At 34.1% G+C, this 72,089-nt stretch overlaps 1 protein-coding gene across 1 annotated transcript; it reads left to right on the forward strand.

The window, feature by feature from the left end:
• The first annotated feature begins 3,445 nt into the window (after window positions 1–3,445).
• LOC139849366 (uncharacterized) lies at window positions 3,446–49,143 on the forward strand. Its single transcript, XM_071839025.1, has 8 exons — window positions 3,446–3,809; window positions 3,867–4,383; window positions 4,477–4,625; window positions 4,700–5,409; window positions 5,776–5,911; window positions 6,029–7,950; window positions 48,959–49,013; window positions 49,133–49,143. The coding sequence occupies exons 1-8, from the start codon at window positions 3,446–3,448 to the stop codon at window positions 49,141–49,143; spliced, it is 3,864 nt and encodes a 1,287-aa protein (XP_071695126.1).
• The last annotated feature ends 22,946 nt before the right edge of the window (window positions 49,144–72,089 follow it).

Raw genomic sequence — 72,089 nt, forward strand, 5'->3', positions numbered from 1 at the left:
GGATATTACTTGGAGTCATTCATGGCATATTTTGAAAGACGTTGCATTCGAGTTATTGAGTTCATCAAGATTATTATTAAGCCAATTATAGTTGGATGTATTATGAAATGGTGTGCATGCCGTCAACTTTCGTTGTAAAGAAAGTTTGTCTTTTAAAAACGAATGCAATGTTTGTAAAATGTATCATATATAGGTCAAATACCTCGCGATGTAATCAACTATTGTGAATCGTTTATAATGTATATGAACGGGTCCTTTCATGCTAGCTCCTCAGGCGTATATATACTGTAATATCCTATAAAACTAAAACAATATAAAACACATAATTAATGTTTATTCACTTACTACTTACAAATTATTATAGCTCAAATTTAAATAAATAAGAAATGTAAGACTAATACATAAGTGATTAGTAGTATAAGTAAAATTAGTAAATTATTTAACATAACATCTTAGCTAGTAATTGTAAGGTACGTAAAATATAAATGGTACAAACTTAACTTGAAAAGATACTAGAAGTATATTAGTTAAGGCTAACAAGTACTTGTCACTTGTACTAATATGGAAACTTAATTACATAATTCAACACTTCAACACTAACTGATAGATAGAAATCCATCGGTCCCATAGGAATTTGTTTGGCCACAATAAATGAAAGGGATATGTGAGTCATACATTAAAATTATATATATCCTATATGCATATCGTTTGACCCTCTGTTTGCTAAGACAAAAGAAATGAAGTGATCACCAACCAACTTGATAGTTTATTTATTTTATATTTTCTCTACAATCTATCATAATTTGAAGAGCAAGAGAATAGAAAATTTAAAGAAGATACAAAGTGTTTGCGGGTCTATTTTCGGTCCTAACTCAATCACGTTTTAGAGGTAACTACTAATCATCCTCCTTATTATTGATGTATAAATTTTATTGGCTATCTTAATCAACTTATTGGTTTAGATTGACTACATATCACTTTGATTATAATGAAGATGAGTTGTTAAGATTTTGGGTACAAATGAGTATCTTTTGTAAATATTGTCTTGAGCAAATTGTAGCCATATATCTAATAATGGAGTATTCAAAAATCTCTATGTAACTAGTACATCAAATCTATAACATGAATGAATTTAAATGCACAATTTTGTGCTACTGATTATGTTTTTTTCTTAAATATTAAAATTAGTATTTATAAAAATTATAACTAATGAGAATGGGATTTAGAAATGGATATGACAGAGAGTTAGAAAATGGGACTCAACATGTCCCATGTGTTTTGATCGACTACAAGAATATCATGTAACCATTATTAATGTTAACTCATAAATCTTTATAAAACGTAATTTACTAAACAATGAATTTAAATGTGAAACAGTAATATAAACTTAGGTGGATATATATTTGTGAAATATGGGATAGAGATTGATGTTTGGAGCCCATATTTTTGATTAACATATAACCTTAAAATATGTAAGTTACTAATAATTTCGAAAATGATTGTCATAATAATATATGATAACATAAGTATATCATTAATATAAGATACATGAAAGTATTTAAATAAAAGTAAAGTTATAATGTAAGGATATTACATACTCCCTACTTGAATGTATTTTGTGCTTATACGTGCGTGTTCATTAGATTCGGCTCGGTGAACGCATCCCTTGGTGGTGTTTGGTTGTCCTTGGAATTTTGTCATTCAACATAAGGTACGGATATTCTAGGTGGTTTTAGGATCGCTTCGGTAAATCTTTCCTCTCAAAACTTTGTTTCGAATCATATAATTATTATTGTATGACATGCTTGTTTAAAATGTTTGTTTATTAGTCTTTGAAATGTGTTATGTGTTCCTCATTTTGATGTACTAACGAGGTTGCTAATTATGTTTGTTAATTGAGGAATCATAATACTTTGGTGTTTGTAAATTGTGCCAAAACCGTGTCTTAAAACCTCAACCAAAACAGTCTAGAATTCAGCCCAAAATTCAGCTCAGTAACTGTCGCGAATTAGCCTGAAACTGTCGCAAAACATGCTGAAACTGTCACTAAACATTCCAGAAAGTGTCGCTAAAAGTCAGTCCCGAAACTGCTGTAATTTCAGTCCCTAAAACAGTCCCGGACAACCCGAAAACAGCCCCGAAAAGGTTGGAAACATCCCGGTAAAGAACGTGTGTGTGTGTGTGTGTGATGAGTGGTACGGTGATTCGTATCGAGTGTCCCTCATTCCACGTGGCTTTACATGTCCCGTTTTGTCCCGTTTAAGTTGTTAATATGTAAAGGGCTAAAGTATTATGTAACATGACTCGTGACAAAAGTTAGACCGAATGGTTGGGTTGACACGTGATTTTAAAATAATACGACATACAATGTTATATACATTTTAAGTGTTTGGTCAAGCGTAAAATATTTAAGTCAACTCGTTATTTCTTTTAAAACATATTTTAAAGTCCATTAGTCACTTTAAAAGTATTTGGACATTTATAATTAATAAGTCAGTTAAAACGGTTTCTTAAAATATGCATAAGAGTAACCTATCCATGGAGGTCTCGTGGGCGCATTATTGTGACACTGATAATGTGGCATCGACCGTAGCGATGTATTTGTTTATATCTGCGGCGTCTCCTTTTGATTACCCGGTAGTTGGTACGAGCTCATTATTATTATATTTTGATAGGAGGTGTATGGATCGATCCTAGGATTTTGTTTTGACGGTGTACGTTCATCGTAGTGTCATACGAAACGTCACCGATATGGATGATTAGTATAGTAGCTACCATATGATTTCATTTTGATACTTTGTACATATTTGTTTTGACTCTTAGTGCATTATTTTATGAAATTTGCATCATGACATATGGTATTGTGGATCTATACATATTCGCACTTTATTTTGCAACTAAGTTATTTTGAAAATAAGTTCATTTTGAAATTAAATTTTTGCATGTCATACTATACTCCGTTCTTTGTTATATCCGTTCACTGGGCTTTGGCTCAGTCGTATTCTTTGTTTTCCTTCTTATACGACAGGTAATCAAGGGGGCGTCGGGAACGAGGGAAGAGTGTAGAGTGGAGTGAACTTAGCACCTTGCCTTAGAGATTTTCTTCAAGATTTAGTAGCTTATTTTGGTTTAGTAGTACTTTTGAATAAGTTTGTCAACTTTGGTTTGAACTATGGTTTGAATTCGAATAAGAATAATGCTCATTTATCTTTTAAGTTACCTTTATTTATATGTATTGGCATTCGTAAGATTAGGGTCTTTACAGATGGTATCAGAGCTTAGGTTCTTTACTGTAGAAACTTTAGTCCTAAGTTATGGCCTGTGAGATTTGGGTAGACTTTTGGGTTAGGATTTTCCTTCCGCTATATTATTCTAATTCCACTTTGAATATTCTCTTTTATTCTTCATACTAATCATAACCGTTATATCCTCATCTCGTTCTTAGATGGCACCGAAAAGAAAAGGAATGTCTGAGGAAGAAGTAGAAAACAAGATTAGCCAAACTATCAGGAATTTGATACCCAACATTGTAGCTCAAGCTATTGACGCGATGCGTAAGAAAGGTGGCGAGACTTTTAAGCATGAAGAAGAGGATGAATATAAGGAAGATAAAACTGTAACGGGAGATGCTATTCATGTTTGGCTAGGATGGTTTCAAAAACAACGTCCTTTGTCATTCAGCACTGCTAGTACTCCTGTTGAAGCTGAGAATTGGATCACTCACATTGAGAAGATTTACCGAGTGCTTGGTTGTGAAGAGAGATTTTGGGTTCCATTGGCTGTTTATAAACTAGAGGGGGATGCTCAGCGTTGGTGGATTGCTTTGAGATAAGCGAAAGGGGGTATCGAATTTGAGGATTCATTAGATTGGGTCAATTTCAAGGAGTTGTTTTTCCGTCAGTACTTTTCTGAGGCGGAGAACGAGGCTGTGATTCGGGAGTATGCGAATATTAAGCAAGGGAATGATGAGTCTATTAATGATTTCACTAAGAGGTTTTTGAGAGTTGTGGGTTTGATTGGGGCTGCTGCGGGGTCTGCTGAGGACCAAGCCCGTAAGTATAAATGGGATGTTCTTGGGCGCTACCGCTCAAAAATGATTAATCTGAAATGTTTCGATGTCGCTGAGGCAGCCGATTATGCTCGGAATTTGGAGATGGAGCGAGCCGAGTATTTGGCTACTAAAAATGATGATGGTAAGAACAAGAGGGTTAAGATTGCACAACCACTACGATCTGTGCCTGCACCGATTACCAAACAGGGTCAACAATCTGGGAACCAAGGGTATCGTAGTAATAATTGGAATAATAGAGGAAATCAGCAAAGGAGTGACAGCGGGCCAAATAATAATAACCGTGGTCAACTACAAGTGTACCGTCCCCAAGGGTAGCAAAGGAGTAATGGAAGTGGTGGTGTTAATGCCAATGCACCTTGTGGGACTTGTGGAAAGAATCATCCGGGAAGAGTTTGTTATCGTAGTGCGGGTTCATGTTTTGCTTGTGGAGAGGTTGGTCACTTAGCTAAGGATTGTAAGAATCCTAGACCTGGGTTTGTTCCAAGGGTTCCTCCGCCAGCTCCTGGTGGACGCGTCTTTGCCATGATTGTTGCTCAGGCTGCTGACGCTACAGGTATATTTCGATCCCTATTCATTTTAAAAATATTTCCTTCGAGTTATTTGTTCATTCATTCTTGATGTTATTAGGTACTATTACTGGTCATGTATTTGTACACCATCGCGCCCTCTTCATTCTGTTTGATTCTGGCTCTACGCACTCGATTGTGTCTGTTAAGAGCTCGAAATATTTGAAAGTGTCTCCAACTTGGTTGTCTACTCCATTTACGATCTCTACCCCAATGGGTAGTGTTGAAACTATAGATCGCGTGTATCAAAACTGCCATTTGGAATTCAATGATTGCATGTTTCCTGCAAATCTCTTTCGTATGACCATGCATGACTTTGACATTATTCTTGGCATGGATTGGTTATCTCGCCATCATGCGAATATCGATTGTTATTCTAAGAGGATTTTGTTTGGAAATCATTCTATACCCGATTGTTTCTTTAATGGCGATCTTCCTGTAAAGTCTATCAAGGTTATCTCAGCGCTTAAGGCGCAAAAGCTCATTTCACATGGTTATTTAGCTTCAATTCAGAATTTGTCTATCGAGAGTCCTTCACTTGAAAATATCGATGTTGTTCGAGAGTTTCCCGATGTATTTCCTGACAAATTACAGGGTTTGCCTCCAGTTCGTGAAGTTGAATTTTCGATTGATTTGATTCCGGGTTCCCAACCGATATCAAAAGCTCCTTATCGTATGGCACCACTCGAGTTGCAAGAACTCAAGGAGCAATTGCAAGAGTTGATAGATTGTGGTTTTATTCGGCCAAGTGTGTCACCTTGGGGTGCGCCGGTTTTATTTGTTAAGAAGAAGGATGGTAGCATGAGACTTTGCATTGGTTATCGCGAGTTAAATCGTATTACTATTCGAAACCATTATCCGCTTCCACGTATTGATGATTTTTTTGATTAACTTCAAGGTTCAAAGTATTTTTCTAAAATCGATCTTAGGTCTGGGTATCATCAGCTCCGTGTTAAAGAAGAAGATATCCCTAAGACTGCTTTCCGCACTCGTTATGGGCACTATGAGTTTTTAGTGATGCTGTTTGGATTAACTAATGCTCCTGCGGTTTTCATGGATCTAATGAACCGTGTGTTCCATGAGTATTTGGATAAGTTTGTGATCGTATTCATTGATGATATCTTGGTATTCTCAAAGAGTAAAGAAGAACATGAGAATCATCTTCGTGTTGTACTTGAAACCCTCCGAAGTAAGAAATTGTTTGCGAAGTTCTCTAAATGTGAATTATGGTTGCAAAGAGTTGCCTTTCTGGGTCATGTTGTATCGGCTGAGGGTATAATGATGGATCCAGCGAAAATTGAGGCTATTATAAATTGGTCAAGACCTACTTCTGTTGTTGAGGTTCGAAGTTTTCTTGGTTTAGCTGGTTATTATTGACGATTTGTTGAAGGTTTTTCGACGATTGCTTTGCCGCTTACCAAGTTATTGAGGAAAGGGGAAAATTTTGTGTGGACCGAGGAACGACAAAAGAGTTTCGATGAGTTAAAGAAAAGACTTGTATCAGCTCCTATTCTTGCATTGCCATCAGGGAGTGGGGGTTTTCAAATCTATAGTGATGCTTCTAAGCATGGTTTGGGTTGCGTTTTGATGCAGCATGGTAAGGTAATTGCTTATGCCTCGAGGCAGTTGAAACCCTATGAGGTTAATTACCCTACTCATGATTTGGAGTTAGCTGTTGTGATCTTTGCGTTGAAAATATGGAGGCATTATCTTTACGGAGAAACTTGTCATATTTTCACCGATCACAAGAGTCTCAAATACATATTCACGCAAAAAGAGATAAATATGAGACAACGAAGGTGGCTCGAGTTATTGAAGGATTATGATGCAAACATTCAATACCATCCTGGAAAAGCGAATGTGGTAGCCGACGCATTGAGTAGAAAGTCATTTGGTAGTATCTCATGTTTGGTTACTCACATTCGAGAATTCGAAAGACTTGATATGGGATTGAGTAAAAGAGGAGCATCGGGGATGTTGGCAAATCTAAAATTCGAGTCTGATTTAATTACTAGAATAAAAGGGGCTCAATTGGATGATGGTGATTTGTGGACAGTGTTTCAAAATTTGGAAGAGGGTAAAGTGAAAGAGTTCAGAGAAGATGATGATGGGGTTATTTGGTGTGGGAATCGATTATGTGTTCCTAATGATGATGCTATTCATGAGGCTCTGTTGTCTGAGGCTCACAGCTCACCTTTTTCTATACATCCTGGTTCGACCAAAATGTATCAGGATTTAAAGCAGCACTTTTGGTGGAGTGGTATGAAGAAAGATGTTGCTAGATATGTTGGGAAGTGCCTTACTTGTCAACAAGTAAAGATCGAGCACCAACGTGCTAGTGGTTTGTTACAGCCTTTGGACATTCCCGTGTGGAAGTGGGATGATATCTCAATGGATTTCATCTGTGGTTTACCAAAGACTGTGAAAAGGCATGATGCTATTTGGGTGGTGATTGATAGATTAACCAAATCGGCACATTTCTTGCCCATTCGTATGGATTATTCGGTAAGTAAGCTATCCGAGCTTTTTCAGCAGGAAATTGTGAGATTACACGGGGTTCCTTCTTCCATCATATCCGATCATGATCCTCGGTTTACATCTAGATTTTGGAAGGGGTTACACAAAGCTTGGGGTACGCAATTGAAGCTTAGTACTGCTTTTCATCCACAAACTGATGGACAGTCTGAGCGTACAATACATATCTTGGAAGATATGCTTCGAGCTTGTGCCCTAGATTGGAAGGGAAATTGGGATGAGTATTTATGTTTGGTGGAATTCGCCTATAATAATAGTTGGCAGGCAAGTATCGGTATGGCGCCATTTGAGATGCTTTATGGTCGAAAGTGTAGAGCGCCAGTTTGTTGGAATGAAGCGGGTGAAAAATTGATTGAAGGACCTAAGTTGGTTAGAGTGACTAATGAAAAGGTCGCTATAGCTACGAATCGACTGAAGGAAGCCCAATCGAGACAGAAAGTGTATGCCGATAAACACCGACGTTCGTTAGAGTTTGTGGTTGGTGATAAGGTGTTTTTAAAGGTGTCACCTTGGAAGGGTATACGATGTTTTGGTTTGAAAGGAAAGCTCAGTCCTCGATATATTGGACCGTTTGAGATATTTGATCGAGTTGGTGAAGTATCTTATCGTTTAGCATTACCGCCACAGTTATCTCATGTTCATAACGTATTTCACGTATCTCAGTTGCGGGGTTACAACTATCATCCATTGCACGTGGTGCAATATCCTTTTTCTGAAATTCGAGCTGATCTTTCTTATGTTGAAGAGCCCGAAGCTATCATAGAACGCGAGGAGAGAGTAACTCGTAAAAGCTCCACCCCTTTTGTTAAATTTCAATGGAAGAATCATCCTGCTAGCGAGGCCACTTGGGAACTCGAGGAAACCATGCGGGCCGAGCACCCTCATTTGTTTGCTACTTGGTACGTTTTCAATTCTATAACTTCTTTCAATTTCGAGGACGAAATTTTTTTTTTAAGTAGGTGGAGATGTAATATCCTATAAAACTAAAACAATATAAAACACATAATTAATGTTTATTCACTTACTACTTACGAATTATTATAGCTCAAATTTAAATAAATAAGAAATGTAAGACTAATACATAAGTGATTAGTAGTATAAGTAAAATTAGTAAATTATTTAACATAACATCTTAGCTAGTAATTGTAAGGTACGTAAAATATAAATGGTACAAACTTAACTTGAAAAGATACTAGAAGTATATTAGTTAAGGCTAACAAGTACTTGTCACTTGTACTAATATGGAAACTTAATTACATAATTCAACACTTCAACACTAACTGATAGATAGAAATCCATCGGTCCCATAGGAATTTGTTTGGCCACAATAAATGAAAGGGATATGTGAGTCATACATTAAAATTATATATATCCTATATGCATATAGTTTGACCCTCTGTTTGCTAAGACAAAAGAAATGAAGTGATCATCAACCAACTTGATAGTTTATTTATTTTATATTTTCTCTACAATCTATCATAATTTGAAGAGCAAGAGAATAGAAAATTTAAAGAAGATACAAAGTGTTTGCGGGTCTATTTTCGGTCCTAACTCAATCACGTTTTAAAGGTAACCACTAATCATCCTCCTTATTATTGATGTATAAATTTTATTGGCTATCTTAATCAACTTATTGGTTTAGATTGACTACATATCACTTTGATTATAATGAAGATGAGTTGTTAAGATTTTGGGTACAAATGAGTATCTTTTGTAAATATTGTCTTGCGCAAATTGTAGACATATATCTAATAATGGAGTATTCAAAAATCTCTATGTAACTTGTACATCAAATCTATATAACATGAATGAATTTAAATGCACAATTTTGTGCTACTGATTATGTTTTTTTCTTAAATATTAAAATTAGTATATTTAAAAATTATAACTAATGAGAATGGGATTTAGAAATGGATATGACAGAGAGTTAGAAAATGGGACTCAACATGTCCCATGTGTTTTGATCGACTACAAGAATATCATGTAACCATTATTAATGTTAACTCATAAATCATTATAAAACGTAATTTACTAAACAATGAATTTAAATGTGAAACAATAATATAAACTTAGGTGGATATATATTTGTGAAATATGGGATAGAGATTGATGTTTGGAGCCCATATTTTTGATTAACATATAACCTTAAAATATGTAAGTTACTAATAATTTCGAAAATGATTGTCATAATAATATATGATAACATAAGTATATCATTAATATAAGATACATGAAAGTATTTAAATAAAAGTAAAGTTATAATGTAAGGATATTACATACTCCCTACTTGAATGTATTTTGTGCTTATACGTGCGTGTTCATTAGATTCGGCTCGGTGAACGCATACCTTGGTGGTGTTTGGTTGTCCTTGGAATTTCATCATTCAACATAAGGTACGAATATTCTAGGTGGTTTTAAGATCGCTTCGGTAAATCTTTCCTCTCAAAACTTTGTTTCGAATCGTATAATTATTATTGTATGACATGCTTGTTTAAAATGTTTGTTTATTAGTCTTTGAAATGTGTTATGTGTTCCTCATTTTGATGTACTAACGAGGTTGCTAATTATGTTTGTTAATTGAGGAATCATAATACTTTGGTGTTTGTAAATTGTGCCAAAACCGTGTCTTAAAACCTCAACCAAAACAGTCTAGAATTCAGCCCAAAATTCAGCTCAGTAACTGTCGTGAATTAGCCTGAAACTGTCGCAAAACATGCTGAAACTGTCACTAAACATTCCAGAAAGTGTCGCTAAAAGTCAGTCCCGAAACTGCTGTAATTTCAGTCCCTAAAACAGTCCCGGACAACCCGAAAACAGCCCCGAAAAGGTTGGAAACATCCCGGTAAAGAATATGTGTGTGTGTGTGACGAGTGGTACGGTGATTCGTATCGAGTGTCCCTCATTCTACGTGGCTTTACATGTCCCGTTTTGTCCCGTTTAAGTTGTTAATATGTAAAGGGCTAAAGTATTATGTAACATGACTCGTGACAAAAGTTAGACCGAATGGTTGGGTTGACACGTGATTTTAAAATAATACGACATACAATGTTATATACATTTTAAGTGTTTGGTCAAGCGTAAAATATTTAAGTCAACTCGTTATTTCTTTTAAAACATATTTTAAAGTCCATTAGTCACTTTAAAAGTATTTGGACATTTATAATTAATAAGTCAGTTAAAACGGTTTCTTAAAATATGCATAAGAGTAACCTATCCATGGAGGTCCCGTGGGCACATTATTGTGACACCGATAATGTGGCATCGACCGTAGCGATGTATTTGTTTATATCTGCGGCGTCTCCTTTTGATTACCCGGTAGTTGGTACGAGCTCATTATTATTATATTTTGATAGGAGGCGTATGGATCGATCCTAGGATTTTGTTTTGACGGTGTACGTTCATCGTAGTGTCATACGAAACGTCACCGATATGGATGATTAGTGGAGTAGCTACCATATGATTTGATTTTGATACTTTGTACATATTTGTTTTGACTCTTAGTGCATTATTTTATGAAATTTGCATCATGACATATGGTATTGTGGATCTATACATATTCACACTTTGTTTTGCAACTAAGTTATTTTGAAAATAAGTTCGTTTTGAAATTAAATTTTTGCATGTCATACTATACTCCGTTCTTTGTTATATCCGTTCACTGGGCTTTGGCTCAGTCGTATTCTTTGTTTTCCTTCTTATACGACAGGTAATCAAGGGGGCGTCAGGAACGAGGGAAGAGTGTAGAGTGGAGTGAACTTAGCACCTTGCCTTAGAGATTTCCTTCAAGATTTAGTAGCTTATTTTGGTTTAGTAGTACTTTTGAATAAGTTTGTCAACTTTGGTTTGAACTATGGTTTGAATTCGAATAAGAATAACGCTCATTTATCTTTTAAGTTACCTTTATTTATATGTATTGGCATTCGTAAGATTAGGGTCTTTACATATACATAAGGCCTGAGCCATGTCTAGTAGAGACATGTGGCGCATCGAACCTCCTAACAAAAATCTAATAAAAGTTCGATCGGTTAAAGTAGCTACCCGATCATTTATTTCTATACTACACAATAATTCTTCACACCATACTTTATATACAGGTCTACGCATGTTGAATAATCGTACCCAATCGTTAAAAGTAGAATTACCATACCTCTGTGTAAGTAATTCTCTAATCCGTTCGCCTAATCCTACGGCTTCTAACGGTTCCCATTCTATTACCCTAGGTACTTCAACAGCTTTAGAATGAAGAGTGTGCAAGCTCCTTTGGTATTTTGGATAATCTATCCAACATCTGTCTAATCTCAAGTTCGGGTGCAAATCTTCCACGTGCATATCTGAAAATGTCATAACTGGATGAGGTATATCTTGTTTGTAATAGTTATCAACATCCTGTTGTTCCGCATTCTCAGGAGGAGCAATGCGAGCTTGGGATGAAGATTCACCCCTTTCAGTCTGCAAAACACATCAAACACAATTTTTGTGCATCCAAATATGTATTAGTGTCAGCAAAATCATCAATCAAAATAATTACAATGACATGTTCAATTTATATCAAACTTATGCTCATTTTCATATTTTTATCAAATCTACACTTTTTCAAATAAAGACAAATCCATTATTAAGACGAATCATCTCATCAACACTGATAAAGACGGCGAAGATAACGAATTCATACCCATAGAAGTGGGCATGATACACCCATGGAAAGCTGGACAACGGAGGAAGGCAGAAGTATTAGAAGATTGGGAAGAACAATTAATATCTTTTCCTTTTATGTGTAACACAAATCCATCCGATGGTCTAGTAGTTATAGAAGCGCGAGTTGCTAATTGCTTAATACGCAACATTTACACTGGCACAGGAGCTGGAGCAGACATTATGTATGAACATTGCTTCATACAGCTACCCAAAGATGTACAAGAAAAAATGAAGGAAACATATGTGCTGTTGGCAAGTTTTACAAGTGAGCCGTCCTGGTCTGAAGGAAGTATTTTGCTTGACGTAACCTTGGGTAAGTCACCTCTAAGATGCACAGCCAACATTGAGTTCTTGGTGGTTAAAGCAAATTCACAGTACAACATAATTTTGGGAAGAACTGCTTTAATGACGTTTGGAGCTGTAACGTCAACTGTACATGGTATGATGAAGTTTCCAACGATAGGCGGAGTAGCAACGTTATATGCAGAACAGCAGAAGTCAATTGAGTGTTCCCAAGTAACAAAGGCAGTAATTAAGCCAATCATACACGATGATGGGTCAATTTCACCAAATCTTAAATTTCCAGATCAGAAAATCATAATTGGGCACACGTTGTCCGCCGAATGTAAAGAAAAATTATACAATATTTTGACAACAAATCTAGACGTTTTTGCATGGCAGCCGTCTGATATGACCGGTGTTCCAAGGGCAATTGCAGAGCATAGGCTGAACGTGAATCCCAACATATATCCTGTTTGTCAGAAAAAGCGTGACATGGCGCCAGAAAGAAGCAAATTCCTCCGTGATGAGGTATGAAGTTTGGTGGATGCTGGGATCTTGCGAGAGGTCAAATATCAAACATGGGTAGCTAATCCGGTCATGGGTAGGAAGCCGGACAACTCATGGCGGATGTGTGTGGATTTCACGGATATCAATAAAGCATGTCCAAAGGACAATTATCCTTTACCTGAAATTGATTGGAAGGTTGAATCATTGGCAGGATATCGATTCAAATGTTTCCTAGATGCTGCTAAGGGATATCATCAAATCCCAATGGCTTTAAAAGATGAAGACAAAACGGCTTTTCACACGACGGAAGGCATATTCTGTTACATGAAAATGCCTTTTGGTTTGAAGAATGCAGGATCAACATATCAACGACTTATTGATATGGCATTTAAGGATCAAATTGGGCGAAACTTAGAAGCTTATGTTGATGACATTGTCATCAAAAGTCATACTGAAGAAAAGATGTTACGAGATATACAGGAAACTTTTGCATCTCTACGAAAAATTAACATGAAATTAAATCCCAAGAAGTGCACGTTTGATGTAGAAGAAGGAAAATTCTTAGGTCATATTGTAACAGAACGTGGAATTAAAGCTAATCCTAAGAAAATTCAAGCAATTGAAGATATGAAGTCACCAACTAGCAAAAAGGATGTTCAGCGTCTGCATGGATGTCTAGCAGCATTAACAAGATTCTTGTCTAGAGCAGCTGAAAAGTCACTTCCATTCATGAAGGTGTTAAAGGGCTGTTTAAATAAAAAAGATTTTGTGTGGACGGCGGAAGCAGAAAATGCATTCCAAGATATCAAGCAGTTGTTAAAAACATTACCTACATTAACAGCACCAAAAGAGGGGGAAACCCTAATTTTATATTTAGCTTTCTCAAAGGAAGCAATAAGTTCTGTCCTAATTGCAGAACGGAACGGCGTGCAAATGCCTATATATTTTGTTAGCAAGGTGTTGCAGCTTAGTGAAACAAATTATCCACCACTTCACCGCATGGTTTATGCCCTTGTGCATACTGCACGACGTTTACGAAGATATTTTCAAGGTCATCCCATCTTGGTGTTAACAGATCAACCATTGAAGCAAATACTCCAGCGTCCAGAATCATCTGGCCGTTTAGCAAAATGGGCCATCGAGTTGGGGGAGTATGAAATCAATTTTGCTCCCCGAAATGCAGTTAAAGGACAAATTTTGGCAGATTTCCTCTTGGAGACAAATGAAAAAGTAGAGTATGACAACAAAGTGGAACCATCACAGCATGAGTAGGAGTTACACACTGATGGGGCATCCAGTGAAGAGGGAACAGGTGCAGGGCTAGTTTTAACAAGTCCAGACGGTGAAGAGTACACTTATGCATTGAAATTCTGTTTTTATGCTTCAAACAATGAAGCCGAGTATGAGGCATTACTCTCCGGCCTCCGCATAGCGGTAGAAATGGGGATAACAAATTTACGAGCATATGTTGGTTCTCAAATTGTCGCCCATCAGGTTAATGGAACGTTCGATGCAAGGGATACATCCATGAGGCAATATGTAAAGTTGGTGGTAGCAATTTCAAAGAAATTTGATAACCTTGAAGTCGTGCAAATCCCTCGAAATAAGAACAAGAAAGCTGACGTCTTGAGCAAGTTAGCTACTTTAACCTTCGATCATTTTCACAAACGAGTGTTGGTTAAAGAACTTAAGGAGAAATCAATACATGGAAAACCAATTATTGCAATAGTTGAAGAAGCTAAGGAAACTTGGATGACTCCGTATTTGAGATATTTGCATGACGGCTGGTTACCTGTTGATAAGGCGGAAGCAAGAAGAATAAGAGTGACTGCACCAACGTATGAGATTGTTAGTGGTGTCCTTTATCGAAAGTCATACAATGGTCCATTGTTAAGATGTTTAACCGATGATGAAGCGATAAAAGTGGTCAAAGAAATGCATAAAGGAGTTTGTTCTCAACACTCCGGTTTCTGTACTGTGGCATCACGGATCATGCGACAAGGGTATTTTTGGCCTTCCCTTTATCGGGATGTCGCAGAAATCATAAAAACATGTGAGAATTGTCAGAGGCATGGTACAATTCAATGTCTTCCAAAGTATGATTTGATACCGGTGTCATCCGCTTGGCCGTTCTGTAAATGGGCTATTGATATTGTGGGGCCATTCAATAGGAGCACTGGTAATGCTAAGTTCTTGGTGGTAGCGATCGATTTTTTCACAAAATGGGTTGAATCAAAGGCTTTAGCAAAAATCACAGGAGAAAATGTCAAAAAGTTTGTTTGGCATGATATTGTATGCCGTTATGGGGTGCCAAATGAAATAGTCAGCGATAACGGCAAGCAATTTGCAGAAAATCCATTTCGGAGTTGGTGTGAAGAGCTAGGCATAAAGCAAAACTTTACATCTATTGCTCATCCTCAAGTGAACGGATAAGTAGAGGTTACCAACAAGGAAATCGTTGCTGGCATTAAGGCACGGTTGGGTCTGAGTCAAACTGGATGGGTGGATGAGCTGTCAAATGTATTGTGGGCACACCGGACGATGCCAAAGTGGAGCACGGGGGAAACACCTTTCAGTTTGGTGTATGGAACAGAGGCAGTGATACCGGCTGAAATATGTGTGCCAACGCAACTGATAATGCTAAAAACGAACATATATTTCATAGCATTATTCCTCAAGAAAGACAAGCTTTTAGTTGCAATTGTTCTATTTACAAGTGATATTCGTTTAAATAATAAAAGGTGAAGACAAAAGACAGATTCGACGAATTGAAGACGCAAACGACCAAAAAGCTCAAAAGTACAAAGTACAATCAAAGAGGTTCCAATTATTGATAAGAAACGTCTCGAAATTACAAGAGTACAAGATTCAAAACGCAAAGTACAAGATATTAAATTGTACGCAAGGACGTTCGAAAATCCGAAAACGGGACCAGAGTCAACTCTCAACGCTCGACGCAACGGACTAAAAATTACAAGTTAACTATGCACATAAATATAATATAATATTTAAATAATTCTTATAATTATTTAATATATTATATTTATTTAAAACCGTCGGTAAACAAAGAGCCAAACTCCTCTGAGCTGTAAAAGCAAACTCCGCGACTCGCGGAGTTTGAAGGCCAAAAATGCCGCGAGTCGCGGAGCCCCAAGTTTTGAAAGTCCCTATAAAAGCAACCGAATTCTGAGCATTTTTCATCATCTTTTTCTTCTTCTCTCATAATACTACGTAAATATTTATATTTATATTTTAATTTTAATTTTAATTTTAATTATAATTCTAATAATAAGGGTATGTTAGCGAATATTGTAAGGGTGTAAGTCGAAATTCTGTCCGTGTAACGCTACGCTATTTTTAATCATTGTAAGTTATGTTCAACCTTTTTAAATTAATGTCTCGTAGCTAAGTTATTATTATGCTTATTTAAAACGAAGTAATCATGATGTTGGGCTAATTACTAATATTGGGTAATTGGGCTTTGTACCATAATTGGGGTTTGGACAAAAGAACGACACTTGTGGAAATTAGACTATGAGCTATTAATGGGCTTTATATTTGTTTAACTAAATGATAGTTTGTTAATGTTAATATAAAGATTTACAATTGGGCGTCCCTATAAATTACCATATACACTCAATCGGACACGATGGGTGGGGTATTTATATGTACGAATAATCGTTCATTTAACCGGACACGGGAATGGATTAATAGCCACTAGAATTGTAGTGACCCGAACTTTTCCATGTTTATATATATTAATTGAGATTGATATTTACATGATTAAATTTTTCCAACATGTTAAGCAATCAAACTTGTTAAGACTTGATTAATTGAAATATGTTTCATATAGACAATTGACCACCCAAGTTGACCGGTGATTCACGAACGTTAAAACTTGTAAAAACTATATGATGACATATATATGGAGATATATATAGTTAACATGATACTATGATAAGTAAACATATCATTAAGTATATTAACAATGAACTACATATGTAAAAACAAGACTACTAACTTAATGATTTTTAAACGAGACATATATGTAACGATTATCGTTGTAAAGACATTTAATGTATATATATCATATTAAGAGATATTCATACATGATAATATCATGATAATATAATAATTTAAAATCTCATTTGATATTATAAACATTGGGTTAACAACATTTAACAAGATCGTTAACCTAAAGGTTTCAAAACAACACTTACATGTAACGACTAACGATGACTTAACGACTCAGTTAAAATGTATATACATGTAGTGTTTTAATATGTATTTATACACTTTTGAAAGACTTCAATACACTTATCAAAATACTTCTACTTAACAAAAATGCTTACAATTACATCCTCGTTCAGTTTCATCAACAATTCTACTCGTATGCACCCGTATTCGTACTCGTACAATACACAGCTTTTAGATGTATGTACTATTGGTATATACACTCCAATGATCAGCTCTTAGCAGCCCATGTGAGTCACCTAACACATGTGGGAATCATCATTTGGCAACTAGCATGAAATATCTCATAAAATTACAAAAATATGAGTAATCATTCATGACTTATTTACATGAAAACAAAATTACATATCCTTTATATCTAATCCATACACCAACGACCAAAAACACCTACAAACACTTTCATTCTTCAATTTTCTTCATCTAATTGATCTCTCTCAAGTTCTATCTTCAAGTTCTAAGTGTTCTTCATATATTCTACAAGTTCTAGTTACATAAAATCAAGAATACTTTCAAGTTTGCTAGCTCACTTCCAATCTTGTAAGGTGATCATCCAACCTCAAGAAATCTTTGTTTCTTATAGTAGGTTATCATTCTAATACAAGGTAATAATCATATTCAAACTTTGGTTCAATTTCTATAACTATAACAATCTTATTTCAAGTGATGATCTTACTTGAACTTGTTTTCGTGTCATGATTCTGCTTCAAGAACTTCGAGCCATCCAAGGATCCGTTGAAGCTAGATCCATTTTTCACTTTTCCAATAGGTTTATCCAAGGAACTTAAGGTAGTAATGATGTTCATAACATCATTCAATTCATACATATAAAGCTATCTTATTCGAAGGTTTAAACTTGTAATCACTAGAACATAGTTTAGTTAATTCTAAACTTGTTCGCAAACAAAAGTTAATCCTTCTAACTTGACTTTTAAAATAGACTAAACACATGTTCTATATCTATATGATATGCTAACTTAATGATTTAAAACCTGGAGACACGAAAAACACCGTAAAATCGGATTTACGCCGTCGTAGTAACACCGCGGGCTGTTTTGGGTTAGTTAATTAAAAACTATGATAAACTTTGATTTAAAAGTTGTTATTCTGAGAAAATTATTTTTATTATGAACATGAAACTATATCCAAAAATTATGGTTAAACTCAAAGTGGAAGTATGTTTTCTAAAATGGTCATCTAGACGTCGTTCTTTCGACTGAAATGACTACCTTTACAAAAACGACTTGTAACTTATTTTTCTGACTATAAACCTATACTTTTTCTGTTTAGATTCATAAAATAGAGTTCAATATGAAATCATAGCAATTTGATTCACTCAAAACGGATTTAAAATGAAGAAGTTATGGGTAAAACAAGATTGGATAATTTTTCTCATTTTAGCTACGTGAAAATTTGTAACAAATATATTCCAACCATAACTTAATCAACTTGTATTGTATATTATGTAATCTTGAGATACCATAGACACGTATACAATGTTTCGACCTATCATGTCGACACATCTATATATATTTCGAAACAACCATAGACACTCGATATGTGAATGTTGGAGTTAGCTATACAGGGTTGAGGTTGATTCCAAAATATATATAGTTTGAGTTGTGATCAATACTGAGATACGTATACACTGGGTCGTGGATTGATTCAAGATAATATTTATCGATTTATTTCTGTACATCTAACTGTGGACAACTAGTTGTAGGTTACTAACGAGGACAGCTGACTTAATAAACTTAAAACATCAAAATATATTAAAAGTGTTGTAAATATATTTTGAACATACTTTGATATATATGTATATATTGTTATAGGTTCGTGAATCAACCAGTGGCCAAGTCTTACTTCCCGACGAAGTAAAAATCTGTGAAAGTGAGTTATAGTCCCACTTTTAAAATCTAATATTTTTGGGATGAGAATACATGCAGGTTTTATAAATGATTTACAAAATAGACACAAGTACGTGAAACTACATTCTATGGTTGAATTATCGAAATCGAATATGCCCCTTTTTATTAAGTCTGGTAATCTAAGAATTAGGGAACAGACACCCTAATTGACGCGAATCCTAAAGATAGATCTATTGGGCCTAACAAACCCCATCCAAAGTACTGGATGCTTTAGTACTTCGAAATTTATATCATATCCGAAGGGTGTCCCGGAATGATGGGGATATTCTTATATATGCATCTTGTTAATGTCGGTTACCAGGTGTTCACCATATGAATGATTTTTATCTCTATGTATAGGGTGTGTATTGAAATATGAAATCTTGTGGTCTATTATTATGATTTGATATATATAGGTTAAACCTATAACTCACCAACATTTTTGTTGACGTTTTAAGCATGTTTATTCTCAGGTGATTATTAAGAGCTTCCGCTGTCGCATACTTAAATAAGGACGAGATTTGGAGTCCATGCTTGTATGATATTATGTAAAAACTGCATTCAAGAAACTTATTTTGTTGTAACATATTTGTATTGTAAACCATTATGTAATGGTCGTGTGTAAACAGGATATTTTAGATTATCATTATTTGATAATCTACGTAAAGCTTTTTAAACCTTTATTGATGAAATAAAGGTTATGGTTTGTTTTAAAATGAATGCAGTCTTTGAAAAACGTCTCATATAGAGGTCAAAACCTCGCAACGAAATCAATTAATATGGAACGTTTTTAATCAATAAGAACGGGACATTTCAGTTGGTATCCGAGCGTTGGTCTTAGAGAACCAGAATTTTTCATTAGTGTGTCTTATCGAGTTTGTTAGGATGCATTAGTGAGTCTGGACTTCGACCGTGTTTACTTGAAAAATGATTGCTTAACAAATTTTGTTGGAAACTATATATTTTTAACATGTGAATATTATGTGATATATTAATCTCTTAACGCGTTTGATATTATGTGATAGATGTCTACCTCTAGAACATGTCCCATTGACTCACCTAATAATAATGAAGAGTCAAATGTAAATTGGAATGATTCGTGGACTGATTCACAAGTTCCCGAAGAGGAACCGGAAGAAGAGTCGGAACCAGAAGAAGAATCAGAACCGGAAGAAGAATCGGAACCGGATGAAGAAATAGAACCGGTGGGGGAAATAATAAAACGGTTAAGTAAAAGAAAATCCTCAACCAACCGACCAAGGTAAATTATGGTCAATGGTGTTTCCGCCAAGGAAGCAAAATATTGGGAGGATTACCAATTCTCCGATGAATCGGATTCCGACGAGAATTCCGATGATGTTATAGAAATTACCCCAACTGAATTTAAAAAGGCAAAAGAAAATAATAAGGGAAAGGGCATAAAAATAGAGAAATCTAATTGCAACCCCGATGAACTATATATGTATCGTCAACCCCCGAAGTCCTTAAGTTGTAACAATGACCCGGGAACCTCTAAACCACCAGGTTTTTCTAAACCAATGTGGATAACGACGGCTCGTATTAGGGGAACATCATATATCCCTAGAAACTTGGCAAAACGAACCAAAACCGAAGAAGAAGAAACAAGCGAGTCAGAATAAGATAGCTGTATTCGTGTGGTGTAATATATGTAATATAGTGTGCTTATGCTTTATGATATATGTAAAAATTGCTTGTATTAATAAGTATTTTTTTTATGAATCTAACTCTTGTCTATTTTACAGTATAAAAACACAAAATGGATAGACAACCCAATATTTTAAGAGACCTACCCGGAGACATGATTGATGAAATCTTGTCTAGAGTCGGTCAGAATTCTTCGGCACAACTATTTAAGGCGAGATCAGTTTGTAAGACATTCGAAGAACGTTCCAAGAATGCCTTGGTTTATAAAAGGCTTTCGTTCGAAAGATGGGGGATATCACATTGGGAAATCCATAAGTTACGATGTGTTTACTTTGACGCATATATTGCGGGGAACCCAAATGCTATTTTACGCAATGGGTTAAGAAATTATTTTGACTCAATATATCTGAAAATTGGACTTCGTGATTTAGAAAAAGCGGCTAACATGCAACATAAAGAAGCATGTTATGCTTACGGATTAGTAATGTTCGCTTCTCACCAAAGTGAGAACAAGAACATCGGCCTACAACTATTAAACAAAACGTTCCCACAAGTGACGGAGTCGGTAATTGGGGTAAGAAATGAGGTTTTTAGATTGTTACGGGACTGTTGGACATTACGTAACCCTCGTCCCTTTGACGACGTTACAACACGCTGTCTTATCAACGGCCATAACGGTTATGTTCCACAAGACCAAGGATGGGAAGTAGTCCTAGTAAAACCAGAATGCATGACTTGTTTCTGGACGTATGAATTACGTGTCTTTATTGCCTTTGCTGAACGACTTGTGTACTAGCTAGAATTATCTTCACAACTATCTTGTATCAAAGTTATTGTGTGCTATATTTCATGCTTTATGTAAAATAAGCGGTATTGTAAGTTTGTAAAATATTGTATAAAAGTTTGAACGCGAAATATTATTATAATCAGTTTTTCATATAGAATTGTAGTAGTTGAATTGTATATTAGCTACTAAGTATGAACTTAACGGGTAGGTACAACCCGAATTTAAACTTATAAAACGCTAATATGAAGAAAAAGCTTTTATAAATGAGTTCATATTATGCTACGAAATACTATTAACTACTCTTAATATTCTGTATGATTAACTTGTTCCATTTGACTATTTTGAAGGAAATGGCACCGACTACTCGACACACCGTGAATATGAATGAAGAGGAATTCCGTACTTTTCTAGCTTCAAACATAGCCGCAGTACAGGCTGCGCCACATACTAACAATAACCTTGGATCGAGCAGTACAGGAAATCGTGTAGGATGCACCTACAAAGAATTCACTGCCTGCAAACCTTTGGAATTTGATGGAACCGAAGGACCAATCGGATTGAAACGGTGGACCGAGAAGGTCGAATCGGTGTTTGCCATAAGTAAGTGAACTGAAGAGGACAAAGTGAAGTACGCTACGCATACCTTCACAGGTTCTGCGTTAACATGGTGGAATACCTATCTAGAGCAAGTGGGACAAGACGATGCGTACGCACTACCGTGGTCAGCATTCAAGCACTTGATGAACGAGAAGTACCGTCCCAGAACCGAGGTCAATAAGCTCAAGACAGAACTTAGAGGGTTACGAACCCAAGGATTTGATATTACCACGTATGAAAGACGATTCACAGAATTGTGCCTATTGTGTCCGGGAGCGTTCGAAGATGAGGAAGAGAAGATCGACGCATTTGTGAAAGGATTACCGGAAAGAATCCAAGAAGATATAAGTTCACACGAGCCCGCCTCCATACAACAGGCATGTAGAATGGCTCACAAGCTAGTGAACCAGATTGAAGAAAGAATTAAAGAACAGACTGCTGAAGAGGCCAATGTGAAGCAAGTCAAAAGAAAGTGGGAGGAAAACGGTGATAAGAATCACCAATATAACAACAACAGCAATTACAACAATAATCGCAACAATTATCCCAACAATCGCAACATCAATCGCAACTACAACAAACGGCCCAACAACAACAACAACAACAACTACAACAATCATCCCAACAACAATAATAACCGCAACAACAACAACAATCAGAAGCAGCTATGCCAAAGGTGTGAAAAGTATCACTCGGGGTTCTGCACCAAATTTTGCAATAAGTGTAAAAGAAATGGTCATAGCGCGGCAAAGTGTGAGGTCTACGGACCAGGGGTTAATAGAACGAAAGGAACAAATGGTGTCGGAACGAGTAATGGTGGAGCAAGTAGTGTCGGAGCAAGTTATGCCAATGTAGTTTGTTATAAATGTGGAAAACCGGGCCACATTATTAGAAATTGCCCGAACCAGGAGAACACGAATGGACAAGGCCGCGGAAGAGTTTTCAATATTAATGCGGCAGAGGCACAGGAAGACCCGGAGCTTGTTACGGGTACGTTTCTTATTGACAATAAATCTGCTTACGTTTTATTTGATTCGGGTGCAGATAGAAGCTATATGAGTAGAGATTTTTGTGCTAAATTAAGTTGTCCATTGACGCCTTTGGATAGTAAATTTTTACTCGAATTAGCAAATGGTAAATTAATTTCAGCAGATAATATATGTCGGAATCGAGAAATTAAACTGGTTAGCGAAACATTTAAGATTGACTTGATACCAGTAGAGTTAGGGAGTTTTGATGTGATAATCGGTATGGACTGGTTGAAAGAAGTGAAAGCAGAGATCGTTTGTTACAAAAATGCAATTCGCATTATACGAGAAAAAGGAAAACCCTTAATGGTGTACGGAGAAAAGGGCAACACGAAGCTACATCTTATTAGTAATTTGAAGGCACAAAAACTAATAAAAAAAGGTTGCTATGCTGTTCTAGCACACGTCAAGAAAGTACAAACTAAAGAAAAGAGCATCAATGATGTTCCCGTCGCAAAAGAATTTCCCGATGTATTTCCGAAAGAATTACCGGGATTACGCCCACATCGATCCGTTGAATTTCAAATAGATCTTGTGCCAGGAGCTGCACCAATAGCTCGTGCTCCTTACAGACTCGCACCCAGCGAGATGAAAGAACTGCAAAGCCAATTACAAGAACTTTTAGAGCGTGGTTTCATTCGACCAAGCACATCACCGTGGGGAGCTCCTGTTTTGTTTGTCAAGAAGAAAGATGGTACATTCAGGTTGTGTATCGACTACCGAGAGTTGAACAAACTTACCATCAAGAACCGCTACCCACTACCGAGAATCGATGACTTATTTGATCAACTACAAGGCTCGTCTGTTTATTCAAAGATTGATTTACGTTCCGGGTATCATCAAATGCGGGTGAAAGAAGATGATATTCCAAAGACTGCTTTCAGAACACGTTACGGTCATTACGAGTTTATGGTCATGCCGTTTGGTTTAACTAATGCACCAGCTGTGTTCATGGACCTTATGAACCGAGTGTGTGGACCATACCTTGACAAGTTTGTCATTGTTTTCATTGATGACATACTTATTTACTCAAAGAATGACCAAGAACACGGTGAACATTTGAGAAAGGTGTTAGAAGTATTGAGGAAGGAAGAATTGTACGCTAAGTTTTCAAAGTGTGCATTTTGGTTGGAAGAAGTTCAATTCCTCGGTCACATAGTGAACAAAGAAGGTATTAAGGTGGATCCGGCAAAGATAGAAACTGTTGAAAAGTGGGAAACCCCGAAAACTCCGAAACACATACGCCAGTTTTTAGGACTAGCTGGTTACTACAGAAGGGTCATCCAAGATTTTTCCAGAATAGCAAAACCCTTGACTGCATTAACGCATAAAGGGAAGAAATTTGAATGGAATGATGAACAAGAGAAAGCGTTTCAGTTATTGAAGAAAAAGCTAACTACGGCACCTATATTGTCATTGCTTGAAGGGAATGATGATTTTGTGATTTATTGTGACGCATCAAAGCAAGGTCTCGGTTGTGTATTAATGCAACAAACGATGGTGATTGCTTATGCGTCTAGACAATTGAAGATTCACGAACAAAATTATACGACGCATGATTTGGAATTAGGCGCGGTTGTTTTTGCATTAAAGACTTGGAGGCACTACTTATATGGGGTCAAAAGTATTATATATACCGACCACAAAAGTCTTCAACACATATTTAATCAGAAACAATTGAATATGAGGCAGCGTAGGTGGATTGAATTGTTGAATGATTACGACTTGGAGATTCGTTACCACCCGGGGAAGGCAAATGTGGTAGCCGATGCCTTGAGCAGGAAGGACAGAGAACCCATTCGAGTAAAATCTATGAATATAATGATTCATAATAACCTTACTACTCAAATAAAGGAGGCGCAACAAGGAGTTTTAAAAGAGGGAAATTTAAAGGATGAAATACCCAAGGGATCGGAGAAGCATCTTAATATTCGGGAAGACGGAACCCGGTATAGGGCTGAAAGGATTTGGGTACCAAAATTTGGAGATATGAGAGAAATGGTACTTAGAGAAGCTCATAAAACCAGATACTCAATACATCCTGGAACGGGGAAGATGTACAAGGATCTCAAGAAACATTTTTGGTGGCCGGGTATGAAAGCCGATGTTGCTAAATATGTAGGAGAATGTTTGACGTGTTCTAAGGTCAAAGCTGAGCATCAGAAACCATCAAGTCTACTTCAACAACCCAAAATCCCGGAATGGAAATGGGAAAACATTACCATGGATTTCATCACTAAATTGCCAAGGACTGCAAGTGGTTTTGATACTATTTGGGTAATAGTTGATCGTCTCACTAAATCAGCACACTTCCTGCCAATAAGAGAAGATGACAAGATGGAGAAGTTAGCACGACTGTATTTGAAGGAAGTCGTCTCCAGACATGGAATACCAATCTCTATTATCTCTGATAGGGATGGTAGATTTATTTCAAGATTCTGGCAGACATTACAGCAAGCATTAGGAACTCGTCTAGACATGAGTACTGCCTATCATCCACAAACTGATGGGCAGAGCGAAAGGATGATACAAACGCTTGAAGACATGCTACGAGCATGTGTTATTGATTTCGGAAACAGTTGGGATCGACATCTACCGTTAGCAGAATTTTTCTACAACAACAGCTACCATTCAAGCATTGAGATGGCGCCGTTTGAAGCACTTTATGGTAGAAAGTGCAGGTCTCCGATTTGTTGGAGTGAAGTGGGGGATAGACAGATTACGGGTCCGGAGATTATACAAGAAACTACCGAGAAGATCATCCAAATTCAACAACGGTTGAAAACCGCCCAAAGTCGACAAAAGAGCTACGCTGACATTAAAAGAAAAGATATAGAATTTAAAATTGGAGAGATGGTCATGCTTAAAGTTGCACCTTGGAAAGGCGTTGTTCGATTTGGTAAACGAGGGAAATTAAATCCAAGGTATATTGGACCATTCAAGATTATTGATCGTGTCGAACAAGTAACTTACCGACTTGAGTTACCTCAACAACTCGCGGCTATACATAACACTTTCCATGTCTCGAATTTGAAGAAATGTTTTGCTAAAGAAGATCTCACTATTCCGTTAGATGAAATCCAAATCAACGAAAAACTTCAATTCATCGAAGAACCCGTCGAAATAATGGATCGTGAGGTTAAAATACTTAAGCAAAACAAGATACTAATTGTTAAGGTTCGATGGAATGCTCGTAGAGGACCCGAGTTCACCTGGGAGCGTGAAGATCAGATGAAGAAGAAATACCCGCATCTATTTCTAGAAGATTCGTCAACACCTTCAACTGTTTAAAATTTCGGGACGAAATTTATTTAACGGGTAGGTACTGTAGTGACCCGAACTTTTCCATGTTTATATATATTAATTGAGATTAATATTTACATGATTAAATGTTTCCAACATGTTAAGCAATCAAACTTGTTAAGACTTGATTAATTGAAATATGTTTCATATAGACAATTGACCACCCAAGTTGACCGGTGATTCACGAACGTTAAAACTTGTAAAAACTATATGATGACATATATATGGATATATATATAGTTAACATGATACTATGATAAGTAAACATATCATTAAGTATATTAACAATGAACTACATATGTAAAAACAAGACTACTAACTTAATGATTTTTAAACGAGACATATATGTAACGATTATCGTTGTAAAGACATTTAATGTATATATATCATATTAAGAGATATTCATACATGATAATATCATGATAATATAATAATTTAAAATCTCATTTGATATTATAAACATTGGGTTAACAACATTTAACAAGATCGTTAACCTAAAGGTTTCAAAACAACACTTACATGTAACGACTAACGATGACTTAACGACTCAGTTAAAATGTATATACATGTAGTGTTTTAATATGTATTTATACACTTTTGAAAGACTTCAATACACTTATCAAAATACTTCTACTTAACAAAAATGCTTACAATTACATCCTCGTTCAGTTTCATCAACAATTCTACTCGTATGCACCCGTATTCGTACTCGTACAATACACAGCTTTTAGATGTATGTACTATTGGTATATACACTCCAATGATCAGCTCTTAGCAGCCCATGTGAGTCACCTAACACATGTGGGAACCATCATTTGGCAACTAGCATGAAATATCTCATAAAATTACAAAAATATGAGTAATCATTCATGACTTATTTACATGAAAACAAAATTACATATCCTTTATATCTAATCCATACACCAACGACCAAAAACACCTACAAATACTTTAATTCTTCAATTTTCTTCATCTAATTGATCTCTCTCAAGTTCTATCTTCAAGTTCTAAGTGTTCTTCATATATTCTACAAGTTCTAGTTACATAAAATCAAGAATACTTTCAAGTTTGCTAGCTCACTTCCAATCTTGTAAGGTGATCATCCAACCTCAAGAAATCTTTGTTTCTTATAGTAGGTTATCATTCTAATACAAGGTAATAATCATATTCAAACTTTGGTTCAATTTCTATAACTATAACAATCTTATTTCAAGTGATGATCTTACTTGAACTTGTTTTCGTGTCATGATTCTGCTTCAAGAACTTCGAGCCATCCAAGGATCCGTTGAAGCTAGATCCATTTTTCACTTTTCCAATAGGTTTATCCAAGGAACTTAAGGTAGTAATGATGTTCATAACATCATTCAATTCATACATATAAAGCTATCTTATTCGAAGGTTTAAACTTGTAATCACTAGAACATAGTTTAGTTAATTCTAAACTTGTTCGCAAACAAAAGTTAATCCTTCTAACTTGACTTTTAAAATCAACTAAACACATGTTCTATATCTATATGATATGCTAACTTAATGATTTAAAACCTGGAGACACGAAAAACACCGTAAAATCGGATTTACGCCGTCGTAGTAACACCGCGGGCTGTTTTGGGTTAGTTAATTAAAAACTATGATAAACTTTGATTTAAAAGTTGTTATTCTGAGAAAATGATTTTTATTATGAACATGAAACTATATCCAAAAATTATGGTTAAACTCAAAGTGGAAGTATGTTTTTAAAATGGTCATCTAGACGTCGTTCTTTCGACTGAATTGACTACCTTTACAAAAACGACTTGTAACTTATTTTTCTGACTATAAACCTATACTTTTTCTGTTTAGATTCATAAAATAGAGTTCAATATGAAATCATAGCAATTTGATTCACTCAAAACGGATTTAAAATGAAGAAGTTATGGGTAAAACAAGATTGGATAATTTTTCTCATTTTAGCTACGTGAAAATTTGTAACAAATATATTCCAACCATAACTTAATCAACTTGTATTGTATATTATGTAATCTTGAGATACCATAGACACGTATACAATGTTTCGACCTATCATGTCGACACATCTATATATATTTCGGAACAACCATAGACACTCTATATGTGAATGTTGGAGTTAGCTATACAGGGTTGAGGTTGATTCCAAAATATATATAGTTTGAGTTGTGATCAATACTGAGATACGTATACACTGGGTCGTGGATTGATTCAAGATAATATTTATCGATTTATTTCTGTACATCTAACTGTGGACAACTAGTTGTAGGTTACTAACGAGGACAGCTGACTTAATAAACTTAAAACATCAAAATATATTAAAAGTGTTGTAAATATATTTTGAACATACTTTGATATATATATATATATATATATATATTGTTATAGGTTCGTGAATCAACCAGGGGCCAAGTCTTACTTCCCGACGAAGTAAAAATCTGTGAAAGTGAGTTATAGTCCCACTTTTAAAATCTAATATTTTTGGGATGAGAATACATGCAGGTTTTATAAATGATTTACAAAATAGACACAAGTACGTGAAACTACATTCTATGGTTGAATTATCGAAATCGAATATGCCCCTTTTTATTAAGTCTGGTAATCTAAGAATTAGGGAACAGACACCCTAATTGACGCGAATCCTAAAGATAGATCTATTGGGCCTAACAAACCCCATCCAAAGTACCGGATGCTTTAGTACTTCAAAATTTATATCATATCCGAAGGGTGTCCCGGAATGATGGGGATATTCTTATATATGCATCTTGTTAATGTCGGTTACCAGGTGTTCACCATATGAATGATTTTTATCTCTATGTATGGGGTGTGTATTGAAATATGAAATCTTGTGGTCTATTATTATGATTTGATATATATAGGTTAAACCTATAACTCACCAACATTTTTGTTGACGTTTTAAGCATGTTTATTCTCAGGTGATTATTAAGAGCTTCCGCTGTCGCATACTTAAATAAGGACGAGATTTGGAGTCCATGCTTTTATGATATTATGTAAAAACTGCATTCAAGAAACTTATTTTGTTGTAACATATTTGTATTGTAAACCATTATGTAATGGTCGTGTGTAAACAGGATATTTTAGATTATCATTATTTGATAATCTACGTAAAGCTTTTTAAACCTTTATTGATGAAATAAAGGTTATGGTTTGTTTTAAAATGAATGCAGTATTTGAAAAACGTCTCATACAGAGGTCAAAACCTCGCAACGAAATCAATTAATATGGAATATTTTTAATCAATAAGAACGGGACATTTCAAGAATAATTAAAACAGGGGTGAAATTATGTACAAGGACACTTGGTATAATTGATAACAAAATATTAAAACCTTGGGTTACACTCAGTCGACATCCTGGTGTAATTATTAAACAAAGTATTAAAATCTTGTTACAGTTTAAGTCCCCAATTAGTTGGAATATTTAACTTCGGGTATAAGGATAATTTGACGAGGACACTCGCACTTTATATTTATGACTGATGGACTGTTATGGACAAAAACCAGACGGACATATTAAATAATCCAGGACAAAGGACAATTAACCCATGGGCATAATACTAAAATCAACACGTCAAACATCATGATTACGGAAGTTTAAATAAGCATAATTATTTTATTTCATATTTAATTTCCTTTATTTTATATTTAATTGCACTTCTAATTATCGCATTTTTATTGTTATTTTATTTAATTGCACTTTTAATTATTGTACTTTTTAATTATCGCAAGTTTATTTTATCGCACTTTTATTATTCGCAATTTCATTATCGTTATTTACTTTATGCTTTAATTTAAGTCTTGTATTTATTTTTAATATTTTACATTTGGTTTTAACTGCGACTAAAGTTTTAAAATCGACAAACCGGTCATTAAACGGTAAAAACCCCCCTTTATAATAATAATATTACTTATATATATATATATTTGTATTTTTATAAAAGTAAACTAATATAGCGTTAAGCTTTGTTTAAAAAGATTCCCTGTGGAACGAACCGGACTTACTAAAAACTACACTACTGTATGATTAGGTACACTGCCTATAAGTGTTGTAGCAAGGTTTAAGTATATCCATTCTATAAATAAATAAATATCTTGTGTAAAATTGTATCGTATTTAATAGTATTTCCTGTAAAAATATAAGCTATTTTATATACTACTCTGCTAAAACATCAAGTATTTTTTGGCGCCGCTGCCGGGGAGTCTCTTAAAAGCCGGAAGCGCAACGCTAATATAGGAAAAAAAAAATTATGTATTTTTAAGATTTTGTTAAATATTTAAGTTTTATAAGTTTCTTTATTTTTATTTTAGTTTATAAAGATATAAAGTTTTATTTAAATATCTTTTATTTATATAGAAACAGAAAAATTAAAAACAGAAAGAAAAAAAATAAATAAAGAAAAACGCGTCGAATTTAAATAAGCTGTCATCTGAATTTCTGAACCCCGCGACTCGCGGGGTTTGATGCACTAAATACCGCAACTCGCGGAGTAATCCTGACACGCTGACAGAAACCCTAAACTGAATTAATTACGGGGTAATTAATTATTATTATTATTATTTAACCCTAATTATTATTATTATTATAATTAGTTTTATTTTAACTTTTACTTTTTATTTAATTTATGTATTTAGTATTAATTAGTTTTATTAAATTGTAAAATTAATAGTTTTAATAAATAAATAATATAAAAATAATATTTTTATAAAAATTGTAATTTTTACAACTTTTTGTATATTTTTATATTTTGTCCCTTTTTAATCGTTGTAGCGTAATATTTGTATATTTAGCTCATATTTAGTTTTAAACTTAGTTTTTGCCATAGTTATTTTTACTTCTAGATTTTTAGGCTTTGCCGTAGAATTCCTTAAGTGCTTTTTCTTTAGACTAAGATTTAGGTGCTTTAGAATTTTGCGACGCCTTTTTAAGTTTTAGTTTCTTTTTAAGTTATTTTCATTTGGGATTTAGTTTTTCCTGTAAGCTTTAATATTTTTAGACGACTTTTATCTATGTATCAATTATCATTCCAATTAGTAATCTCAATTTGCGATTATAATTTTAAGTTAGTTGTAGTAATAAGGTTAGGTTAGTCAAGTACTTTTAAGTTTTATAAGTTTCTTTAATTTTTCCGTCACCTTTTATTTTTCAACCATTTTTCTTTTTCGATCTTTTTCCGACGAACTCTTTTTCTTTCTTATTTCTCGCTATTCTAGTTTTTAGGACATAGATTTTTATTCTACTTCTTATCTAATTTTCTTAAAATTACGAAAATTTATTTTAAGTGGTTAAATTGATAGACATCAAAATTTTCTGGTTCGTAGTAATAGTTGGATTTGTACGTGGACCGGGTTATTGGAGCCAAACAGTCCTCAATTATATTGAGACCAAACGAATCCTGCCCCTCTACTGCATCTTTTGGCTATTCAAAACGTGGGCAAAATCAGAAAAGTCTATTAATTGGATAACTTATTATAATTTTTCTTTCCTTTTAAAAACTAATAGGATATTCAGTGAATGCACCGAGCAAGACGATCACCACCTTTTGTACGTTCACCACCTGTAACTAGATCAAGACATTTAGCAAATATAACCGCCGTTGATTTTTCTTTAGAATCGTCATCCAGTCGACCAAGTACTTCAGTTCAAATTTTCGATAATCCATTTTTTGAACCCGACCTCACAATTGAGAATCAGGAGAGTATTCAGGAACGGTTCGTAGATCCTGAACCATTAAACTTTCCTCCGAAACCACCAATCATTCAAACAGAGATTGTTGAGGAACGAACCATTAAATCAGAATCCTCTAGTGATTCCGATTCAACAAATTCAATTATGGAGAATCTGGAACCTTTAAGTATGGAAGACCGAATGAGAGCTAAACGCACTGGCCAAGGTCACGCAATTACTCATCCAGACATTAATGCGCCAGATTATGAAATCAAAGGACAAATTCTACACATGGTGACTAATCAATGCCAATTTAGTGGTGCGCCGAAGGAAGATCCAAATGAACATCTACGTACCTTTAATAGGATCTGCACACTATTTAAAATCCGAGAAGTGGAGGATGAACAGATATATCTCATGTTATTTCCCTGGACTTTAAAGGGAGAACCCAAAGATTGGTTGGAATCGTTACCTGAAGGGGCGATCGATACATGGGATGTTTTAGTTGACAAATTTCTTAAACAATTCTTTCCTGCATCTAAAGCCGTAAGACTTCAAGCAGAAATTGTTACGTTTACACAGAAACCGAATGAAACTCTATATGAGGCATGGACTAGATATGGAAAGTTGTTAAGAGGATGTTCGCAACATGGTTTAGACACATGTCAAATAGTACAAATATTCTACCAAGGATGAGACATCACTACAAGGAAAGACATAGATATAGCAACTGGTGGTTCTATTATGAAGAAAACCGAAACTGATGCTTACAAAATTATTGATAACATTGCTTCCCACTCACATGAGTGGCACCAAGAAAAAGATATCGTTAGATCATCTAAAGCAGCTAGAGCCGATTCTAGCCATGACTTAGATTCCATTTCCGCAAAGATAGATGCTGTGGAGAGACGAATGGAAAAGATGACTAAAGATATTCACTCAATACGAATTAGTTGTGAGCAGTGTGGAGGACCACATTTGACAAAAGATTGTCTCAGTATTGAATTAACAATGGAACAAAGAGAGAATATTTCATACATAAACCAAAGGCCTGGAAATAATTATCAGAATAATTATCAACCGCCAAGACCAATTTACAATCAAAACCAGAATTATAACCGAAATATTCCATACAACAACCAACAAGGTCCTAGCAATCAACAAGTATCCAATAATACTTACAATCAGCAAAGACCTAATTTTCAAAACAAACCACCACAACAAACCGATGATAAAAAGCCGAATTTAGAAGATATGATGATGAAGCTAGTTGAAACTCAAACGCAGTTTTTCACATCTCAAAAACAAACCAATGAACAAAATGCTCAAGCATTTAGAAATCAACAAGCTTCTATTCAAAATCTGGAACAAGAAGTAAGTAACCTAGCAAGGTTAATAGGTGAAAGAAAACCGGGAAGTCTACCTAGTGATACAAATGCTAACCCCCGGAATGAAACAGCTAAAGCTATTACCACAAGAAGTGGTACAACACTTAAACCACCTGAAATACCTGTAACTTCTGATGAAGCTATTCCTACTCCACAAGAACCACAACCTGATCAAGATAAGGAAAAAGAACCGGTAGTTGAAAAGGTTAATGAAGATAACACAGTTAAGGCTAAACCTTATGTTAAACCATACCAACCACCACTTCCTTACCCGAGTAAAATGAAGAAAGAGAAACTTGAAGCCGAGCAATCCAAATTCTTGGATATGTTTAAACAGATAAATGTAAATCTTCCTTTCATTGATGTGATTTCAGGAATGCCTAGATATGCTAAATTCTTGAAAGATCTAATTTCAAATAGAAAGAAAATGGAAGAACTCTCAGCTGTTACTATGAATGCTAATTGTTCAGCAGTGCTGTTGAATAAGATACCAGAAAAACTATCTGATCCAGGAAGTTTCACAATTCCATGTTTTCTGGGTAGTCTTAGTTCAATAGAAGCATTGGCAGACTTAGGTGCTGGTATAAATATAATGTCGTATTCACTATACACTAAACTAGACCATGGAGAATTGAAACCAACCAGAATAAGCATACAACTAGCCGATAGATCAATAAAATATCCTAGAGGGATAATGGAGAACATGCTAGTTAAAGTTGGTACTTTAGTATTTCCAGTAGATTTTGTTGTTCTAGACATGGAAGAAGATTCTCAAGTTCCTCTCATATTAGGAAGACCATTCTTAAACACGGCTAAAGAAATGATAGATGTGTTCGGAAAGAAATTGACCCTAAGTATAGAGGATGAGAGTGTTACCTTTTCAGTTGATAGAGCAATGCAACAACCACAATCTGCAGATGATACATGTTATTATATTCAAACTATAGATGCACATGCAGAATTATTAGAAGAATTTCCAGAATTACAAGGAACAGGAGAATGTTCTTTAGGAGAAGGTAATGAACCAATTGATGAAGCTGAAATGTTAGCTACACTTATAGCTAATGGATATGAACCAACAACAGAAGAAATTCAAATGCTAAAAGAAGAAGACAAATATCGATATAAATCATCGATAGAAGAACCTCCGAAATTAGAGTTAAAGCCACTTCCAAACCATTTGGAATACGCTTATTTACATGGTGAATCTGAATTACCTGTAATAATATCGTCTTCTCTTACTGAAAATGAGAAATCACAACTCATTTCTGTGTTGAAAGCTCATAAACCAGCCATTGCATGGAAGATTCATGATATTAAAGGAATAAGTCCTTCGTATTGCACACATAAAATCCTTATTGAAGAAGGTCATAAAACGTATGTGCAACGCCAACGAAGACTAAATCCTAATATGCAAGATGTAGTTAAGAAAGAGATTATTAAACTGCTAGATGCAGGTCTAATTTATCCAATCTCTGATAGTCCATGGGTAAGCCCAGTTCAATGCGTACCTAAGAAGGGTGGCATGACTGTCATTACAAATGAGAAAAATGAGCTTATTCCTACTAGGACTATAACAGGATGGCGTGTATGTATTGATTATAGAAAATTAAATGACGCCACCAGAAAAGATCACTTTCCCTTACCTTTCATAGATCAAATGTTGGAAAGATTAGCCGGAAATAGTTACTATTGTTTTCTAGATGGATTTTCCGGATATTTTCAAATTCCAATAGCACCCGAAGATCAAGAGAAAACCACATTCACGTACCCTTATGGTACTTTTGCTTACAAACGCATGCCATTTGGACTTTGCAACGCCCCTGCAACCTTTCAAAGGTGTATGATGGCGATTTTTCACGACATGATAGAAGAATGCATGGAAGTTTTCATGGATGACTTTTCAGTCTTCGGTGATACATTTGAATCATGTCTAGTTAATCTGGAACGAATGCTTCTTAGATGCGAACAATCAAATCTAGTACTTAATTGGGAGAAATGCCATTTCATGGTTAAAGAAGGCATCGTTCTTGGACAACGAAGTTAATCACAATTTCGACACCACAGCTAACTAAGTATGGGGAGAATCAAGTCTTTAAAGGATAATATGTATTTCTGTTAGAGTTAGATTGTCTTTTTTCATGTAGTTCTCGAAAATGGAACCCGAATGGTCTTTCCCTAGCAGACCCTAAAGAACTAGTCTTCTTCCCCCATTCTGAATTTTTATTTTTTTTAGGTTTTTACAAAATGAAGACTGCCTATGAACTAAACCATGGTCTAATGCTACACGCTTTGATCACTAAACGTAATAATGACATACTACCGAGTGAATTAGTATCAGTAATCAGAGAAAGAATGGACGGAGTTAGAAAAGAATCCAGATGCGAAGATAATAAGTTACAATTTGGTAAAGGAAAATCAAAATCCGCAGCAAAAAGAAGAGCACGACACCTAGAACGATGTCACAAATACGGAAAATGGTCACATGAAGGTAAATGTTCAAATAATCAAACCTATTCAAATACCGAATTTGTTACTTTATGCAGATACGGACCGTTCATATGTTTAGAAGAAAAGACACTGAATGCTCGAGGTTACGCCTATGTAGCCATGGAAAACCAATTAAACCGACTATCTTATGAATGGGATAGATCATATAACTAAGAAATCTATTTCACAGGTAAGTCTGTACAGTTTTTATTTTTATTATTTTTAACCTTTTGATAATAAACGCTAATTTGTTCGCTATAAAGTATTAAATTGGTATTAAATAAAATTAGGTTTGGCGACCGAAATTATTGATATCATTCAAAAATTTATTACATCACTGCGAAATTTAACGTTTATTCTTAAGGTATAAATATCTTTAATCAATCAACCCAAAATATTTCAAAAATTCGTCATGAGTTAAATTAGGTCTTGGAACCGAAATTACTTTACCGAAAAGAGGGGCGCATATTTTTGATAATATTTGATTGATTAAAGTGGGATAAAAGGCCAAAAAGATTTTTAATTTTATTTTTACCATGTTTTTAAAATTAATATATAAATCTTAAATTAATATTGTAAACTTTGTAAAAACAATATATTTAAAATTATAAATATTTGAAAAATTAATATAAGTTTGGTGTGAATTTATAATATAAATTTTTAAACTAAGTTTGGTGTGAATTTTTAATTTTTAAAATATGAATTTTAAATTTTATGCATTTCAAATTTTAAGTTTGGTGTGAATTTTTAATATTAATTTTGAATTTTATATTTAAATTGTGTGAATTTAAAAAAAAAACAAAAAAAAAAACAAAAATTTATTTTATCTCATTAAGTTAAAAATATGATTTTTAAAATTCGTCGTAAGTTGAAGACTAGGTCGTTGAACCGAAATTGCTTTACCCGAGGGAGGGATGAGAACTTTTATTATCATTATTTTTAATCTTATTGAATTAAAGTATGCCAAAAACATTAAAAAAAAAAAAAAACCAAAAATCTTAGCTTTTAAAACAATCGCTACAAAAAGACAAATTTTAAAATTTTGTCGAAGGACGGACTAGGACATCGATCCGAAACGACCTCGTCCTAAATAACAAGGGAAACAAAATTTTAAAATTAATTACTTAATTGTTTTATAAATTAAAGATTATAAAAAAAAAAAAATTAGCAAACTTCGCGACTCGCGGAGTTTGAAGGGTCCAAACACCGCGAGTCGCGGGAGGACCAAAATACAGAAAAAAAAATATAAACGCACAAACTGATCAGTCCACACCCCCAAAACAGAAAACACTGCGAAATACTCCGAAAAAACACCCAAAAACACCCCCAAAATCACAATTTTTAACCGTTAATCACCAAATCTTTTACTAAAATCATGTTGAGAAGGATGCTATCTAGGAATTACTCAAGAAAAACGGTAAATTTCTACACCTAAACACCATTTAATCCGAAATTAGTGTTCTTGAGCAATTTTTTCCCCAATTTGATTTTGATGCTTTTTAGTGTAATTAGGGTTAAATTGTTTATGTATTATGCTTGTATAACCTAGATTGATGCTATTTAACATGATTAGAAGCCTTAAACTTCAAATTTTGAGTAATCTAGGGTTTGTGTTCTTGAGCAAATTTGGGGCTTTTTGATATAAACAGGTTATGGCCGATTTTTGTCATGAATTGTTGCTAAATTAAGTAGTGTAACATGTTTAGGTAGTTAAATGATCCAAACTTTGAGCCTAAACATGATTTTGAGAATTAAAGTGGACTTTTTCAAGTCTAAAATTCATGAACTTGATTTTTGAAAGATAATGCCATTTGAAACTTGTTTAATTGCTAGTAATGATTATTTTGACATGTTATTTGAGTTGAATGCTTATGAACTTGGCGAACATTTTCGTATATGTTTATTTGAAAAAATGTAGATTTGATGAAAATATGAAAATAAGCTTAAGTTTGATATAAATTGATCATGTCATTGTAATTATTTTGATTGATGATTTTGCTGACACTAATGCATATTTGGATGCACAAAAATTGTGTTTGATGTGTTTTGCAGACTGAAAGGGGTGAATCTTCATTCCAGGCTCGCAATGCTCCTGCTGAGAATGCGGAACAACAGGAGGTGGATAACTACTACAAGCAGGATATACCTCATCCGGTCATGACATTTTCTGATATGCACTTGGAAGAGTTGCACCCGAACCTGAGATTTGACAGACTTTGAATAGATTATCCAAAATACCAAAGGGGTTTGCATACTCTTCATTCTAAGGTTGTTGAGGTACCGAGGGTCATAGAATGGGGACCCTTAGAAGCTGTAGAATTGGCCGGGCCAATTAGGGAATTACTTGTACAGAGGTATGGTAATTCTACTTTTAATGACTGGGTACGTTTATTCACCATGCGTAGACCTGTATATAAAGTATGGTGTGAAGAATTGTTGTGTAGTATAGAGTTGAATGATCGGGTAGCTAGTTTAACCGATCGTTCTTTCATTAGATTTTTGTTAGGCGGTTCGATGCGCCACATGTCTTTACTGGACATGGCTCAGGCTTTACGTATATATACGCCTGAGGAGTTAGCATCTGCCGATTGTAGAGGGTTGATACTAAACGGTAGAAAGATAGATGAAAATTTTGATACACACGGTGTGTGGAGTCAAATGACAAGCCATCACCATTTCAAAGGGGGAAATTACTCTTATTTGGATATAGATAGAGCCGAATTAAGAGTGATTCATAGGTTTTTAGCTAATTCGATTACACAAAGGGGTAAGAACAAGGAAAAGGTAAATGAACAGGATTTGTTTTACCATATGTGTATTCGAGACCCACAAAGCGCTGTAAGTATACTGTATTGTGTGGGTTATTATTTATCAGCTATGGTTCGGGGGATGAGGCCGCATAGCATAATAGGAGGTGGTATTTTTATTACTTTGATTGCTGAATATCTCGGTGTGGATATAAGTCGGGGGGGATTATTAGTCGAAGAACCAGAACCCCGCGATACTATAGGTTTAAATGTATACCATGGTGCGAAAGTTTTGAAGAGGCGAAATAACGCTGCAGTACCATACCATGGTAGACATCCACAGGTTGAGAGAAACCAACAGCAAGGTAATATAGGAGGGGGAAATGAGATGCAAGAAATGCAAAGGTTTATAGCTTCACAGGAGTACGAAAATCCTAGACAGAGAGCATTTGAAGATTGGCAAGTTCATCAGAACCAAATCATAGCTCATTGCCAACATATAGGTAGAAACTATATTCCTACACCGAAACCCATCTTCCCTCCCTGGTCTATAGAGATGCAACCACCTTATCCTACGTATAACCCTGCCGAAGCATTCTATAGCACCTATGGTTATGCCTGGAACCCCTATTGGTACCAGTATCATCCCTAGTCTACTTAGTTTTATTTATTTTGTAATTTGTAATGATTGATACGTTTAATACTTTTGTTAATATTGTAATAGTTTTTATAATTGTCTAACTTTTATTCTTAGATTTTAATAATTTTTGAATGTGGGGTAATATACCAAACTTCAAAAATATGTATATATGTTTGCAGTTTATCTTATGTACACAACAGGGTAAAACAACGCATTTTCAAAGACTGGCATTAAGTTCAGCAAAAGCAACTAATTTTGATGACAAGATGCAAAATATATGTGAAATAACAACAAGACGGAATGAACAAATGATGTGCACCATTTATCATTCAGCAAACAAACGCCAATATATTTGGAAACTTTGGTAAAAATTTAATCATTTTCACACAAATCACCCTCAATAATTTAAATTATTACTGATTTCTTGCAAATGAGGGCATTGCAAGATCTTAAGTGTGGGAAGGGGTTAAATTCTTTCGGATTTTAAAATTTTATACACTTGGTTACCATTAAAAATACTAGTAAAGCAGTAGTTGTATTAGAATCTAGTGCTCTCTGATAATAAAGAACAGCCCTAGTCTTATATACTGACTACCCAATTCTAGTAAAATTTTAAAAAATTTTCAATTAAATGAACTCAAATTCATGTTTATACATATTTATGAACGATAAAACTAGGTGTTAACACCGAAATTATTGTTACCTCGGAAAGGACATAAATTGAGAAACAAACGAAAATGTTAAAATTCATTTAAAATGGAATAGAGGACGATAAAAAGGAAAATAAAAGCCAAGTGTGGAAAAATTTACCAAGTTATCTTAAACATATGTCACATATATCTGTAACAAATAACTGAAAATACTTTTGCTTTGGACTAAACTAAACTGTTTTACCTGATTTACTGTAAGAAAGATGGATCTACACGATGAATCAATTCCATCATTAAAAGGAAGTAAAGTCTTCCGAAAAAGACACGCGCTTCTTGATTTAGGTCATAAAGTTGTCGTCCAGACCAGCTGTAGGTTGATGAAAAATCTAGAAAAGTCATCACTAAAATCAGCAGGAAATCCACGGACCTTAGCATTAAACAGGGTCGCCAAGTGGTCAGATTTATCCTAACCATGAGAAGGATTTATCTTGTAAAATGGGGGGGCACCATGCAAATTAGCTGGATAAGACTAATGAATCAGATCCCCAGAAAGGATATTCTCCTTAAAGATTAAAAATCAGCTTTTAAGACTGATATTACTCAATCCTAGAGATTGACCTTAAAGATTGAGAATTCAAACTCATGGAATTCAATGATATCTAAACTCGAGCTTGAACGAGAAAATATTTTGATCAAAATTACAAACCGATTTGTTTTCTGAAAACCCTATTTTCAATGCGTTCATTACCATTGAACGTGAAATCCTAGGAATTCACCTGGAATTCATTAGGTCACCTGAACTAAATCGGGTGTCAACCGTAAGAACAGTGGTTGCATAGCATGGTCAAAGACAAGACCTTGTGCCAGACCAAAAAATTATAAGGGTGAGCTTTACTATTGCTCCTACCAAGGATAGTAATTGCGTCCGACACGTTATAGACCATAATCAAATACATGTCATTAGACATTGCCTTAACAGTTGCTTGTTCAACGCTTTCCTTTACAACCAGACGGTAGTTTACCGAAAGGTAATATACGGGACAAGTAAACTGGACGTGTTGCTTTCCAAATACAAGGTTAGCAAGTGGGTGACACAAAACCGCAAGTTTTGAGCTAAAATTTTCAAATCTGAAACCCACCAAACCCACAAAAAAATATTTTGCAAACACCGGTAAAGGGTTATTCCGAAAAACTTATCTAGGGTAAAAACTAGATTTAATTTTCAAAAGATCAAATGTTTTCATAAAGATCCAGTTTCCTTAATGGATCTAAATTTTTATAGTCATGTGGGACTGTAAACCATATCGTTACTACCATTGTTTATACCGCCGTAAATAAATCACTGATGTACAAAGTGTGAAGAATAAAGAAGTGATTCTAGTATTTCAAGACGATATTGCTTGAGGACAAGCAACGCTCAAGTGTGGGAATATTTGGATGTCAAAGCTAAGGTATACGAAATAGTTTATATTTTACTAGGAAAAACTATTAAATACGATACAATTTTACACAAGATATTTATTTATTTATAGAATGGATATACTTAAACCTTGCTACAACACTTATAGGCAGTGTACCTAATCGTACTGTAGTGTAGTTTTTAGTAAGTCCGGTTCGTTCCACAGGGACGCAGTGAAGTTTAACACTATATTTTTATAAAACTATATTTTTACAAACATATATAATATAAGTAGTATTATTATTATAAAGGGGGGTTTTTACCGTTTAATGACCGGTTTGTCGATTTTAAAACTTTAGTCGCAGTTAAAACCTAATGTACAATATTAAATAAATAAAAGACTTAAATTAAAGCATAAAGTAAATAACGATAATGAAATTGCGAATAATAAAAGTGCGATAAAATAAACTTGCGATAATTAAAAAGGACGATAATTAAAAGTGCAATTAAATAACAATAACAATAAAAGTGCGATAATTAGAAGTGCAATTAAATATAAAATAAAGAAAATTAAATATGAAATAAAAGAATTATGCTTATTTAAACTTCCGTAATCATGATGTTTGACGTGTTGATTTTAGTTTTATGCCCATGGGTTAATTGTCCTTTGTCCTGGATTATTTAATATGTCCGTCTGGTTTTTGTCCATAACAGTCCATCAGTCATAAATATAAAATGCGAGTGCCCTCGTCAAATTATTATTATACCCGAAGTTAAATATTCCAACTAATTGGGGATTCGAATTGTAACAAGGTTTTAATACTTTGTTTAATGAATACACCAGGTTATCGACTGCGTGTAAACCAAGGTTTTACTACTTTGTTAACAATTACACCAATTACCCTTGAATGTAATTTCACCCCTGTTTTAATTATTCTAGTGGCTATTAATCCATTCCCGTGTCCGGTTAAATGAACGATTATTCGTACATATAAATACCCCGCCCATCGTGTCCGATCGAGTGTATATGGTAATTTATAGGGACGCCCAATTGTAAATCTTTATATTAACATTAACAAACTATCATTTAGTTAAACAAATATAAAGCCATTAATAGCTCATAGTCTAATTTCCACAAGTGTCGTTCTTTTGTCCAAACCCCAATTATGGTACAAAGCCCAATTACCCATTTTTCGTAATTAGCCCAACATCATGATTACTTCGTTTTAAATAAGCATAATAATAACTTAGCTACGAGACATTAATGTAAAAAGGTTGAACATAACTTACAATGATTAAAAATAGCGTAGCGTTACACTGACAGAATTTCGACTTATACACTCAAAACACTCCTTAACATAACCTTATTATTATTATTAATTAAAATTAAAATTATAATTAAATTTATTTATGTATTACAAAAGAGAGATAGAAAGATATATTATGGTGTACATAAAATGGATCACGAACTCGCTTTAAATAGAATGTGGCCTGGAAAAGCCCCTCATGCGAGTCGCATGAAAATGGGCATAGGGCCATGCGAGTCGCATGGCCATGAATTCCAGCTCACATTCGTTTGGCTCCTAGCTTGTCGACATAATTTAATAATAATAAATATATAAATAATTTTAATAATTATTTATATATTTATATTATATTTATATGCATAGTTGAGTAGATAATTTTAGTCCGTTACGTCGGGCGTTTCTTCTAGGCTCAGGTCCCGGTTCCAGATTTTCGGACGTCCTCGCGTACTATTTTATATCGTGTACTTTGTGTCTTGTAACTTGTACTCTTGTTATTTTGAGACGTTCCTCATCAATAATTTGAACCTTTTTGATTGAATCTTGTACTTTTTAGCTTTTTGGACCTTTCCGTCTTCAATTTGTCGAATCTGCCTTTTATCTTCACTTTTTAATATTTAAACGAATAGTGCTTGTAAATCGAACAATATCAACTAAAATCTTGTCTTTCTTGGGGGATTTTGCTATGAAATATATGTTCCTTTTTAGCCTTATCAATATCCCCACACTTGAGCGTTGCTTGTCCTCAAGCAATACAGTCTTGAAATAATATAAAACATCACACGAATCACTTCTTTATTCTTCACACTTTGTACATCAGTGATTTTGATAGAGCGGTACAAACAATGATATTAACAATAGAACCATGGTTAAAGGTGGGTGTGTCATCCACAGTTGCCTTGGGTTTAGGTCAACGACACTTGCAATCAAATAGCCGATTTACTTTCGGTTTCCAAAGCAAAGTGCACATTTGAAAGGCGGTTTACAGTCCCACATGACTATAAAAATTTAGATCCTTAAGGAAATTGGATCTTTATGAAAACATTTGATCTTTTGAAAATTCATTCTAGATTTTACCCTAGATAAGTTTTCTGATTTGATCCACCATCGGTGTTGCAAAATATATTTGTGGATCAATATTTTGGCTAAAAACTTTTAGGCTCGTGTAATCCACTACTATCCCTGTATCGGAAAGCACACATCCAGTTTACTTGTTCCGTATATTACCTTTCGGCAAACTACCGTCCGGTTGTAAAGGAAAGCGATGAACAAGAAACTGTTAAGGCAATGTCTAATGACATGCATTTGTTTATGGTCTTTTTAACGTGTCGGATGCTAGAACTATCCTTGGTAGGAGCAATAGTAAAGATCATCCTATAATTTTTCGGTCTGGCACAAGGTCCTGTCTCCGACCATGCTATGCAACCACCGTTCTTACGGTTGACACCCGATTTGGTTCAGGTGACCTAATAAATTCCAGGTGAATTCCTAGGATTTTACGTTCAATGGTAATGAATGCATTGAAAATGGGTTTTCAGAAAACAAATTGGTTTGTAATTTTTATCAAAATATTTTCTCGTTCAAGCTCGAGTTTAGATATCATCGAATTCCATGAGTTTGAATTCTCAATCTTTAAGGTCAATCTCAAGGATTGAGTAATATCAGGCTTAAAAGCTGATTTTTGATCTTTAAAGGAGATTATCCTTTCTGGGGATCTGATTCATTAGTCTTATCAAGCTAATTTGCACGGTGCCCCCCCCCCATTGTACGAGATAAATCCTTCTCATGGTTAGGATAAATCTGACCACTTGGCGACCCTGTTTTATGCTGAGGTCCGTGGATTTCCTGCTGATTTTAGAGATGACTTTTCTAGATTTTTCGTCAACCTACAGCTGGTCTGGACGACAACTTCATGACCTAAATCAAGAAGCGCGTGTCTTTTTCGGAAGACTATACTTCCTTTTAATGATGGAATTGATTCATCGTGTAGATCCATCTCTTCTTTTAAATATATTACAGTAAATTGGGTAAAACTGATTAGTATCGTCCAAAGCAAAAGTACCTGCAATAATTCTTATACAAAAATGTGATAGATAGTTTTTAATTGAATAACTTGGTACATTCTCCCCACACTTAGCTTTTATTTATTCTTTTCTTTGCCTTTTTATTCTCTTCTATCCCATTTTAAATGAATTCAAGCGTTTTGGGTTGTTTCTCAATTTATGTCCTTTTCGAGGTAACGATAATTTCGGTATTATCACCTAGTTTTCACCGTTCATAAATATGTATAAACATGATTTTAAATTCATTTAGTTGAAAATTTTTCAAATTTTCACAAAATTTGGCAAATAAACTAAGTGTAAACCCGAGAGAATTTATAACCCTTCCCCACACTTGAGATCATGCAATGCCCTCATTTGCATGAAATTAGAAAAAATTTAAATTCATGAGGGTGATTAGTGTAGAAAAATGATTAAAAATACCGAGTTTGCAAACATATTGTTGTTATTTCACATTTGATATTTTGTTTCTTGTCGTCAAAATTAGTACCTTTTTCTGAACTTAATGACAGTCTTTGAAAGTGCGTTATTTTACCCTGTTTTGTATATAACATAAAATACAAACATACATAATTTTGAAGTTGGGTATATTACCCCACGTTCAAAAATTTATAAAATCTAATATATTTTTTTTTTGCATACTTTAAATCAATTAAATTAAAAATAATGATAACAAAATTTGTCGCCCCGCCCTCGGGTAAAGTAATTTCGGTTCAACTACCTAATCTTCAACTCACGACAAATTTTAGAAATCATTTTTTTACTTAATGAAATAAAGTAAATTTTGTTTTTTTTTTTAAATCACAATAAAACATAAATTAAAATGTATATTAATTTCAAATAAAACCTAAAAAAAAATAAAAATTCAGAATGGAGGGAGAAAACTAGTTCTTTAGTGTCTGCTAGCGGAAAAGACCAATCGGATTCCATTCTCGGAACTACACGAGAACAGAACAAATAACTTTAGACAGCATTATCTTTTTAGAACATTCGAATCTCCCCACACTTAGGTAGCTGTGGTGTTGAAATTGTGATTAACTTCATTGTCAATTTCTCTTGGTCCATAATCAACTTGCCTATCTGTGACTTTTTCTTTAAGCCATTGGTCGGATTCCTGTGTAATATCTACAATTTCAACTAGTTTCTCCTTTTCTTTAGGTGATAGATTGGATACTAACCGGTTACATAACTTAAAGTTCCCCTTGGTTCTAGCATCGCGAATCCGTTTAATAAGTTTCTTCATTGAACTATTAATAACGGGATCATTTAATTTCGTATCAACAACGGGGTTCTTTGTTATCATGTCATCATTAGGTGTTACTTCATTTTCCCCACACTTAGGTGTTTCATTATTGCTAAGTATTACCGTTGGAGTTGGTAAAACCACATGGTTCTTACCAATTGTTTTTACTGGTTCAACGGTTTTGGCTGGTGGAGATTTAGACTTTCGAATCATAAAGGTGATCGATTTGTCACCACTTTTAAGTGTCATTCTTCCATTTCCTACATCAAATAACGCCTTGGTGGACGCTAAGAATGGCCGACCTAAAATTAGAGGAATGTTTGGGTCCTCTTCTATGTCAATGACAATAAATTCGACTAGAAAGGTTAAATTGCCTACTTGAACGGGTAGGTTGTCAGCAATTCCAACTGGGTGCTTAATGGTTTGATCAAAGAGTCGAACACTCATATCCGTTGGACTTAACTTACCTACACCTAATCTCTTATATAAGGAAAGAGGCATAACACTTACACTTGCACCTAAATCTGCTAGTGCATCATACATGACACAATCACTAAGTAGACAAGGAACAATAAATTCACCCGGATCACCTACCCTAGGTGGAGGTTTTGGTGGAACTGTCTTCACCGGGTTTATATTTACGGCTTTTGTTTCTTGCACTTTCTTATTCTTTTTCTTCTTCTTCTTTCCAGAGGTATCACAATCTTTATTACCTATCACTTGCTCATACTCAACTCCTTTTCTTGGAAACGGGATGGGTGGTTTGTATGGTGCCACCACTGGCTTTACATACTCGGGTGGTGGTGGTGTAACTTCTTCATTGTTACTCTCATCTAAAACCTTCCCATCTTCTGGTGCTGGTTTTTCAGAATTCGTTGAAACCATATTAACATTCTCATTCCGAGGATTTACTTCAGTATTACTCGGTAGCTTTCCTTGTTTCCTCTCACTCATCATGCTAGCAAGAGTACCTACGTGTTTTTCTAGATTCAAAATGGAAGCTTGTTGAGTTCTTAATGACTGATCAAATCTCTCGTTCGTTTGGGTTTGAGTTTCAATAAATTGTGTTTGAGATTCAACTAGCTTGAATACCACGTCTTCCATATTTGACTTTTTCTCTTCGGTTTGTTGTTGTGGTTTATATAAGCCAGGTCTTTGTTGATTGAAAGTGTTGTTTTGAGTTGGTTGGTTATTCGGACCTTGTTGGTTATACCAGTTATTTTCGGGTCCTTTTGGATTGTAAAGAATGTTTTGATTTCGATTGAAGTTTAGCTTTGGCGGTTGATAATTATTTTGATAATTATTTCCCGGCCTTTGGTTCATATAGAAAACATTCTCTCGTTGTTCCATGGTTTGTTCAATGTGACAATCTTTCAATAAGTGTGGTCCACCGCATAGCTCACAACTGATTCGTATTGCGTGAATATCTTTATTCATCTTTTCCATTCTTCTTTCGAAAGCATCTATTTTTGCGGAAACAAAATCAAAGTCATGGCTAGAATCGGCTCTAGCCACTTTAGATGATCGAAAGATATCTTTTTCTTGGTGCCACTCATGTGAGTGGGAGGCTGTATTATCAATAATTTTGTAAGCTTCAGTTGCGGTTTTCTTCATGATGGAACCACCAGCTGTTATGTCGATGTCTTTTCTTGTAGCGATGTCTACGCCTTTATAGAAGATTTGCACTATTTGAAAAGTATCTAATCCGTGTTGAGGACATCCTCTCAACATCCTTCCGAATCTTGTCCACGCCTCATATAATGTTTCATTTGGATTTTGCGGGAACGTAACAATTTCTCCTTGAAGTCTCACGACTTTGGATGTCGGAAAGAATTGTTTAAGAAATTTTTCAACTAAAACATCCCATGTGTCAATCGCCCCTTCAGGTAACGATTCTAACCAATCTTTGGCTTCTCCCTTTAAAGTCCAGGGAAATAACATGAGATAGATTTGTTCATCCTCCACTTCTCGGATTTTGAATAGTGTACAGATCCTATTGAACGTACGAAGATGTTCATTTGGGTCTTCATTCGGCGTACCACTATATTGGCACTAATTAGTTACCATGTGTAGGATTTGTCCTTTGATTTCATAATCTGGAGCATTAACTTCTGGCTTAATAATGGCGTGACCTTGGCCAGTGCGTTTAGCTCTCATTCGATCTTCCATACTTAGAGGTTCTAGATTTTTCATAATTGAATTCGTTGAATACGAATCACTAGAGGACTCTGATTTAACGGTTTGTGGTTCAGGAAAAATAATTAGTGGTTCAGGATCTTGGAATTGTCCTTGAATATCCTCCGGGTTCTCAGTTGTGAAATCGGGTTCAAAAGATGGATTATCGGAAATTTGAGTTGGAGTTCTTGTTTGATTAGATGATGATTCTAAAGAAAAATCAACGGCGACAATATTGGCTAAATGCCTTGATCGAGTTACAGGCGGTGATCATATGACAGGCGGTGAACGTCTTGCTCGGTGCATTCACAGAATATCCTATTAGTTATAAAAATAATAAGAAAAACTTAAATAAGCTATCCAATTAATAGACTTTTCTGATTTTTGCCCACATTTCGAATAGCCAAAAGATGCAGCAGAGGGGCAGGATTCGTTTGGTCTCAATATAATTGAGGACTGTTTGGCTCCAACAACCCGGTCCACGTACAAATCCAACTATTACTACGAACCAGAAAAATGTCAACGTCTATTAACTTAACCGCTTAAATAATTTCTCTTTCCGTTTAAGAAATATTAGATTAGATGTAGATAAAATTCTATGTCCTATAACTAGAATGACGAGAAATAAGGAAGAAATAGATTGCGCGTCGAAAAGTGTCGAAAAACGAAAAAGGCGAAGAGTGACTTATAAGACTTTAAAAACACGCGATTAATCCAACCTTATAACTATCACTATCTTAAAATTAAAACTACAAATAGAGATTACTAATTGGAATTGTAATTGATACATAGGTAAAAGGCGTCGAAAAATAAAAATAAGAAAATAACTATGGCAAAACTAAACTTAATACTAAAAGTTGCGACTATAGTCTAAAAATCTAAAGGTAATAAAACTAAAAAAAAACATTTTTTTTTTATAGACAAAATCTTAAAAAAATATATATTTTTTTTTTATAATTTTTTTTTTTTTTTATATACAGGCTCAAAATGGGAGTGCAGATTCAAAATTGAATGCAAGTTCAAAAGCTGATGCAGGTTCAAAACTGATGCAGATTCAAAACTATGCAGGCTCAAAACTGATGCAGATTCAAAACTCGTGTTTTTTTTTTTTTTTTACGTTTTTTTTTTTTTTTTACGTTTTTTTTTTTTTTAAGAAAAACGATAGTGGGAACAAAGATAGTGGTTTTTTTTTTTTTTTAAAAAAAAAAAAACTAGTACAACAAAAGAGGGACAAAGCGTGTCATTTTTTTTTCTTTTTTTTTTTTACAAATATAAATTAAAAATATAGTGTTTCGCCGAGTTCCCCGGCAGCGGCGCCAAAAATACTTGATGTCAAAGCTAAGGTATACGAAATAGTTTATATTTTACTAGGAAAAACTATTAAATACGATACAATTTTACACAAGATATTTATTTATTTATAGAATGGATATACTTAAACCTTGCTACAACACTTATAGGCAGTGTAACTAATCGTACTGTAGTGTAGTTTTTAGTAAGTCCGGTTCGTTCCACAGGGACGCAGTGAAGTTTAACACTATATTTTTATAAAACTATATTTTTACAAACATATATAATATAAGTAGTATTATTATTATAAATGGGGGTTTTTACCGTTTAATGACCGGTTTGTCGATTTTAAAACTTTAGTCGCAGTTAAAACCTAATGTACAATATTAAATAAATAAAAGACTTAAATTAAAGCATAAAGTAAATAACGATAATGAAATTGCGAATAATAAAAGTGCGATAAAATAAACTTGCGATAATTAAAAAGGACGATAATTAAAAGTGCAATTAAATAACAATAACAATAAAAGTGCGATAATTAGAAGTGCAATTAAATATAAAATAAAGAAAATTAAATATGAAATAAAAGAATTATGCTTATTTAAACTTCCGTAATCATGATGTTTGACGTGTTGATTTTAGTTTTATGCCCATGGGTTAATTGTCCTTTGTCCTGGATTATTTAATATGTCCGTCTGGTTTTTGTCCATAACAGTCCATCAGTCATAAATATAAAATGCGAGTGCCCTCGTCAAATTATTATTATACCCGAAGTTAAATATTCCAACTAATTGGGGATTCGAATTGTAACAAGGTTTTAATACTTTGTTTAATGAATACACCAGGTTATCGACTGCGTGTAAACCAAGGTTTTACTACTTTGTTAACAATTACACCAATTACCCTTGAATGTAATTTCACCCCTGTTTTAATTATTATAGTGGCTATTAATCCATTCCCGTGTCCGGTTAAATGAACGATTATTCGTACATATAAATACCCCGCCCATCGTGTCCGATCGAGTGTATATGGTAATTTATAGGGACGCCCAATTGTAAATCTTTATATTAACATTAACAAACTATCATTTAGTTAAACAAATATAAAGCCCATTAATAGCTCATAGTCTAATTTCCACAAGTGTCGTTCTTTTGTCCAAACCCCAATTATGGTACAAAGCCCAATTACCCATTTTTAGTAATTAGCCCAACATCATGATTACTTCGTTTTAAATAAGCATAATAATAACTTAGCTACGAGACATTAATGTAAAAAGGTTGAACATAACTTACAATGATTAAAAATAGCGTAGCGTTACACGGACAGAATTTCGACTTATACACTCAAAACACTCCTTAACATAACCTTATTATTATTATTAATTAAAATTAAAATTATAATTAAATTTATTTATGTATTACAAAAGAGAGATAGAAAGATATATTATGGTGTACATAAAATGGATCACGAACTCGCTTTAAATAGAATGTGGCCTGGAAAAGCCCCTCATGCGAGTCGCATGAAAATGGGCATAGGGTCATGCGAGTCGCATGGCCATGAATTCCAGCTCACATTCGTTTGGCTCCTAGCTTGTCGACATAATTTAATAATAATAAATATTTAAATAATTTTAATAATTATTTATATATTTATATTATATTTATATGCATAGTTGAGTAGATAATTTTAGTCCGTTACGTCGGGCGTTTCTTCTAGGCTCAGGTCCCGGTTCCGGATTTTCAGACGTCCTCGCGTACTATTTTATATCGTGTACTTTGCGTCTTGTAACTTGTACTCTTGTTATTTTGAGACGTTCCTCATCAATAATTTGAACCTTTTTGATTGAATCTTGTACTTTTTAGCTTTTTGGACCTTTCCGTCTTCAATTTGTCGAATTTGCCTTTTATCTTCACTTTTTAATATTTAAACGAATAGTGCTTGTAAATCGAACAATATCAACTAAAATCTTGTCTTTCTTGGGGGATTTTGCTATAAAATATATGTTCCTTTTTAGCCTTATCAATAATGCTAAAAACGAACATATATTTCATAGCATTATTCCTCAAGAAAGACAAGCTTTTAGTTGCAATTGTTCTATTTACAAGTGATATTCGTTTAAATAATAAAAGGTGAAGACAAAAGACAGATTCGACGAATTGAAAACGCAAACGACCAAAAAGCTCAAAAGTACAAAGTACAATCAAAGAGGTTCCAATTATTGATAAGAAACGTCTCGAAATTACAAGAGTACAAGATTCAAAACGCAAAGTACAAGATATTAAATTGTACGCAAGGACGTTCGAAAATCCGGAAACGGGACCAGAGTCAACTCTCAACGCTCGATGCAACGGACTAAAAATTACAAGTTAACTATGCACATAAATATAATATAATATTTAAATAATTCTTATAATTATTTAATATATTATATTTATTTAAAACTGTCGGTAAACAAAGAGCCAAACTCCTCTGAGCTGTAAAAGCAAACTCCGCGACTCGCGGAGTTTGAAGGCCAAAAATGCCGCGAGTCGCGGAGCCCCAAGTTTTGAAAGTCCCTATAAAAGCAACCGAATTCTGAGCATTTTTCATCATCTTTTTCTTCTTCTCTCATAATACTACGTAAATATTTATATTTATATTTTAATTTTAATTTTAATTTTAATTATAATTCTAATAATAAGGGTATGTTAGCGAATATTGTAAGGGTGTAAGTCGAAATTCTGTCCGTGTAACGCTACGCTATTTTTAATCATTGTAAGTTATGTTCAACCTTTTTACATTAATGTCTCGTAGCTAAGTTATTATTATGCTTATTTAAAATGAAGTAATCATGAGGTTGGGCTAATTACTAAAATTGGGTAATTGGGCTTTGTACCATAATTGGGGTTTGGACAAAAGAACGACACTTGTGGAAATTAGACTATGAGCTATTAATGGGCTTTATATTTGTTTAACTAAATGATAGTTTGTTAATGTTAATATAAAGATTTACAATTGGGCGTCCCTATAAATTACCATATACACTCAATCGGACACGATGGGCGGGGTATTTATATGTACGAATAATCGTTCATTTAACCGGACACGGGAATGGATTAATAGCCACTAGAATAATTAAAACAGGGGTGAAATTATGTACAAGGACACTTGGTATAATTGATAACAAAATATTAAAACCTTGGGTTACACTTAGTCGACATCCTGGTGTAATTATTAAACAAAGTATTAAAATCTTGTTACATTTTAAGTCCCCAATTAGTTGGAATATTTAACTTCGGGTATAAGGATAATTTGACGAGGACACTCGCACTTTATATTTATGACCGATGGACTGTTATGGACAAAAACCAGACGGACATATTAAATAATCCAGGACAAAGGACAATTAACCCATGGGCATAATACTAAAATCAACACGTCAAACATCATGATTACGGAAGTTTAAATAAGCATAATTATTTTATTTCATATTTAATTTCCTTTATTTTATATTTAATTGCACTTCTAATTATCGCATTTTTATTGTTATTTTATTTAATTGCACTTTTAATTATTGTACTTTTTAATTATCGCAAGTTTATTTTATCGCACTTTTATTATTCGCAATTTCATTATCGTTATTTACTTTATGCGTTAATTTAAGTCTTGTATTTATTTTTAATATTTTACATTTGGTTTTAACTGCGACTAAAGTTTTAAAATCGACAAACCGGTCATTAAACGGTAAAAACCCCCCTTTATAATAATAATATTACTTATATATATATATATATATATATATATATATATATATATATATATATATATATATATATATATATATATATATATTTGTATTTTTATAAAAGTAAACTAATATAGCGTTAAGCTTTGTTTAAAAAGATTCCCTGTGGAACGAACCAGACTTACTAAAAACTACACTACTGTACGATTAGGTACACTGCCTATAAGTGTTGTAGCAAGGTTTAAGTATATCCATTCTATAAATAAATAAATATCTTGTGTAAAATTGTATCGTATTTAATAGTATTTCCTGTAAAAATATAAGCTATTTTATATACTACTCTGCTAAAACATCAGCAACGCATTATGGCATTTGATGTTAAGGCTAATTCTGAGGCGTTAAGAGAGAATCTCAATTTTTTGGAGGAAAGAAGGTGGATGGCCGCCATCCGGCAAGCAGATCACAAGCATAAAATGGCAAAATATTATAACAAGAAAGTACTGCATGTGCATTTTGAAATAGGTGATTTAGTGCTACGTGATAATGTGGCAAGCAGGCAAATCAAATTTGGAAAGCTAGCCCCAAAATGGGAAGGACCTTATATGGTTACGAAAGTAAATCAGAATGGATCATACAAGCTTGCTGCGCTTTCCGACGAGCAATATGAAAGAGCTTGGAATGCAATGAATTTAAAGAAATTTTATGCGTAGCACTATATGCATGGACAGCTTGATCAACTGTCAAATGCATGAGATATAGTCATAAATGTAAAAATTTCTTTAAGAATATGAATAATAGCAATTATTCTTATGGCAATATTTTTCACAAATTTTATCCGGCCAAGGATTTTTTAGCCCAGGTGTCACATAGCTGTGTGTCATCCCTACCCACAGAAAGAAAGAAAGCCTTTCGGTGGTAGAAGTACAATCATACTCAAAATGGTTGTATCGATAGTGAGACATGTAGAACTTACTAAAGCATCGAAGCGATGAAACGAATCTACAAAAAATGTCATGACACAATTTACACAAAATGCAGAGCACAACGGAAAACGGATCTTAGTGTCCAGCAAAATACTTAAAGGTGAAAGTAATTCATAACTTTTCCTCATGAGTTTCATGACAGAAGGCGTATGACAGAGAATATGATTTTGATATTCATAACTATGATGATTGCAAAGTACAATCTCAATATCTTGAGCATTGTTCATTACAACAATCTTACTAAGTTAAAGCATATATTTCTAATATACATAACCAAGTGCAATATTAAGTATTATGTAAAAGTATAACAACATAGTGTTTCATTCATCCTGTGGAGTATAATTTAATACTTCATCTATTGTTACATCTGGCCTTTTACAAAGATTTTCAAGATCAGAAAACCTCATATTTTCTATTGAGGCATCGGCTGCATCAGCTTCTAAATCAGCATTTTCATTAATCTTTGATGTGATTACCTCAGGCAGAGGATTTGGAAGTTCTGGTAGTTTTCTTTTCATAAAATTGAAAAACTTTAACTGTTCAACAGATTTGGCAAGGCGGACAAACTCACGGATTCTGTGAGATAGTGCCAGACAGTTAAAGATACGCTCTACAAGCGCAGGAATGCCAGTTATCATTCGTGTTTCGTTCTCCTCTTTGGCTTTAAGCTGTTCTTTCAACATGTTATTTTGCTCAAGCATTTTTTCGTTCTCCTTTACTAGTTCATCAATTTTGCTCAGATGCTGTTTTTCTCTGAAAGATAGTTCTTTGACTTGCTCCTTATACTCCGCCCTCTGACTGTTGCAATTTTCATAGTGCCTCTTCATTGTCTCGTATTCCCTCTTTATCTCTGTGGCTATTCGTTCAGTCTTGGCTACTTTCTCCTTTTCAGCAGAAAGCTCCTTATTTGTAGTGACTTCACTGTTTTGCAAGTCAAATAGGCGTTGAAGGTCATTCAAACCACAAGCAATGTTCAGAATAATACTTTGTGCCTTAACCTTCTTGGCATCTGCATCAGATAAATTGCTGAAGAATTGGGCTAGTGAAGGACACACCATGGCATTCAAAAAAGTCACGAAATCTTCGTACGAGTGTGGTGGTCCTTTTAAAAGGGAGAAAAGCATGTTTGTGTCAAGATTGGGAAGTGTAATTTGTTGTTGAGAAGAACTAGGGCCAGCTCCTTGTTGAGCGAATGACGGAGGAATTTGACCAGTTCTTCTCCTCTTGGCGGAAGGCGGAAGAGTTGTTAATGTAGTATCTTGATGTGCTGCACTAGATGTTGGAGATAAAGGAAAATTGTTATTTATAAAAGAGTTCCAATATGCTTCACAACATTTCAAAGGTGGCATAAAGTATAACGAAGGGTTTGGATTATAAAATCCACCAGTACTGGGTATATAAGAAAACAAGTACAGGTTTTGGTAATATACCAAACTTCAAAAATATGTATATATGTTTGCAGTTTATCTTATGTACACAACAGGGTAAAACAACGCATTTTCAAAGACTGGCATTAAGTTCAGCAAAAGCAACTAATTTTGATGACAAGATGCAAAATATATGTGAAATAACAACAAGACGGAATGAACAAATGATGTGCACCATTTATCATTCAGCAAACAAACGCCAATATATTTGGAAACTTTGGTAAAAATTTAATCATTTTCACACAAATCACCCTCAATAATTTAAATTATTACTGATTTCTTGCAAATGAGGGCATTGCAAGATCTTAAGTGTGGGAAGGGGTTAAATTCTTTCGGATTTTAAAATTTTATACACTTGGTTACCATTAAAAATACTAGTAAAGCAGTAGTTGTATTAGAATCTAGTGCTCTCTGATAATAAAGAACAGCCCTAGTCTTATATACTGACTACCCAATTCTAGTAAAATTTTAAAAAATTTTCAATTAAATGAACTCAAATTCATGTTTATACATATTTATGAACGATAAAACTAGGTGTTAACACCGAAATTATTGTTACCTCGGAAAGGACATAAATTGAGAAACAAACGAAAATGTTAAAATTCATTTAAAATGGAATAGAGGACGATAAAAAGGAAAATAAAAGCCAAGTGTGGAAAAATTTACCAAGTTATCTTAAACATATGTCACATATATCTGTAACAAATAACTGAAAATACTTTTGCTTTGGACTAAACTAAACTGTTTTACCTGATTTACTGTAAGAAAGATGGATCTACACGATGAATCAATTCCATCATTAAAAGGAAGTAAAGTCTTCCGAAAAAGACACGCGCTTCTTGATTTAGGTCATAAAGTTGTCGTCCAGACCAGCTGTAGGTTGATGAAAAATCTAGAAAAGTCATCACTAAAATCAGCAGGAAATCCACGGACCTTAGCATTAAACAGGGTCGCCAAGTGGTCAGATTTATCCTAACCATGAGAAGGATTTATCTTGTAAAATGGGGGGGCACCATGCAAATTAGCTGGATAAGACTAATGAATCAGATCCCCAGAAAGGATATTCTCCTTAAAGATTAAAAATCAGCTTTTAAGACTGATATTACTCAATCCTAGAGATTGACCTTAAAGATTGAGAATTCAAACTCATGGAATTCAATGATATCTAAACTCGAGCTTGAACGAGAAAATATTTTGATCAAAATTACAAACCGATTTGTTTTCTGAAAACCCTATTTTCAATGCGTTCATTACCATTGAACGTGAAATCCTAGGAATTCACCTGGAATTCATTAGGTCACCTGAACTAAATCGGGTGTCAACCGTAAGAACAGTGGTTGCATAGCATGGTCAAAGACAAGACCTTGTGCCAGACCAAAAAATTATAAGGGTGAGCTTTACTATTGCTCCTACCAAGGATAGTAATTGCGTCCGACACGTTATAGACCATAATCAAATACATGTCATTAGACATTGCCTTAACAGTTGCTTGTTCAACGCTTTCCTTTACAACCAGACGGTAGTTTACCGAAAGGTAATATACGGGACAAGTAAACTGGACGTGTTGCTTTCCAAATACAAGGTTAGCAAGTGGGTGACACAAAACCGCAAGTTTTGAGCTAAAATTTTCAAATCTGAAACCCACCAAACCCACAAAAAAATATTTTGCAAACACCGGTAAAGGGTTATTCCGGAAAACTTATCTAGGGTAAAAACTAGATTTAATTTTCAAAAGATCAAATGTTTTCATAAAGATCCAGTTTCCTTAATGGATCTAAATTTTTATAGTCATGTGGGACTGTAAACCATATCGTTACTACCATTGTTTATACCGCCGTAAATAAATCACTGATGTACAAAGTGTGAAGAATAAAGAAGTGATTCTAGTATTTCAAGACGATATTGCTTGAGGACAAGCAACGCTCAAGTGTGGGAATATTTGGATGTCAAAGCTAAGGTATACGAAATAGTTTATATTTTACTAGGAAAAACTATTAAATACGATACAATTTTACACAAGATATTTATTTATTTATAGAATGGATATACTTAAACCTTGCTACAACACTTATAGGCAGTGTACCTAATCGTACTGTAGTGTAGTTTTTAGTAAGTCCGGTTCGTTCCACAGGGACGCAGTGAAGTTTAACACTATATTTTTATAAAACTATATTTTTACAAACATATATAATATAAGTAGTATTATTATTATAAAGGGGGGTTTTTACCGTTTAATGACCGGTTTGTCGATTTTAAAACTTTAGTCGCAGTTAAAACCTAATGTACAATATTAAATAAATAAAAGACTTAAATTAAAGCATAAAGTAAATAACGATAATGAAATTGCGAATAATAAAAGTGCGATAAAATAAACTTGCGATAATTAAAAAGGACGATAATTAAAAGTGCAATTAAATAACAATAACAATAAAAGTGCGATAATTAGAAGTGCAATTAAATATAAAATAAAGAAAATTAAATATGAAATAAAAGAATTATGCTTATTTAAACTTCCGTAATCATGATGTTTGACGTGTTGATTTTAGTTTTATGCCCATGGGTTAATTGTCCTTTGTCCTGGATTATTTAATATGTCCGTCTGGTTTTTGTCCATAACAGTCCATCAGTCATAAATATAAAATGCGAGTGCCCTCGTCAAATTATTATTATACCCGAAGTTAAATATTCCAACTAATTGGGGATTCGAATTGTAACAAGGTTTTAATACTTTGTTTAATGAATACACCAGGTTATCGACTGCGTGTAAACCAAGGTTTTACTACTTTGTTAACAATTACACCAATTACCCTTGAATGTAATTTCACCCCTGTTTTAATTATTCTAGTGGCTATTAATCCATTCCCGTGTCCGGTTAAATGAACGATTATTCGTACATATAAATACCCCGCCCATCGTGTCCGATCGAGTGTATATGGTAATTTATAGGGACGCCCAATTGTAAATCTTTATATTAACATTAAAAACTATCATTTAGTTAAACAAATATAAAGCCATTAATAGCTCATAGTCTAATTTCCACAAGTGTCGTTCTTTTGTCCAAACCCCAATTATGGTACAAAGCCCAATTACCCATTTTTCGTAATTAGCCCAACATCATGATTACTTCGTTTTAAATAAGCATAATAATAACTTAGCTACGAGACATTAATGTAAAAAGGTTGAACATAACTTACAATGATTAAAAATAGCGTAGCGTTACACTGACAGAATTTCGACTTATACACTCAAAACACTCCTTAACATAACCTTATTATTATTATTAATTAAAATTAAAATTATAATTAAATTTATTTATGTATTACAAAAGAGAGATAGAAAGATATATTATGGTGTACATAAAATGGATCACGAACTCGCTTTAAATAGAATGTGGCCTGGAAAAGCCCCTCATGCGAGTCGCATGAAAATGGGCATAGGGCCATGCGAGTCGCATGGCCATGAATTCCAGCTCACATTCGTTTGGCTCCTAGCTTGTCGACATAATTTAATAATAATAAATATATAAATAATTTTAATAATTATTTATATATTTATATTATATTTATATGCATAGTTGAGTAGATAATTTTAGTCCGTTACGTCGGGCGTTTCTTCTAGGCTCAGGTCCCGGTTCCAGATTTTCGGACCTTCTCGCGTACTATTTTATATCGTGTACTTTGCGTCTTGTAACTTGTACTCTTGTTATTTTGAGACGTTCCTCATCAATAATTTGAACCTTTATGATTGAATCTTGTACTTTTTAGCTTTTTGGACCTTTCCGTCTTCAATTTGTCGAATCTGCCTTTTATCTTCACTTTTTAATATTTAAACGAATAGTGCTTGTAAATCGAACAATATCAACTAAAATCTTGTCTTTCTTGGGGGATTTTGCTATGAAATATATGTTCCTTTTTAGCCTTATCAATATCCCCACACTTGAGCGTTGCTTGTCCTCAAGCAATACAGTCTTGAAATAATATAAAACATCACACGAATCACTTCTTTATTCTTCACACTTTGTACATCAGTGATTTTGATAGAGCGGTACAAACAATGATATTAACAATAGAACCATGGTTAAAGGTGGGTGTGTCATCCACAGTTGCCTTGGGTTTAGGTCAACGACACTTGCAATCAAATAGCCGATTTACTTTCGGTTTCCAAAGCAAAGTGCACATTTGAAAGGCGGTTTACAGTCCCACATGACTATAAAAATTTAGATCCTTAAGGAAATTGGATCTTTATGAAAACATTTGATCTTTTGAAAATTCATTCTAGATTTTACCCTAGATAAGTTTTCTGATTTGATCCACCATCGGTGTTGCAAAATATATTTGTGGATCAATATTTTGGCTAAAAACTTTTAGGCTCGTGTAATCCACTACTATCCCTGTATCGGAAAGCACACATCCAGTTTACTTGTTCCGTATATTACCTTTCGGCAAACTACCGTCCGGTTGTAAAGGAAAGCGATGAACAAGAAACTGTTAAGGCAATGTCTAATGACATGCATTTGTTTATGGTCTTTTTAACGTGTCGGATGCTAGAACTATCCTTGGTAGGAGCAATAGTAAAGATCATCCTATAATTTTTCGGTCTGGCACAAGGTCCTGTCTCCGACCATGCTATGCAACCACCGTTCTTACGGTTGACACCCGATTTGGTTCAGGTGACCTAATAAATTCCAGGTGAATTCCTAGGATTTTACGTTCAATGGTAATGAATGCATTGAAAATGGGTTTTCAGAAAACAAATCGGTTTGTAATTTTTATCAAAATATTTTCTCGTTCAAGCTCGAGTTTAGATATCATCGAATTCCATGAGTTTGAATTCTCAATCTTTAAGGTCAATCTCAAGGATTGAGTAATATCAGGCTTAAAAGCTGATTTTTGATCTTTAAAGGAGATTATCCTTTCTGGGGATCTGATTCATTAGTCTTATCAAGCTAATTTGCACGGTGCCCCCCCCATTGTACGAGATAAATCCTTCTCATTGTTAGGATAAATCTGACCACTTGGCGACCCTGTTTTATGCCGAGGTCCGTGGATTTCCTGCTGATTTTAGAGATGACTTTTCTAGATTTTTCGTCAACCTACAGCTGGTCTGGACGACAACTTCATGACCTAAATCAAGAAGCGCGTGTCTTTTTCGGAAGACTTTACTTCCTTTTAATGATGGAATTGATTCATCGTGTAGATCCATCTCTTCTTTTAAATATATTACAGTAAATTGGGTAAAACTGATTAGTATCGTCCAAAGCAAAAGTACCTGCAATAATTCTTATACAAAAATGTGATAGATAGTTTTTAATTGAATAACTTGGTACATTCTCCCCACACTTAGCTTTTATTTATTCTTTTCTTTGCCTTTTTATTCTCTTCTATCCCATTTTAAATGAATTCAAGCGTTTTGGGTTGTTTCTCAATTTATGTCCTTTTCGAGGTAACGATAATTTCGGTATTATCACCTAGTTTTCACCGTTCATAAATATGTATAAACATGATTTTAAATTCATTTAGTTGAAAATTTTTCAAATTTTCACAAAATTTGGCAAATAAACTAAGTGTAAACCCGAGAGAATTTATAACCCTTCCCCACACTTGAGATCATGCAATGCCCTCATTTGCATGAAATTAGAAAAAATTTAAATTCATGAGGGTGATTAGTGTAGAAAAATGATTAAAAATACCGAGTTTGCAAACATATTGTTGTTATTTCACATTTGATATTTTGTTTCTTGTCGTCAAAATTAGTACCTTTTTCTGAACTTAATGACAGTCTTTGAAAGTGCGTTATTTTACCCTGTTTTGTATATAACATAAAATACAAACATACATAATTTTGAAGTTGGGTATATTACCCCACGTTCAAAAATTTATAAAATCTAATATATTTTTTTTTTGCATACTTTAAATCAATTAAATTAAAAATAATGATAACAAAATTTGTCGCCCCGCCCTCGGGTAAAGTAATTTCGGTTCAACTACCTAATCTTCAACTCACGACAAATTTTAGAAATCATTTTTTTACTTAATGAAATAAAGTAAATTTTGTTTTTTTTTTAAATCACAATAAAACATAAATTAAAATGCATATTAATTTCAAATAAAACCTAAAAAAAAATAAAAATTCAGAATGGAGGGAGAAAACTAGTTCTTTAGTGTCTGCTAGCGGAAAAGACCAATCGGATTCCATTCTCGGAACTACACGAGAACAGAACAAATAACTTTAGACAGTATTATCTTTTTAGAACATTCGAATCTCCCCACACTTAGGTAGCTGTGGTGTTGAAATTGTGATTAACTTCATTGTCAATTTCTCTTGGTCCATAATCAACTTGCCTATCTGTGACTTTTTCTTTAAGCCATTGGTCGGATTCCTGTGTAATATCTACAATTTCAACTAGTTTCTCCTTTTCTTTAGGTGATAGATTGGATACTAACCGGTTACATAACTTAAAGTTCCCCTTGGTTCTAGCATCGCGAATCCGTTTAATAAGTTTCTTCATTGAACTATTAATAACGGGATCATTTAATTTCGTATCAACAACGGGGTTCTTTGTTATCATGTCATCATTAGGTGTTACTTCATTTTCCCCACACTTAGGTGTTTCATTATTGCTAAGTATTACCGTTGGAGTTGGTAAAACCACATGGTTCTTACCAATTATTTTTACTGGTTCAACGGTTTTGGCTGGTGGAGATTTAGACTTTCGAATCATAAAGGTGATCGATTTGTCACCACTTTTAAGTGTCATTCTTCCATTTCCTACATCAAATAACGCCTTGGTGGACGCTAAGAATGGCCGACCTAAAATTAGAGGAATGTTTGGGTCCTCTTCTATGTCAATGACAATAAATTCGACTAGAAAGGTTAAATTGCCTACTTGAACGGGTAGGTTGTCAGCAATTCAAACTGGGTGCTTAATGGTTTGATCAAAGAGTCGAACACTCATATCCGTTGGACTTAACTTACCTACACCTAATCTCTTATATAAGGAAAGAGGCATAACACTTACACTTGCACCTAAATCTGCTAGTGCATCATACATGACACAATCACTAAGTAGACAAGGAACAATAAATTCACCCGGATCACCTACCCTAGGTGGAGGTTTTGGTGGAACTGTCTTCACCGGGTTTATATTTACGGCTTTTGTTTCTTGCACTTTCTTATTCTTTTTCTTCTTCTTCTTTCCAGAGGTATCACAATCTTTATTACCTATCACTTGCTCATACTCAACTCCTTTTCTTGGAAACGGGATGAGTGGTTTGTATGGTGCCACCACTGGCTTTACATACTCGGGTGGTGGTGGTGTAACTTCTTCATTGTTACTCTCATCTAAAACCTTCCCATCTTCTGGTGCTGGTTTTTCAGAATTCGTTGAAACCATATTAACATTCTCATTCCGAGGATTTACTTCAGTATTACTCGGTAGCTTTCCTTGTTTCCTCTCACTCATCATGCTAGCAAGAGTACCTACGTGTTTTTCTAGATTCAAAATGGAAGCTTGTTGAGTTCTTAATGACTGATCAAATCTCTCGTTCGTTTGGGTTTGAGTTTCAATAAATTGTGTTTGAGATTCAACTAGCTTGAATACCACGTCTTCCATATTTGACTTTTTCTCTTCGGTTTGTTGTTGTGGTTTATATAAGCCAGGTCTTTGTTGATTGAAAGTGTTGTTTTGAGTTGGTTGGTTATTCGGACCTTGTTGGTTATACCAGTTATTTTCGGGTCCTTTTGGATTGTAAAGAATGTTTTGATTTCGATTGAAGTTTAGCTTTGGCGGTTGATAATTATTTTGATAATTATTTCCCGGCCTTTGATTCATATAGAAAACATTCTCTCGTTGTTCCATGGTTTGTTCAATGTGACAATCTTTCAATAAGTGTGGTCCACCGCATAGCTCACAACTGATTCGTATTGCGTGAATATCTTTATTCATCTTTTCCATTCTTCTTTCGAAAGCATCTATTTTTGCGGAAACAAAATCAAAGTCATGGCTAGAATCGGCTCTAGCCACTTTAGATGATCGAAAGATATCTTTTTCTTGGTGCCACTCATGTGAGTGGGAGGCTGTATTATCAATAATTTTGTAAGCTTCAGTTGCGGTTTTCTTCATGATGGAACCACCAGCTGTTATGTCGATGTCTTTTCTTGTAGCGACGTCTACGCCTTTATAGAAGATTTGCACTATTTGAAAAGTATCTAATCCGTGTTGAGGACATCCTCTCAACATCCTTCCGAATCTTGTCCACGCCTCATATAATGTTTCATTTGGATTTTGCGGGAACGTAACAATTTCTCCTTGAAGTCTCACGACTTTGGATGCCGGAAAGAATTGTTTAAGAAATTTTTCAACTAAAACATCCCATGTGTCAATCGCCCCTTCAGGTAACGATTCTAACCAATCTTTGGCTTCTCCCTTTAAAGTCCAGGGAAATAACATGAGATAGATTTGTTCATCCTCCACTTCTCGGATTTTGAATAGTGTACAGATCCTATTGAACGTACGAAGATGTTCATTTGGGTCTTCATTCGGCGTACCACTATATTGGCACTGATTAGTTACCATGTGTAGGATTTGTCCTTTGATTTCATAATCTGGAGCATTAACTTCTGGCTTAATAATGGCGTGACCTTGGCCAGTGCGTTTAGCTCTCATTCGATCTTCCATACTTAGAGGTTCTAGATTTTTCATAATTGAATTCGTTGAATACGAATCACTAGAGGACTCTGATTTAACGGTTTGTGGTTCAGGAGGAATAATTAGTGGTTCAGGATCTTGGAATTGTCCTTGAATATCCTCCGGGTTCTCAGTTGTGAAATCGGGTTCAAAAGATGGATTATCGGAAATTTGAGTTGGAGTTCTTGTTTGATTAGATGATGATTCTAAAGAAAAATCAACGGCGACAATATTGGCTAAATGCCTTGATCGAGTTACAGGCGGTGATCATATGACAGGCGGTGAACGTCTTGCTCGGTGCATTCACAGAATATCCTATTAGTTATAAAAATAATAAGAAAAACTTAAATAAGCTATCCAATTAATAGACTTTTCTGATTTTTGCCCACATTTCGAATAGCCAAAAGATGCAGCAGAGGGGCAGGATTCGTTTGGTCTCAATATAATTGAGGACTGTTTGGCTCCAACAACCCGGTCCACGTACAAATCCAACTATTACTACGAACCAGAAAAATGTCAACGTCTATTAACTTAACCGCTTAAATAATTTCTCTTTCCGTTTAAGAAATATTAGATTAGATGTAGATAAAATTCTATGTCCTATAACTAGAATGACGAGAAATAAGGAAGAAATAGATTGCGCGTCGAAAAGTGTCGAAAAACGAAAAAGGCGAAGAGTGGCTTATAAGACTTTAAAAACACGCGATTAATCCAACCTTATAACTATCACTATCTTAAAATTAAAACTACAAATAGAGATTACTAATTGGAATTGTAATTGATACATAGGTAAAAGGCGTCGAAAAATAAAAATAAGAAAATAACTATGGCAAAACTAAACTTAATACTAAAAGTTGCGACTATAGTCTAAAAATCTAAAGGTAATAAAACTAAAAAAAAACATTTTTTTTTTTATAGACAAAATCTTAAAAAAAAATATATTTTTTTTTTATAATTTTTTTTTTTTTTTTTATATACAGGCTCAAAATGGGAGTGCAGATTCAAAATTGAATGCAAGTTCAAAAGCTGATGCAGGTTCAAAACTGATGCAGATTCAAAACTATGCAGGCTCAAAACTGATGCAGATTCAAAACTCGTGTTTTTTTTTTTTTACGTTTTTTTTTTTTTTTACGTTTTTTTTTTTTTTTACGTTTTTTTTTTTTAAGAAAAACGATAGTGGGAACAAAGATAGTGGTTTTTTTTTTTTTTTTTTTAAAAAAAAAAACTAGTACAACAAAAGAGGGACAAAGCGTGTCATTTTTTTTTCTTTTTTTTTTACAAATATAAATTAAAAATATAGTGTTTCGCCGAGTTCCCCGGCAGCGGCGCCAAAAATACTTGATGTCAAAGCTAAGGTATACGAAATAGTTTATATTTTACTAGGAAAAACTATTAAATACGATACAATTTTACACAAGATATTTATTTATTTATAGAATGGATATACTTAAACCTTGCTACAACACTTATAGGCAGTGTAACTAATCGTACTGTAGTGTAGTTTTTAGTAAGTCCGGTTCGTTCCACAGGGACGCAGTGAAGTTTAACACTATATTTTTATAAAACTATATTTTTACAAACATATATAATATAAGTAGTATTATTATTATAAATGGGGGTTTTTACCGTTTAATGACCGGTTTGTCGATTTTAAAACTTTAGTCGCAGTTAAAACCTAATGTACAATATTAAATAAATAAAAGACTTAAATTAAAGCATAAAGTAAATAACGATAATGAAATTGCGAATAATAAAAGTGCGATAAAATAAACTTGCGATAATTAAAAAGGACGATAATTAAAAGTGCAATTAAATAACAATAACAATAAAAGTGCGATAATTAGAAGTGCAATTAAATATAAAATAAAGAAAATTAAATATGAAATAAAAGAATTATGCTTATTTAAACTTCCGTAATCATGATGTTTGACGTGTTGATTTTAGTTTTATGCCCATGGGTTAATTGTCCTTTGTCCTGGATTATTTAATATGTCCGTCTGGTTTTTGTCCATAACAGTCCATCAGTCATAAATATAAAATGCGAGTGCCCTCGTCAAATTATTATTATACCCGAAGTTAAATATTCAAACTAATTGGGGATTCGAATTGTAACAAGGTTTTAATACTTTGTTTAATGAATACACCAGGTTATCGACTGCGTGTAAACCAAGGTTTTACTACTTTGTTAACAATTACACCAATTACCCTTGAATGTAATTTCACCACTGTTTTAATTATTATAGTGGCTATTAATCCATTCCCGTGTCCGGTTAAATGAACGATTATTCGTACATATAAATACCCCGCCCATCGTGTCCGATCGAGTGTATATGGTAATTTATAGGGACGCCCAATTGTAAATCTTTATATTAACATTAACAAACTATCATTTAGTTAAACAAATATAAAGCCCATTAATAGCTCATAGTCTAATTTCCACAAGTGTCGTTCTTTTGTCCAAACCCCAATTATGGTACAAAGCCCAATTACCCATTTTTAGTAATTAGCCCAACATCATGATTACTTCGTTTTAAATAAGCATAATAATAACTTAGCTACGAGACATTAATGTAAAAAGGTTGAACATAACTTACAATGATTAAAAATAGCGTAGCGTTACACGGACAGAATTTCGACTTATACACTCAAAACACTCCTTAACATAACCTTATTATTATTATTAATTAAAATTAAAATTATAATTAAATTTATTTATGTATTACAAAAGAGAGATATAAAGATATATTATGGTGTACATAAAATGGATCACGAACTCGCTTTAAATAGAATGTGGCCTGGAAAAGCCCCTCATGCGAGTCGCATGAAAATGGGCATAGGGCCATGCGAGTCGCATGGCCATGAATTCCAGCTCACATTCGTTTGGCTCCTAGCTTGTCGACATAATTTAATAATAATAAATATATAAATAATTTTAATAATTATTTATATATTTATATTATATTTATATGCATAGTTGAGTAGATAATTTTAGTCCGTTACGTCGGGCGTTTCTTCTAGGCTCAGGTCCCGGTTCCGGATTTTCAGACGTCCTCGCGTACTATTTTATATCGTGTACTTTGCGTCTTGTAACTTGTACTCTTGTTATTTTGAGACGTTCCTCATCAATAATTTGAACCTTTTTGATTGAATCTTGTACTTTTTAGCTTTTTGGACCTTTCCGTCTTCAATTTGTCGAATTTGCCTTTTATCTTCACTTTTTAATATTTAAACGAATAGTGCTTGTAAATCGAACAATATCAACTAAAATCTTGTCTTTCTTGGGGGATTTTGCTATAAAATATATGTTCCTTTTTAGCCTTATCAATAATGCTAAAAACGAACATATATTTCATAGCATTATTCCTCAAGAAAGACAAGCTTTTAGTTGCAATTGTTCTATTTACAAGTGATATTCGTTTAAATAATAAAAGGTGAAGACAAAAGACAGATTCGACGAATTGAAAACGCAAACGACCAAAAAGCTCAAAAGTACAAAGTACAATCAAAGAGGTTCCAATTATTGATAAGAAACGTCTCGAAATTACAAGAGTACAAGATTCAAAACGCAAAGTACAAGATATTAAATTGTACGCAAGGACGTTCGAAAATCCGGAAACGGGACCAGAGTCAACTCTCAACGCTCGACGCAACGGACTAAAAATTACAAGTTAACTATGCACATAAATATAATATAATATTTAAATAATTCTTATAATTATTTAATATATTATATTTATTTAAAACTGTCGGTAAACAAAGAGCCAAACTCCTCTGAGCTGTAAAAGCAAACTCCGCGACTCGCGGAGTTTGAAGGCCAAAAATGCCGCGAGTCGCGGAGCCCCAAGTTTTGAAAGTCCCTATAAAAGCAACCGAATTCTGAGCATTTTTCATCATCTTTTTCTTCTTCTCTCATAATACTACGTAAATATTTATATTTATATTTTAATTTTAATTTTAATTTTAATTATAATTCTAATAATAAGGGTATGTTAGCGAATATTGTAAGGGTGTAAGTCGAAATTCTGTCCGTGTAACGCTACGCTATTTTTAATCATTGTAAGTTATGTTCAACCTTTTTACATTAATGTCTCGTAGCTAAGTTATTATTATGCTTATTTAAAATGAAGTAATCATGAGGTTGGGCTAATTACTAAAATTGGGTAATTGGGCTTTGTACCATAATTGGGGTTTGGACAAAAGAACGACACTTGTGGAAATTAGACTATGAGCTATTAATGGGCTTTATATTTGTTTAACTAAATGATAGTTTGTTAATGTTAATATAAAGATTTACAATTGGGCGTCCCTATAAATTACCATATACACTCAATCGGACACGATGGTCGGGGTATTTATATGTACGAATAATCGTTCATTTAACCGGACACGGGAATGGATTAATAGCCACTAGAATAATTAAAACAGGGGTGAAATTATGTACAAGGACACTTGGTATAATTGATAACAAAATATTAAAACCTTGGGTTACACTTAGTCGACATCCTGGTGTAATTATTAAACAAAGTATTAAAATCTTGTTACATTTTAAGTCCCCAATTAGTTGGAATATTTAACTTCGGGTATAAGGATAATTTGACGAGGACACTCGCACTTTATATTTATGACCGATGGACTGTTATGGACAAAAACCAGACGGACATATTAAATAATCCAGGACAAAGGACAATTAACCCATGGGCATAATACTAAAATCAACACGTCAAACATCATGATTACGGAAGTTTAAATAAGCATAATTATTTTATTTCATATTTAATTTCCTTTATTTTATATTTAATTGCACTTCTAATTATCGCATTTTTATTGTTATTTTATTTAATTGCACTTTTAATTATTGTACTTTTTAATTATCGCAAGTTTATTTTATCGCACTTTTATTATTCGCAATTTCATTATCGTTATTTACTTTATGCGTTAATTTAAGTCTTGTATTTATTTTTAATATTTTACATTTGGTTTTAACTGCGACTAAAGTTTTAAAATCGACAAACCGGTCATTAAACGGTAAAAACCCCCCTTTATAATAATAATATTACTTATATATATATATATATATATATATATATATATATATATATATATATATATATATATATATATTTGTATTTTTATAAAAGTAAACTAATATAGCGTTAAGCTTTGTTTAAAAAGATTCCCTATGGAACGAACCAGACTTACTAAAAACTACACTACTGTAGGATTAGGTACACTGCCTATAAGTGTTGTAGCAAGGTTTAAGTATATCCATTCTATAAATAAATAAATATCTTGTGTAAAATTGTATCGTATTTAATAGTATTTCCTGTAAAAATATAAGCTATTTTATATACTACTCTGCTAAAACATCAGCAACGCATTATGGCATTTGATGTTAAGGCTAATTCTGAGGCGTTAAGAGAGAATCTCAATTTTTTGGAGGAAAGAAGGTGGATGGCCGCCATCCGGCAAGCAGATCACAAGCATAAAATGGCAAAATATTATAACAAGAAAGTACTGCATGTGCATTTTGAAATAGGTGATTTAGTGCTACGTGATAATGTGGCAAGCAGGCAAATCAAATTTGGAAAGCTAGCCCCAAAATGGGAAGGACCTTATATGGTTACGAAAGTAAATCAGAATGGATCATACAAGCTTGCTGCGCTTTCCGACGAGCAATATGAAAGAGCTTGGAATGCAATGAATTTAAAGAAATTTTATGCGTAGCACTATATGCATGGACAGCTTGATCAACTGTCAAATGCATGAGATATAGTCATAAATGTAAAAATTTCTTTAAGAATATGAATAATAGCAATTATTCTTATGGCAATATTTTTCACAAATTTTATCCGGCCAAGGATTTTTTAGCCCAGGTGTCACATAGCTGTGTGTCATCCCTACCCACAGAAAGAAAGAAAGCCTTTCGGTGGTAGAAGTACAATCATACTCAAAATGGTTGTATCGATAGTGAGACATGTAGAACTTACTAAAGCATCGAAGCGATGAAACGAATCTACAAAAAATGTCATGACACAATTTACACAAAATGCAGAGCACAACGGAAAACGGATCTTAGTGTCCAGCAAAATACTTAAAGGTGAAAGTAATTCATAACTTTTCCTCATGAGTTTCATGACAGAAGGCGTATGACAGAGAATATGATTTTGATATTCATAACTATGATGATTGCAAAGTACAATCTCAATATCTTGAGCATTGTTCATTACAACAATCTTACTAAGTTAAAGCATATATTTCTAATATACATAACCAAGTGCAATATTAAGTATTATGTAAAAGTATAACAACATAGTGTTTCATTCATCCTGTGGAGTATAATTTAATACTTCATCTATTGTTACATCTGGCCTTTTACAAAGATTTTCAAGATCAGAAAACCTCATATTTTCTATTGAGGCATCGGCTGCATCAGCTTCTAAATCAGCATTTTCATTAATCTTTGATGTGATTACCTCAGGCAGAGGATTTGGAAGTTCTGGTAGTTTTCTTTTCATAAAATTGAAAAACTTTAACTGTTCAACAGATTTGGCAAGGCGGACAAACTCACGGATTCTGTGAGATAGTGCCAGACAGTTAAAGATACGCTCTACAAGCGCAGGAATGCCAGTTATCATTCGTGTTTCGTTCTCCTCTTTGGCTTTAAGCTGTTCTTTCAACATGTTATTTTGCTCAAGCATTTTTTCGTTCTCCTTTACTAGTTCATCAATTTTGCTCAGATGCTGTTTTTCTCTGAAAGATAGTTCTTTGACTTGCTCCTTATACTCCGCCCTCTGACTGTTGCAATTTTCATAGTGCCTCTTCATTGTCTCGTATTCCCTCTTTATCTCTGTGGCTATTCGTTCAGTCTTGGCTACTTTCTCCTTTTCAGCAGAAAGCTCCTTATTTGTAGTGACTTCACTGTTTTGCAAGTCAAATAGGCGTTGAAGGTCATTCAAACCACAAGCAATGTTCAGAATAATACTTTGTGCCTTAACCTTCTTGGCATCTGCATCAGATAAATTGCTGAAGAATTGGGCTAGTGAAGGACACACCATGGCATTCAAAAAAGTCACGAAATCTTCGTACGAGTGTGGTGGTCCTTTTAAAAGGGAGAAAAGCATGTTTGTGTCAAGATTGGGAAGTGTAATTTGTTGTTGAGAAGAACTAGGGCCAGCTCCTTGTTGAGCGAATGACGGAGGAATTTGACCAGTTCTTCTCCTCTTGGCGGAAGGCGGAAGAGTTGTTAATGTAGTATCTTGATGTGCTGCACTAGATGTTGGAGATAAAGGAAAATTGTTATTTATAAAAGAGTTCCAATATGCTTCACAACATTTCAAAGGTGGCATAAAGTATAACGAAGGGTTTGGATTATAAAATCCACCAGTACTGGGTATATAAGAAAACAAGTACAGGTTTTGGTATGGAATTTTGCATAATTCAGTGTTGTCATTTTCATTACCCGAGGTACGACGTTCTCTAGAGGCAACTCGATTCATACCTATGTCTTCTTCTTCTTCTTCTTCTTCATTTTCCTTCTCCCTCATTACATCTATTTTGGGGGTATCATCAATAATTTTCTCGGTGGAAAAGGTGAGCTGTGAATACGATGATGATCGCATGGCGGTAAACAGAGTAATTTTTGCAAAAATTAAAAAGTTACAGTGATTAAATGGTTAAATAAAGAAGAACATTTTATTTAAGTATATGTAGCAAAAGTACATGCTTACTCTTTTTCCCAGCAAGAACACAGGCATAGCCTTGTGTGATATCCCAATCTTGGCTCATGGATGTCAACGAAAGCATGTGTTCTTCATATTTAATGTCATTGATTTCTTCAGCTTTAATCCTTTTAAACAAATGGTTTTCTTTGGTGACGAGTTTTGGAAAGGTAACAGATACGGTATGCGAGTATTTGCGCCATACTAGAGTAGCTGAGTATTGTTTATCAATGGCATCTTCATTAATAAAGATAAATGAAGCATACCAATTGTCGCCAGGATG

This window comes from Rutidosis leptorrhynchoides, chromosome 5 (genome assembly GCF_046630445.1).
Source record: "Rutidosis leptorrhynchoides isolate AG116_Rl617_1_P2 chromosome 5, CSIRO_AGI_Rlap_v1, whole genome shotgun sequence".
Taxonomy (NCBI): Eukaryota; Viridiplantae; Streptophyta; class Magnoliopsida; order Asterales; family Asteraceae; genus Rutidosis; species Rutidosis leptorrhynchoides.

Bases quoted from the DNA above. Each gene is read 5' to 3' on its own strand.
- LOC139849366 (XM_071839025.1), top strand. From the start codon at position 3,446: ATGGCACCGAAAAGAAAAGGAATGTCTGAGGAAGAAGTAGAAAACAAG. The intron at 3,810-3,866 runs GTTGGTGGATTG...AGGATTCATTAG, and splicing joins ACTAGAGGGGGATGCTCAGC to ATTGGGTCAATTTCAAGGAG. The intron at 4,384-4,476 runs GTAGCAAAGGAG...TTGTTATCGTAG, and splicing joins CAAGTGTACCGTCCCCAAGG to TGCGGGTTCATGTTTTGCTT.